The sequence below is a fragment of the Miniopterus schreibersii genome (genome assembly GCF_964146895.1).
Source record: "Miniopterus schreibersii genome assembly, chromosome: 4".
In the NCBI taxonomy this organism is placed as follows: domain Eukaryota; kingdom Metazoa; phylum Chordata; class Mammalia; order Chiroptera; family Miniopteridae; genus Miniopterus; species Miniopterus schreibersii.
Window position 1 is genome coordinate 3,040,111 of NC_138105.1, and position 72,089 is coordinate 3,112,199.

The window sequence follows — 72,089 nt, forward strand, 5'->3', positions numbered from 1 at the left end:
CCTCAACATAACCGTAATCCTAGGTCCAATGCTAACGCTAACTGTCTCTCTAACCCTAGCCCTCAACATAACCCTAACCCTAGGTCCAATCCTAACCCTATCTGTCTCTCCAAACCTAGCCCTCAACATAACCCTAACCCTAGGTCCAATCCTAACCCTAACCGTCTCTCTAAACCTAGCCCTCAACATAACCCTAACCCTAGGTCCAATCCTAACCCTAACCGTCTCTCTAACTGTAGCCCTCAACCTAACCCTAACCCTAGGTCCAAACCTAACCCTAACTGTCTCTCTAACCCTAGCCCTCAAATAACCAGAACCCTAGGTCCAATCCTAACCCTAACCGTCTCTCTAACCCTAGCCCTCAACATAACCCTAAGCCTAAGTACAATCCTAACCCTAACCGCCTCTCTAACCCTAGCCCTGAACATAACCCTAACCCAAGTCCAATCCTAACCCTAACCGTGTCTCTAAACCTTGCCCTCAACATAACCCTAACCCTAGGTCCAATCCTAACCCTAACCGTCTCTCTAACCCTAGCCCTCAACATAACCCTAACCCTAGGTCAAATCCTACCCCTAACCGTCTCTCTAACCCTAGCCCTCAACATAACCCTAACCCTAGGTCCAATCCTAACCCTAACCGTCTCTCTAACCCTATCCCTCAACATAACCCGAACCCTAAGTCCAATCCTAACCCTAACCATCTCTGTAAACCTAGCCCTCAACATAACCCTAACCCTAAGTCCAATCCTACCCCTAACCGCCTCTCTAACCCTAGCCCTGAACATAACCCTAACCCTAGGTCCAATCCTAACCCTAACCGTCTCTCTAACCCTAGCCCCCAACATAACCCTAACCCTATGTCCAATCCTAACCCTAACAGTCTCTCCAAACCTAGCCCTCAACATAACCCTAACCCTAGCTCCAATCCTAACCCTAACTGTCTCTCTAACCCTAGCCCTCAATATAACCCTAACCCTAGGTCCAATCCTAACCCTAATCGTCTCTCTAACCCTAGCCCTCAACATAATCCTAACCTTAGGTCCAATCCTAACCCTAAACGTCTCTCTAACCCTATCCCTCAACATAACCGTAATCCTAGGTCCAATGCTAACCCTAACTGTCTCTCTAACCCTAGCCCTCAACATAACCCTAACCCTAGGTCCAATCCTAACCCTATCTGTATCTCCAAACCTAGCCCTCAACATAACCCTAACCCTAGGTCCAATCCTAACCCTAACCGTCTCTCTAACCCTAGCCCTCAACATAACCCTAACCCTAGGTCCAATCCTAACCCTAACCGTCTCTCTAACTGTAGCCCTCAACCTAACCCTAACCCTAGGTCCAAACCTAACCCTAACTGTCTCTCTAACCCTAGCCCTCAAATAACCAGAACCCTAGGTCCAATCCTAACCCTAACCGTCTCTCTCTCCCTAGCCCTCAACATAACCCTAACCCAAGTCCAATCCTAACCCTAACCGTGTCTCTAACCCTTGCCCTCAACATAACCCTAACCCTAGGTCCAATCCTAACCCTAACCGTCTCTCTAACCCTAGCCCTCAACATAACCCTAACCCTAGGTCAAATCCTAATCCTAACCGTCTCTCTAACCCTAGCCCTCAACATAACCCTAACCCTAGGTCCAATCCTACCCATAAACGTCTCTCTAAACCGAGCCCTCAACATAACCCTAACCCTAGGTCCAATCCTAACCCTAACCGTCTCTCTAACCCTAGCCCTCAACATAACCCGAACCCTAGGTCCAATCCTAACCCTAACCATCTCTGTAAACCTAGCCCTCAACATAACCCTAACCCTAAGTCCAATCCTACCCCTAACCGCCTCTCTAACCCAAGCCCTGAACATAACCCTAACCCTAGGTCCAATCCTAACCCTAACCGTCTCTCTAACCCTAGCCCTCAACATAACCCTAACCCTAGGTCCAATCCTAACCCTAACAGTCTCTCCAAACCTAGCCCTCAACATAACCCTAACCCTAGCTCCAATCCTAACCCTAAATGTCTCTCTAAACCTAGCCCTCAACATAACCCTAACCCTAGGTCCAATTCTAACCCTAACCGTCTCTCCAACCCTAGCCCTCAACATAACCCTAACCCTAGGTCCAATCCTAACCCTCACTGTTTCTCTAACCCTAGTCCTCAATATAACCCTAACCCTAGGTCCAATCCTAACCCTAACCGTCTCTCTAACCCTAGCCCTCAACATAACCCTAACCCTAGGTCCAATCCTAACCCTAACCGTCTCTCCAACCCTAGCCCTCAACATAACCCTAACCCTAGGTACAATCCTAAGCCTAACTGTCTCTCTAACCCTAGCCCTCAATATAACCCTAACCCTAGGTCCAATCCTAACCCTAACCGTCTCTCTAACCCTAGCCCTCAACATAACCCTAACCCTAGCTCCAATCCTAACCCTAACTGTCTCTCTAACCCTAGCCCTCAATATAACCCTAACCCTAGGTCCAATCACAACCCTAACCGTCTCTCTAACCCTAGCCCTCAACATAACCCTAACCCTAGGTCCAATCTTAACCCTAACCGTCTCTCCAACCCTAGCCCTCAACATAACCCTAACCCTAGGTCCAATCCTAACCCTAACCGTCTCTCTAACCCTAGCCCTCAATATAACCCTAACCCTACGCCCAATCCTAACCCTAACCGTCTCTCTAACCCTAGCCCTCAACATAACCCTAACCCTAGGTCCAATCCTCACCCTCACCGTCTCTCTAACCCTAGCCCTCAACATAACCCTAACCCTAGGTGCAATCCTAACCCTAACCGTCTCTCTAACCCTAGCCCTCAACATAACCCTAACCCTAGGTCCAATCCTAACCCTAACCGTCTCTCTAACCCTAGCCCTCAACATAACCCTAACCCTAGGTCCAATCCTAACCATAAACGTCTCTCTAAACCGAGCCCTCAACATAACCCTAACCCTAGGTCCAATCCTAACCCTAACCGTCTCTCTAACCCTAGCCCTCAACATAACCCGAACCCTAGGTCCAATCCTAACCCTAACCATCTCTGTAAACCTAGCCCTCAACATAACCCTAACCCTAAGTCCAATCCTACCCCTAACCTCCTCTCTAACCCTAGCCCTGAACATAACCCTAACCCTAGGTCCAATCCTAACCCTAACCGTCTCTCTAACCCTAGCCCTCAACGTAACCCTAACACTAGGTCCAATCCAAAGCCTAACCGTCTCTCCAACCCTAGCCCTCAACATAACCCTAACCCTAGGTCCAATCCTAACCCTAACTCTCTCTCTAACCCTAGCCCTCAATATAACCGTAACCCTAGGTCCAATCCTAACCCTAACCGTCTCTCTAACCGTAGCCCTCAACATAACCCTAACCCTAGGTCCAATCCTAACCCTACCCGTCTCTCCAACCCTAGCCCTCAACATAACCCTAACCCTAGGTCCAATCCTAACCCTAACCGTCTCTCTAACCCTAGCCCTCAATATAACCCTAACCCTAGGTCCAATCCTAACCATAACCGTCTCTCTAACCCTAGCACTCAACATAACCCTAACCCTAGGTCAATCCTCACCCTAACCGTCACTCTAACCCTAGCCCTCAACCTAACCCTAACCCTAGGTGCAATCCTAACCCTAACCGTCTCTCTAACCCTAGCCCTCAACATAACCCTAACCCTAGGTCCAATCCTACCCATAACGTCTCTCTAAACCGAGCCCTCAACATAACCTTAACCCTAGGTCCAATCCTAACCCTAACCGTCTCTCTAACCCTAGCCCTCAACATAACCCGAACCCTATGTCCAATCCTAACCCTAACCATCTCTGTAAACCTAGCCCTCAACATAACCCTAACCCTAAGTCCAATCCTACCCCTAACCGCCTCTCTAACCCTAGCCCTGAACATAACCCTAACCCTAGGTCCAATCCTAACCCTAACCGTCTCTCTAACCCTAGCCCTCAACATAACCCTAACCCTAGGTCCAATCCTAACCCTAACCGTCTCTCCAACCCTAGCCCTCAACATAACCCTAACCCTAGGTCCAATCCTAACCCTAACTGTCTCTCTAACCTTAGCCCTCAACATAACCCTAACCCTAGGTCCAATCCTAACCCTAACTGTCTCTCTAACCCTAGCCCTCAATATAACCCTAACCCTAGGTCCAATCCTAACCCTAACCGTCTCTCTAACCCTAGCCATCAAATAACCGGAACAATAGGTCCAATCCTAACCCTAACCGTCTCTCTAACCCTTTCCCTCAACATAACCCTAACCCTAGGTCCAATCCTAACCCTAAACGTCTCTCCAACCCTAGCCCTCAACATAACCCTCACCCTAGGTCCAATCCTAACCCTAACTGTCTCTCTAACCCTAGCCCTCAATATAACCCTAACCCTAGGTCCAATCCTAACCCTAACCGTCTCTCTAACCCTAGCCATCAAATAACCGGAACCCTAGGTCCAATCCTAACCCTAACCGTCTCTCTAACCCTTTCCCTCAACATAACCCTAACCCTAGGTCCAATCCTAACCCTAAACGTCTCTCTAACCCTAGCCCTCAACATAACCCTCACCCTAGGTGCAATCCTAACCCTAACAGTCTCTCTAACCCTAGCCCTCAACATAACCCTAACCCTAGGTCCAATCCTACCCCTAACCGCCTCTCTAACCCTAGCCCTGAACATAACCCTAACCCTAGGTCCAATCCTAACCCTAACCGTCTCTCTAACCCTAGCCCTCAACATAACCCTAACCCTAGGTCCAATCCTAACCCTAACAGTCTCTCCAAACCTAGCCCTCAACATAACCCTAACCCTAGCTCCAATCCTAACCCTAATTGTCTCTCTAACCCTAGCCCTCAATGTAACCCTAACCCTAGGTCCAATCCTAACCCTAATCGTCTCTCTAATCCTAGCCCTCAACATAACCCTAAGCCTAGGTCCAATCCTAACCCTAAACGTTCTCTAACCCTATCCCTCAACATAACCGTAATCCTAGGTCCAATGCTAACGTTAACTGTCTCTCTAACCCTAGCCCTCAACATAACCCTAACCCTAGGTCCAATCCTAACCCTATCTGTCTCTCCAAACCTAGCCCTCAACATAACCCTAACCCTAGGTCCACTCCTAACCCTAACCGTCTCTCTAACCCTAGCCCTCAACATAACCCTAACCCTAGGTCCAATCCTAACCCTAACCGTCTCTCTAACTGTAGCCCTCAACCTAACCCTAACCCTAGGTCCAAACCTAACCCTAACTGTCTCTCTAACCCTAGCCCTCAAATAACCAGAACCCTAGGTCCAATCCTAACCCTAACCGTCTCTCTAACCCTAGCCCTCAACATAACCCTAAGCCTAAGTCCAATCCTAACCCTAACCGCCTCTCTAACCCTAGCCCTGAACATAACCCTAACCCAAGTCCAATCCTAACCCTAACCGTGTCTCTAACCCTTGCCCTCAACATAACCCTAACCCTAGGTCCAATCCTAACCCTAACCGTCTCTCTAACCTTGCCCTCAACATAACCCTAACCCTAGGTCAAATCCTAATCCTAACCGTCTCTCTAACCCTAGCCCTCAACATAACCCTACCCTAGGTCCAATCCTACCCATAAACGTCTCTCTAAACCGAGCCCTCAACATAACCCTAACCCTAGGTCCAATCCTAACCCTAACCGTCTCTCTAACCCTAGCCCTCAACATAACCCGAACCCTAGGTCCAATCCTAACCCTAACCATCTCTGTAAACCTAGCCCTCAACATAACCCTAACCCTAAGTCCAATCCTACCCCTAACCGCCTCTCTAACCCTAGCCCTGAACATAACCCTAACCCTAGGTCCAATCCTAACCCTAACCATCTCTCTAACCCTAGCCCTCAACATAACCCTAACCCTAGGTCCAATCCTAACCCTAACAGTCTCTCCAAACCTAGCCCTCAACATAACCCTAACCCTAGCTCCAATCCTAACCCTAACTGTCTCTCTAACCCTAGCCCTCAATATAACCCTAACCCTAGGTCCAATCCTAACCCTAATCGTCTCTCTAACCCTAGCCCTCAACATAACCCTAACCCTAGGTCCAATCCTAACCCTAACCGTCTCTCCAACCCTAGCCCTCAACATAACCGTAACCCTAGGTCCAATCCTAACCCTAACTGTCTCTCTAACCCTAGCCCTCAATATAACCCTAACCCTAGGTCCAATCCTAAACCTAACCGTCTCTCTAACCCTAGCCCTCAACATAACCCTAACCCTAGGTCCAATTCTAACCCTAACCGTCTCTCCAACCCTAGCCCTCAACATAACCCTAACCCTAGGTCCAATCCTAACCCTCACTGTTTCTCTAACCCTAGCCCTCAATATAACCCTAACCCTAGGTCCAATCCTAACCCTAACCGTCTCTCTAACCCTAGCCCTCAACATAACCCTAACCCTAGGTCCAATCCTAACCCTAACCGTCTCTCCAACCCTAGCCCTCAACATAACCCTAACCCTAGGTCCAATCCTAACCCTAACTGTCTCTCTAACCCTAGCCCTCAATATAACCCTAACCCTAGGTCCAATCCTAACCCTAACCGTCTCTCTAACCCTAGCCCTCAACATAACCCTAACCCTAGGTCCAATCCTAACCCTAAACGTCTCTCCAACCCTAGCCCTCAACATAACCCTCACCCTAGGTCCAATCCTAACCCTAACTGTCTCTCTAACCCTAGCCCTCAATATAACCCTAACCCTAGGTCCAATCCTAACCCTAACCGTCTCTCTAACCCTAGCCATCAAATAACCGGAACCCTAGGTCCAATCCTAACCCTAACCGTCTCTCTAACCCTTTCCCTCAACATAACCCTAACCCTAGGTCCAATCCTAACCCTAAACGTCTCTCTAACCCTAGCCCTCAACATAACCCTCACCCTAGGTTCAATCCTAACCCTAACAGTCTCTCTAACCCTAGCCCTCAACATAACCCTAACCCTAGGTCCAATTCTAACCCTAACCGCCTCTCTAACCCTAGCCCTGAACATAACCCTAACCCAAGTCCAATCCTAACCCTAACCATCTCTGTAAACCTAGCCCTCAACATAACCCTAACCCTAAGTCCAATCCTACCCCTAACCGCCTCTCTAACCCTAGCCCTGAACATAACCCTAACCCTAGGTCCAATCCTAACCCTAACCGTCTCTCTAACCCTAGCCCTCAACATAACCCTAACCCTAGGTCCAATCCTAACCCTAACAGTCTCTCCAAACCTAGCCCTCAACATAACCCTAACCCTAGCTCCAATCCTAACCCTAATTGTCTCTCTAACCCTAGCCCTCAATGTAACCCTAACCCTAGGTCCAATCCTAACCCTAATCGTCTCTCTAATCCTAGCCCTCAACATAACCCTAAGCCTAGGTCCAATCCTAACCCTAAACGTTCTCTAACCCTATCCCTCAACATAACCGTAATCCTAGGTCCAATGCTAACGTTAACTGTCTCTCTAACCCTAGCCCTCAACATAACCCTAACCCTAGGTCCAATCCTAACCCTATCTGTCTCTCCAAACCTAGCCCTCAACATAACCCTAACCCTAGGTCCACTCCTAACCCTAACCGTCTCTCTAACCCTAGCCCTCAACATAACCCTAACCCTAGGTCCAATCCTAACCCTAACCGTCTCTCTAACTGTAGCCCTCAACCTAACCCTAACCCTAGGTCCAAACCTAACCCTAACTGTCTCTCTAACCCTAGCCCTCAAATAACCAGAACCCTAGGTCCAATCCTAACCCTAACCGTCTCTCTAACCCTAGCCCTCAACATAACCCTAAGCCTAAGTCCAATCCTAACCCTAACCGCCTCTCTAACCCTAGCCCTGAACATAACCCTAACCCAAGTCCAATCCTAACCCTAACAGTGTCTCTAACCCTTGCCCTCAACATAACCCTAACCCTAGGTCCAATCCTAACCCTAACCGTCTCTCTAACCTTGCCCTCAACATAACCCTAACCCTAGGTCAAATCCTAATCCTAACCGTCTCTCTAACCCTAGCCCTCAACATAACCCTACCCTAGGTCCAATCCTACCCATAAACGTCTCTCTAAACCGAGCCCTCAACATAACCCTAACCCTAGGTCCAATCCTAACCCTAACCGTCTCTCTAACCCTAGCCCTCAACATAACCCGAACCCTAGGTCCAATCCTAACCCTAACCATCTCTGTAAACCTAGCCCTCAACATAACCCTAACCCTAAGTCCAATCCTACCCCTAACCGCCTCTCTAACCCTAGCCCTGAACATAACCCTAACCCTAGGTCCAATCCTAACCCTAACCGTCTCTCTAACCCTAGCCCTCAACATAACCCTAACCCTAGGTCCAATCCTAACCCTAACAGTCTCTCCAAACCTAGCCCTCAACATAACCCTAACCATAGCTCCAATCCTAACCCTAACTGTCTCTCTAACCCTAGCCCTCAATATAACCCTAACCCTAGGTCCAATCCTAACCCTAATCGTCTCTCTAACCCTAGCCCTCAACATAACCCTAACCCTAGGTCCAATCCTAACCCTAACCGTCTCTCCAACCCTAGCCCTCAACATAACCGTAACCCTAGGTCCAATCCTAACCCTAACTGTCTCTCTAACCCTAGCCCTCAATATAACCCTAACCCTAGGTCCAATCCTAAACCTAACCGTCTCTCTAACCCTAGCCCTCAACATAACCCTAACCCTAGGTCCAATTCTAACCCTAACCGTCTCTCCAACCCTAGCCCTCAACATAACCCTAACCCTAGGTCCAATCCTAACCCTCACTGTTTCTCTAACCCTAGCCCTCAATATAACCCTAACCCTAGGTCCAATCCTAACCCTAACCGTCTCTCTAACCCTAGCCCTCAACATAACCCTAACCCTAGGTCCAATCCTAACCCTAACCGTCTCTCCAACCCTAGCCCTCAACATAACCCTAACCCTAGGTCCAATCCTAACCCTAACTGTCTCTCTAACCCTAGCCCTCAATATAACCCTAACCCTAGGTCCAATCCTAACCCTAACCGTCTCTCTAACCCTAGCCCTCAACATAACCCTAACCCTAGGTCCAATCCTAACCCTAACTGTCTCTCTAACCCTAGCCCTCAATATAACCCTAACCCTAGGTCCAATCACAACCCTAACCGTCTCTCTAACCCTAGCCCTCAACATAACCCTAACCCTAGGTCCAATCTTAACCCTAACCGTCTCTCCAAACCTAGCCCTCAACATAACCCTAACCCTAGGTCCAATCCTAACCCTAACCGTCTCTCTAACCCTAGCCCTCAATATAACCCTAACCCTAGGTCCAATCCTAACCCTAACCGTCTCTCTAACCCTAGCCCTCAACATAACCCTAACCCTAGGTCCAATCCTCACCCTAACCGTCTCGCTAACCCTAGCCCTCAACATAACCCTAACCCTAGGTGCAATCCTAACCCTAACCGTCTCTCTAACCATAGCCCTCAACATAACCCTAACCCTAGGTCCAATCCTAACCCTAACCGTCTCTCTAACCCTAGCCCTCAACATAACCCTAACCCTAGGTCCAATCCTAACCATAAACGTCTCTCTAAACCGAGCCCTCAACATAACCCTAACCCTAGGTCCAATCCTAACCCTAACCGTCTCTCTAACCCTAGCCCTGAACATAACCCGAACCCTAGGTCCAATCCTAACCCTAACCATCTCTGTAAACCTAGCCCTCAACATAACCCTAACCCTAAGTCCAATCCTACCCCTAACCTCCTCTCTAACCCTAGCCCTGAACATAACCCTAACCCTAGGTCCAATCCTAACCCTAACCGTCTCTCTAACCCTAGCCCTCAACATAACCCTAACCCTAGGTCCAATCCTAACCCTAACTGTCTCTCTAACCCTAGCCCTCAATATAACCCTAACCCTAGGTCCAATCACAACCCTAACCGTCTCTCTAACCCTAGCCCTCAACATAACCCTAACCCTAGGTCCAATCCTAACCGTAACCGTCTCTCTAACCCTAGCCCTCAACATAACCTTAACCCTAGGTCCAATCCTATCCCTAACCGTCTCTCTAACCCTAGCCCTCAACATAGCCCTATCCCTAGATCCAATCCTAACCATAAACCTCTCTCTGACGCTAGCCCTCAACATAACCCTAACCCTAGGGCCAATCCTAACCCTAACAGTCTCCTAACCCTAGCCTTCAACATAACCCTAACGCTAGGTCCAATCCTAACCCTAACCGTCTCTCTAACCCTAGCCCTCAACATAGCCCTAACCCTAGGTCCAATCCTAACCCTAACCGTCTCTCTAACCCTAGCCCTCAACATAACCCTAACCCTAGGTCCAATCCTAACCGTAACCGTCTCTCTAACCCTAGCCCTCAACATAACCCTAACCCTAGGTCCAATCCTATCCCTAACCGTCTCTCTAACCCTAGCCCTCAACATAGCCCTATCCCTAGATCCAATCCTAACCATAAACCTCTCTCTGACCCTAGCCCTCAACATAACCCTAACCCTAGGTCCAATCCTAACCCTAACCGCCTCTCTGACCCTAGCCCTGAACATAACCCTAACCCTAGGTCCAATCCTAACCCTAACCGTCTCTCTGACCCTAGCCCTCAACATAACCCTAACCCTAGGTCCAATCCTAACCCTAACCGCCTCTCTGACCCTAGCCCTGAACATAACCCTATCCCTAGATCCATTCCTAACCATAAACCTCTCTCTGACGCTAGCCCTCAACATAACCCTAACCCTAGGGCCAATCCTAACCATAAACGTCTCTCTAAACTGAGCCCTCAACATAACCCTAACCCTAGGTCCAATCCTAACCCTAACCGTCTCTCTAACCCTAGCCCTGAACATAACCCGAACCCTAGGTCCAATCCTAACCCTAACCATCTCTGTAAACCTAGCCCTCAACATAACCCTAACCCTAAGTCCAATCCTACCCCTAACCTCCTCTCTAACCCTAGCCCTGAACATAACCCTAACCCTAGGTCCAATCCTAACCCTAACCGTCTCTCTAACCCTAGCCCTCAACATAACCCTAACCCTAGGTCCAATCCTAACCCTAACTGTCTCTCTAACCCTAGCCCTCAATATAACCCTAACCCTAGGTCCAATCACAACCCTAACCGTCTCTCTAACCCTAGCCCTCAACATAACCCTAACCCTAGGTCCAATCCTAACCGTAACCGTCTCTCTAACCCTAGCCCTCAACATAACCCTAACCCTAGGTCCAATCCTATCCCTAACCGTCTCTCTAACCCTAGCCCTCAACATAGCCCTATCCCTAGATCCAATCCTAACCATAAACCTCTCTCTGACGCTAGCCCTCAACATAACCCTAACCCTAGGGCCAATCCTAACCCTAACAGTCTCCTAACCCTAGCCTTCAACATAACCCTAACGCTAGGTCCAATCCTAACCCTAACCGTCTCTCTAACCCTAGCCCTCAACATAGCCCTAACCCTAGGTCCAATCCTAACCCTAACCGTCTCTCTAACCCTAGCCCTCAACATAACCCTAACCCTAGGTCCAATCCTAACCGTAACCGTCTCTCTAACCCTAGCCCTCAACATAACCCTAACCCTAGGTCCAATCCTATCCCTAACCGTCTCTCTAACCCTAGCCCTCAACATAGCCCTATCCCTAGATCCAATCCTAACCATAAACCTCTCTCTGACCCTAGCCCTCAACATAACCCTAACCCTAGGTCCAATCCTAACCCTAACCGCCTCTCTGACCCTAGCCCTGAACATAACCCTAACCCTAGGTCCAATCCTAACCCTAACCGTCTCTCTGACCCTAGCCCTCAACATAACCCTAACCCTAGGTCCAATCCTAACCCTAACCGCCTCTCTGACCCTAGCCCTGAACATAACCCTATCCCTAGATCCAATCCTAACCATAAACCTCTCTCTGACGCTAGCCCTCAACATAACCCTAACCCTAGGGCCAATCCTAACCCTAACAGTCTCCTAACCCTAGCCTTCAACATAACCCTAACGCTAGGTCCAATCCTAACCCTAACCGTCTCTCTAACCCTAGCCCTCAACATAGCCCTAACCCTAGGTCCAATCCTAACCCTAACCGTCTCTCTAACCCTAGCCCTCAACATAACCCTAACCCTAGGTCCAATCCTAACCGTAACCGTCTCTCTAAACCTAGCCCTCAACATAACCCTAACCCTAGGTCCAATCCTATCCCTAACCGTCTCTCTAACCCTAGCCCTCAACATAGCCCTATCCCTAGATCCAATCCTAACCATAAACCTCTCTCTGACCCTAGCCCTCAACATAACCCTAACCCTAGGTCCAATCCTAACCCTAACCGCCTCTCTGACCCTAGCCCTGAACATAACCCTAACCCTAGGTCCAATCCTAACCCTAACCGTCTCTCTAACCCTAGCCCTCAACATAACCCTAACCCTAGGTCCAATCCTAACCCTAACCGTCTCTCCAACCCTAGCCCTCAACATAACCCTAACCCTAGGGCCAATCCTAACCCTAACAGTCTCTCTAACCCTAGCCCTCAACATAACCCTAACCCTAGGTCCAATCCTAACCCTAACCGTCTCTCTAACCATAGCCCTCAACATAACCCTAACCCTAGGTCCAATCCTAACCCTAACCGTCTCTCTAACACTAGCTCTCAACATAACCCTAACCCTAGGTCCAATCCTAACCCTCACAGTCTCTCTGACGCTAGCCCTCAACATAACCCTAACCCTAGGTCCAATCCTAACCCTAACCGTCTCCTAACCCTAGCCTTCAACATAACCCTAACGCTAGGTCCAATCCTAACCCTAACCGTCTCTCTAACCCTAGCCCTCAACATAGCCCTAACCCTAGGTCCAATCCTAACCCTAACCGTCTCTCTAACCCTAGCCCTCAACATAACCCGAACCCTAGGTCCAATCCTAACCCTAACCATCTCTGTAAACCTAGCCCTCAACATAATCCTAACCCTAAGTCCAATCCTACCCCTAACCGCCTCTCTAACCCTAGCCCTGAACATAACCCTAACCCTAGGTCCAATCCTAACCCTAACCGTCTCTCTAACCCTAGCCCTCAACATAACCCTAACCCTAGGTCCAATCCTAACCCTAACCGTCTCTCTAACCCTAGCCCTCAACATAACCCGAACCCTAGGTCCAATCCTAACCCTAACCATCTCTGTAAACCTAGCCCTCAACATAACCCTAACCCTAAGTCCAATCCTACCCCTAACCTCCTCTCTAACCCTAGCCCTGAACATAACCCTAACCCTAGGTCCAATCCTAACCCTAACCGTCTCTCTAACCCTAGCCCTCAACATAACCCTAACACTAGGTCCAATCCAAACCCTAACCGTCTCTCCAACCCTAGCCCTCAACATAACCCTAACCCTAGGTCCAATCCTAACCCTAACTCTCTCTCTAACCCTAGCCCTCAATATAACCGTAACCCTAGGTCCAATCCTAACCCTAACCGTCTCTCTAACCGTAGCCCTCAACATAACCCTAACCCTAGGTCCAATCCTAACCCTAACCGTCTCTCCAACCCTAGCCCTCAACATAACCCTAACCCTAGGTCCAATCCTCACCCTAACCGTCTCTCTAACCCTAGCCCTCAACATAACCCTAACCCTAGGTGCAATCCTAACCCTAACCGTCTCTCTAACCCTAGCCCTCAACATAACCCTAACCCTAGGTCCAATCCTACCCATAAACGTCTCTCTAAACCGAGCCCTCAACATAACCCTAACCCTAGGTCCAATCCTAACCCTAACCGTCTCTCTAACCCTAGCCCTCAACATAACCCGAACCCTAGGTCCAATCCTAACCCTAACCATCTCTGTGAACCTAGCCCTGAACATAACCCTAACCCTAGGTCCAATCCTAACCCTAACCGTCTCTCTAACCCTAGCCCTCAACATAACCCTAACCCTAGGTCCAATCCTAACCCTAATCGTCTCTCTAACCCTAGCCCTCATCATAACCCTAACCCTAGGTCCAATCCAAACCCTAACCGTCTCTCCAACCCTAGCCCTCAACATAACCCTAACCCTAGGTCCAATCCTAACCCTAACTCTCTCTCTAACCCTAGCCCTCAATATAACCGTAACCCTAGGTCCAATCCTAACCCTAACCGTCTCTCTAACCGTAGCCCTAAACATAACCCTAACCCTAGGTCCAATCCTAACCCTAACCGTCTCTCCAACCCTAGCCCTCAACATAACCCTAACCCTAGGTCCAATCCTAACCCTAACCGTCTCTCTAACCCTAGCCCTCAATATAACCCTAACCCTAGGTCCAATCCTAACCATAACCGTCTCTCTAACCCTAGCCCTCAACATAACCCTAACCCTAGGTCCAATCCTCACCCTAACCGTCTCTCTAACCCTAGCCCTCAACATAACCCTAACCCTAGGTGCAATCCTAACCCTAACCGTCTCTCTAACCCTAGCCCTCAACATAACCCTAACCCTAGGTCCAATCCTACCCATAAACGTCTCTCTAAACCGAGCCCTCAACATAACCCTAACCCTAGGTCCAATCCTAACCCTAACCGTCTCTCTAACCCTAGCCCTCAACATAACCCGAACCCTAGGTCCAATCCTAACCCTAACCATCTCTGTAAACCTAGCCCTCAACATAACCCTAACCCTAAGTCCAATCCTACCCCTAACCGCCTCTCTAACCCTAGCCCTGAACATAACCCTAACCCTAGGTCCAATCCTAACCCTAACCGTCTCTCTAACCCTAGCCCTCAACATAACCCTAACCCTAGGTCCAATCCTAACCCTAACCGTCTCTCCAACCCTAGCCCTCAACATAACCCTAACCCTAGGTCCAATCCTAACCCTAATCGTCTCTCTAACCCTAGCCCTCATCATAACCCTAACCCTAGGTCCAATCCAAACCCTAACCGTCTCTCCAACCCTAGCCCTCAACATAACCCTAACCCTAGGTCCAATCCTAACCCTAACTCTCTCTCTAACCCTAGCCCTCAATATAACCGTAACCCTAGGTCCAATCCTAACCCTAACCGTCTCTCTAACCGTAGCCCTCAACATAACCCTAACGCTAGGTCCAATCCTAACCCTAACCGTCTCTCCAACCCTAGCCCTCAACATAACCCTAACCCTAGGTCCAATCCTAACCCTAACCGTCTCCTAACCCTAGCCTTCACATAACCCTAACGCTAGGTCCAATCCTAACCCTAACCGTCACTCTAACCCTAGCCCTCAACATAGCCCTAACCCTAGGTCCAATCCTAACCCTAACCGTCTCTCTAACCCTAGCCCTCAACATAACCCGAACCCTAGGTCCAATCCTAACCCTAACCATCTCTGTAAACCTAGCCCTCAACATAATCCTAACCCTAAGTCCAATCCTACCCCTAACCGCCTCTCTAACCCTATCCCTGAACATAACCCTAACCCTAGGACCAATCCTAACCCTAACCGTCTCTCTAACCCTAGCCCTCAACATAACCCTAACCCTAGGTCCAATCCTAACCCTAACCGTCTCTCTAACCCTAGCCCTCAACATAACCCGAACCCTAGGTCCAATCCTAACCCTAACCATCTCTGTAAACCTAGCCCTCAACATAACCCTAACCCTAAGTCCAATCCTACCCCTAACCTCCTCTCTAACCCTAGCCCTGAACATAACCCTAACCCTAGGTCCAATCCTAACCCTAACCGTCTCTCTAACCCTAGCCCTCAACATAACCCTAACACTAGGTCCAATCCAAACCCTAACCGTCTCTCCAACCCTAGCCCTCAACATAACCCTAACCCTAGGTCCAATCCTAACCCTAACTCTCTCTCTAACCCTAGCCCTCAATATAACCGTAACCCTAGGTCCAATCCTAACCCTAACCGTCTCTCTAACCGTAGCCCTCAACATAACCCTAACCCTAGGTCCAATCCTAACCCTAACCGTCTCTCCAACCCTAGCCCTCAACATAACCCTAACCCTAGGTCCAATCCTCACCCTAACCGTCTCTCTAACCCTAGCCCTCAACATAACCCTAACCCTAGGTGCAATCCTAACCCTAACCGTCTCTCTAACCCTAGCCCTCAACATAACCCTAACCCTAGGTCCAATCCTACCCATAAACGTCTCTCTAAACCGAGCCCTCAACATAACCCTAACCCTAGGTCCAATCCTAACCCTAACCGTCTCTCTAACCCTAGCCCTCAACATAACCCGAACCCTAGGTCCAATCCTAACCCTAACCATCTCTGTGAACCTAGCCCTCAACATAACCCTAACCCTAAGTCCAATCCTACCCCTAACCGCCTCTCTAACCCTAGCCCTGAACATAACCCTAACCCTAGGTCCAATCCTAACCCTAACCGTCTCTCTAACCCTAGCCCTCAACATAACCCTAACCCTAGGTCCAATCCTAACCCTAATCGTCTCTCTAACCCTAGCCCTCATCATAACCCTAACCCTAGGTCCAATCCAAACCCTAACCGTCTCTCCAACCCTAGCCCTCAACATAACCCTAACCCTAGGTCCAATCCTAACCCTAACTCTCTCTCTAACCCTAGCCCTCAATATAACCGTAACCCTAGGTCCAATCCTAACCCTAACCGTCTCTCTAACCGTAGCCCTAAACATAACCCTAACCCTAGGTCCAATCCTAACCCTAACCGTCTCTCCAACCCTAGCCCTCAACATAACCCTAACCCTAGGTCCAATCCTAACCCTAACCGTCTCTCTAACCCTAGCCCTCAATATAACCCTAACCCTAGGTCCAATCCTAACCATAACCGTCTCTCTAACCCTAGCCCTCAACATAACCCTAACCCTAGGTCCAATCCTCACCCTAACCGTCTCTCTAACCCTAGCCCTCAACATAACCCTAACCCTAGGTGCAATCCTAACCCTAACCGTCTCTCTAACCCTAGCCCTCAACATAACCCTAACCCTAGGTCCAATCCTACCCATAAACGTCTCTCTAAACCGAGCCCTCAACATAACCCTAACCCTAGGTCCAATCCTAACCCTAACCGTCTCTCTAACCCTAGCCCTCAACATAACCCGAACCCTAGGTCCAATCCTAACCCTAACCATCTCTGTAAACCTAGCCCTCAACATAACCCTAACCCTAAGTCCAATCCTACCCCTAACCGCCTCTCTAACCCTAGCCCTGAACATAACCCTAACCCTAGGTCCAATCCTAACCCTAACCGTCTCTCTAACCCTAGCCCTCAACATAACCCTAACCCTAGGTCCAATCCTAACCCTAACCGTCTCTCCAACCCTAGCCCTCAACATAACCCTAACCCTAGGTCCAATCCTAACCCTAATCGTCTCTCTAACCCTAGCCCTCATCATAACCCTAACCCTAGGTCCAATCCAAACCCTAACCGTCTCTCCAACCCTAGCCCTCAACATAACCCTAACCCTAGGTCCAATCCTAACCCTAACTCTCTCTCTAACCCTAGCCCTCAATATAACCGTAACCCTAGGTCCAATCCTAACCCTAACCGTCTCTCTAACCGTAGCCCTCAACATAACCCTAACGCTAGGTCCAATCCTAACCCTAACCGTCTCTCCAACCCTAGCCCTCAACATAACCCTAACCCTAGGTCCAATCCTAACCCTAACCGTCTCCTAACCCTAGCCTTCACATAACCCTAACGCTAGGTCCAATCCTAACCCTAACCGTCACTCTAACCCTAGCCCTCAACATAGCCCTAACCCTAGGTCCAATCCTAACCCTAACCGTCTCTCTAACCCTAGCCCTCAACATAACCCGAACCCTAGGTCCAATCCTAACCCTAACCATCTCTGTAAACCTAGCCCTCAACATAATCCTAACCCTAAGTCCAATCCTACCCCTAACCGCCTCTCTAACCCTATCCCTGAACATAACCCTAACCCTAGGACCAATCCTAACCCTAACCGTCTCTCTAACCCTAGCCCTCAACATAACCCTAACCCTAGGTCCAATCCTAACCCTAACCGTCTCTCTAACCCTAGCCCTCAACATAACCCGAACCCTAGGTCCAATCCTAACCCTAACCATCTCTGTAAACCTAGCCCTCAACATAACCCTAACCCTAAGTCCAATCCTACCCCTAACCTCCTCTCTAACCCTAGCCCTGAACATAACCCTAACCCTAGGTCCAATCCTAACCCTAACCGTCTCTCTAACCCTAGCCCTCAACATAACCCTAACACTAGGTCCAATCCAAACCCTAACCGTCTCTCCAACCCTAGCCCTCAACATAACCCTAACCCTAGGTCCAATCCTAACCCTAACTCTCTCTCTAACCCTAGCCCTCAATATAACCGTAACCCTAGGTCCAATCCTAACCCTAACCGTCTCTCTAACCGTAGCCCTCAACATAACCCTAACCCTAGGTCCAATCCTAACCCTAACCGTCTCTCCAACCCTAGCCCTCAACATAACCCTAACCCTAGGTCCAATTCTAACCCTAACCGTCTCCCTAACCCTAGCCCTCAATATAACCCTAACCCTAGGTCCAATCCTAACCATAACCGTCTCTCTAACCCTAGCCCTCAACATAACCCTAACCCTAGGTCCAATCCTCACCCTAACCGTCTCTCTAACCCTAGCCCTCAACATAACCCTAATCCTAGGTGCAATCCTAACCCTAACCGTCTCTCTAACCCTAGCCCTCAACATAACCCTAACCCTAGGTCCAATCCTACCCATAAACGTCTCTCTAAACCGAGCCCTCAACATAACCCTAACCCTAGGTCGAATCCTAACCCTAACCGTCTCTCTAACCCTAGCCCTCAACATAACCCTAACCCTAGGTCCAATCCTAACCCTAACTGTCTCTCTAACCCTATCCCTCAATATAACCCTAACCCTAGGTCCAATCCTAACCCTAACCGTCTCTCTAACCCTAGCCCTCAACATAACCCTAACCCTAGGTCCAATCCTAACCCTAACTGTCTCTCTAACCCTAGCCCTCAATATAACCCTAACCCTAGGTCCAATCCTAACCCTAACCGTCTCTCTAACCCTAGCCCTCAAATAACCGGAACCCTAGGTCCAATCCTAACCCTAACCGTCTCTCTAACCCTTTCCCTCAACATAACCCTAACCCTAGGTCCAATCCTAACCCTAGCCGTCTCTCTAACACTAGCCCTCAACATAACCCTCAACCTAGGTGCAATCCTAACCCTAACCGTCTCTCTAACCCTAGCCCTCAACATAACCCTAACCCTAGGTCCAATCCTAACCCTAACCGTCTCTCTAACCCTAGCCCTCAACATAACCCTAACCCTAGGTCCAATCCTAACCCTAACTGTCTCTCTAACCCTAGCCCTCAACATAACCCTAACCCTAGGTCCAATCACAACCCTAACCGTCTCTCTAACCCTAGCCCTCAACATAACCCTAACCCTAGGTCCAATCTTAACCCTAACCGTCTCTCCAACCCTAGCCCTCAACATAACCCTAACCCTAGGTCCAATCCTAACCCTAACCGTCTCTCTAACCCTAGCCCTCAATATAACCCTAACCCTAGGTCCAATCCTAACCCTAACCGTCTCTCTAACCCTAGCCCTCAACATAACCCTAACCCTAGGTCCAATCCTCACCCTAACCGTCTCGCTAACCCTAGCCCTCAACATAACCCTAACCCTAGGTGCAATCCTAACCCTAACCGTCTCTCTAACCATAGCCCTCAACATAACCCTAACCCTAGGTCCAATCCTAACCCTAACCGTCTCTCTAACCCTAGCCCTCAACATAACCCTAACCCTAGGTCCAATCCTAACCATAAACGTCTCTCTAAACCGAGCCCTCAACATAACCCTAACCCTAGGTCCAATCCTAACCCTAACCGTCTCTCTAACCCTAGCCCTGAACATAACCCGAACCCTAGGTCCAATCCTAACCCTAACCATCTCTGTAAACCTAGCCCTCAACATAACCCTAACCCTAAGTCCAATCCTACCCCTAACCTCCTCTCTAACCCTAGCCCTGAACATAACCCTAACCCTAGGTCCAATCCTAACCCTAACCGTCTCTCTAACCCTAGCCCTCAACATAACCCTAACCCTAGGTCCAATCCTAACCCTAACTGTCTCTCTAACCCTAGCCCTCAATATAACCCTAACCCTAGGTCCAATCACAACCCTAACCGTCTCTCTAACCCTAGCCCTCAACATAACCCTAACCCTAGGTCCAATCCTAACCGTAACCGTCTCTCTAACCCTAGCCCTCAACATAACCCTAACCCTAGGTCCAATCCTATCCCTAACCGTCTCTCTAACCCTAGCCCTCAACATAGCCCTATCCCTAGATCCAATCCTAACCATAAACCTCTCTCTGACGCTAGCCCTCAACATAACCCTAACCCTAGGGCCAATCCTAACCCTAACCGTCTCCTAACCCTAGCCTTCAACATAACCCTAACGCTAGGTCCAATCCTAACCCTAACCGTCTCTCTAACCCTAGCCCTCAACATAGCCCTAACCCTAGGTCCAATCCTAACCCTAACCGTCTCTCTAACCCTAGCCCTCAACATAACCCTAACCCTAGGTCCAATCCTAACCATAACCGTCTCTCTAACCCTAGCCCTCAACATAACCCTAACCCTAGGTCCAATCCTATCCCTAACCGTCTCTCTAACCCTAGCCCTCAACATAGCCCTATCCCTAGATCCAATCCTAACCATAAACCTCTCTCTGACCCTAGCCCTCAACATAACCCAAACCCTAGGTCCAATCCTAACCCTAACCGCCTCTCTGACCCTAGCCCTGAACATAACCCTAACCCTAGGTCCAATCCTAACCCTAACCGTCTCTCTAACCCTAGCCCTCAACATAACCCTAACCCTAGGTCTAATCCTAACCCTAACCGTCTCTCTGACCCTAGCCCTCAACATAACCCTAACCCTAGGTCCAATCCTAACCCTAACCGTCTCTCCAACCCTAGCCCTCAACATAACCCTAACCCTAGGTCCAATCCTAACCCTAACAGTCTCTCTAACCCTAGCCCTCAACATAACCCTAACCCTAGGTCCAATCCTAACCCTAACCGTCTCTCTAACCATAGCCCTCAACATAACCCTAACCCTAGGTCCAATCCTAACCCTAACCGTCTCTCTAACACTAGCTCTCAACATAACGCTAACCCTAGGTCCAATCCTAACCCTCACAGTCTCTCTGACGCTAGCCCTCAACATAACCCTAACCCTAGGTCCAATCCTAACCCTAACCGTCTCCTAACCCTAGCCTTCAACATAACCCTAACGCTAGGTCCAATCCTAACCCTAACCGTCTCTCTAACCCTAGCCCTCAACATAGCCCTAACCCTAGGTCCAATCCTAACCCTAACCGTCTCTCTAACCCTAGCCCTCAACATAACCCGAACCCTAGGTCCAATCCTAACCCTAACCATCTCTGTAAACCTAGCCCTCAACATAATCCTAACCCTAAGTCCAATCCTACCCCTAACCGCCTCTCTAACCCTAGCCCTGAACATAACCCTAACCCTAGGTCCAATCCTAACCCTAACCGTCTCTCTAACCCTAGCCCTCAACATAACCCTAACCCTAGGTCCAATCCTAACCCTAACCGTCTCTCTAACCCTAGCCCTCAACATAACCCGAACCCTAGGTCCAATCCTAACCCTAACCATCTCTGTAAACCTAGCCCTCAACATAACCCTAACCCTAAGTCCAATCCTACCCCTAACCTCCTCTCTAACCCTAGCCCTGAACATAACCCTAACCCTAGGTCCAATCCTAACCCTAACCGTCTCTCTAACCCTAGCCCTCAACATAACCCTAACACTACGTCCAATCCAAACCCCAACCGTCTCTCCAACCCTAGCCCTCAACATAACCCTAACCCTAGGTCCAATCCTAACCCTAACTCTCTCTCTAACCCTAGCCCTCAATATAACCGTAACCCTAGGTCCAATCCTAACCCTAACCGTCTCTCTAACCGTAGCCCTCAACATAACCCTAACCCTAGGTCCAATCCTAACCCTAACCGTCTCTCCAACCCTAGCCCTCAACATAACCCTAACCCTAGGTCCAATCCTAACCCTAACCGTCTCTCTAACCCTAGCCCTCAATATAACCCTAACCCTAGGTCCAATCCTAACCATAACCGTCTCTCTAACCCTAGCCCTCAACATAACCCTAACCCTAGGTCCAATCCTCACCCTAACCGTCTCTCTAACCCTAGCCCTCAACATAACCCTAACACTAGGTGCAATCCTAACCCTAACCGTCTCTCTAACCCTAGCCCTCAACATAACCCTAACCCTAGGTCCAATCCTACCCATAAACGTCTCTCTAAACCGAGCCCTCAACATAACCCTAAACCTAGGTCCAATCCTAACCCTAACCGTCTCTCTAACCCTAGCCCTCAACATAACCCGAACCCTAGGTCCAATCCTAACCCTAACCATCTCTGTAAACCTAGCCCTCAACATAACCCTAACCCTAAGTCCAATCCTACCCCTAACCGCCTCTCTAACCCTAGCCCTGAACATAACCCTAACCCTAGGTCCAATCCTAACCCTAACCGTCTCTCTAACCCTAGCCCTCAACATAACCCTAACCCTAGGTCCAATCCTAACCCTAATCGTCTCTCTAACCCTAGCCCTCATCATAACCCTAACCCTAGGTCCAATCCAAACCCTAACCGTCTCTCCAACCCTAGCCCTCAACATAACCCTAACCCTAGGTCCAATCCTAACCCTAACTCTCTCTCTAACCCGAGCCCTCAATATAACCGTAACCCTAGGTCCAATCCTAACCCTAACCGTCTCTCTAACCGTAGCCCTCAACATAACCCTAACCCTACGTCCAATCCTAACCCTAACCGTCTCTCCAAACCTAGCCCTCAACATAACCCTAACCCTAGGTCCAATCCTAACCCTAACCGTCTCTCTAACCCTAGCCCTCAATATAACCCTAACCCTAGGTCCAATCCTAACCATAACCGTCTCTCTAACCCTAGCCCTCAACATAACCCTAACCCTAGGTCCAATCCTCACCCTAACCGTCTCTCTAACCCTAGCCCTCAACATAACCCTAACCCTAGGTGCAATCCTAACCCTAACCGTCTCTCTAACCCTAGCCCTCAACATAACCCTAACCCTAGGTCCAATCCTACCCATAAACGTCTCTCTAAACCGAGCCCTCAACATAACCCTAACCCTAGGTCCAATCCTAACCCTAACCGTCTCTCTAACCCTAGCCCTCAACATAACCCGAACCCTAGGTCCAATCCTAACCCTAACCATCTCTGTAAACCTAGCCCTCAACATAACCCTAACCCTAAGTCCAATCCTACCCCTAACCGCCTCTCTAACCCTAGCCCTGAACATAACCCTAACCCTAGGTCCAATCCTAACCCTAACCGTCTCTCTAACCCTAGCCCTCAACATAACCCTAACCCTAGGTCCAATCCTAACCCTAACCGTCTCTCCAACCCTAGCCCTCAACATAACCCTAACCCTAGGTCCAATCCTAACCCTAATCGTCTCTCTAACCCTAGCCCTCATCATAACCCTAACCCTAGGTCCAATCCAAACCCTAACCGTCTCTCCAACCGTAGCCCTCAACATAACCCTAACCCTAGGTCCAATCCTAACCCTAACTCTCTCTCTAACCCTAGCCCTCAATATAACCGTAACCCTAGGTCCAATCCTAACCCTAACCGTCTCTCTAACCGTAGCCCTCAACATAACCCTAACGCTAGGTCCAATCCTAACCCTAACCGTCTCTCCAACCCTAGCCCTCAACATAACCCTAACCCTAGGTCCAATCCTAACCCTAACCGTCTCCTAACCCTAGCCTTCACATAACCCTAACGCTAGGTCCAATCCTAACCCTAACCGTCTCTCTAACCCTAGCCCTCAACATAGCCCTAACCCTAGGTCCAATCCTAACCCTAACCATCTCTGTAAACCTAGCCCTCAACATAATCCTAACCCTAAGTCCAATCCTACCCCTAACCGCCTCTCTAACCCTAGCCCTGAACATAACCCTAACCCTAGGACCAATCCTAACCCTAACCGTCTCTCTAACCCTAGCCCTCAACATAACCCTAACCCTAGGTCCAATCCTAACCCTAACCGTCTCTCTAACCCTAGCCCTCAACATAACCCGAACCCTAGGTCCAACCCTAACCCTAACCATCTCTGTAAACCTAGCCCTCAACATAACCCTAACCCTAAGTCCAATCCTACCCCTAACCTCCTCTCTAACCCTAGCCCTGAACATAACCCTAACCCTAGGTCCAATCCTAACCCTAACCGTCTCTCTAACCCTAGCCCTCAACATAACCCTAACACTAGGTCCAATCCAAACCCTAACCGTCTCTCCAACCCTAGCCCTCAACATAACCCTAACCCTAGGTCCATTCCTAACCCTAACTCTCTCTCTAACCCTAGCCCTCAATATAACCGTAACCCTAGGTCCAATCCTAACCCTAACCGTCTCTCTAACCGTAGCCCTCAACATAACCCTAACCCTAGGTCCAATCCTAACCCTAACCGTCTCTCCAACCCTAGCCCTCAACATAACCCTAACCCTAGGTCCAATCCTAACCCTAACCGTCTCCCTAACCCTAGCCCTCAATATAACCCTAAACCTAGGTCCAATCCTAACCATAACCGTCTCTCTAACCCTAGCCCTCAACATAACCCTAACCCTAGGTCCAATCCTCACCCTAACCGTCTCTCTAACCCTAGCCCTCAACATAACCCTAATCCTAGGTGCAATCCTAACCCTAACCGTCTCTCTAACCCTAGCCCTCAACATAACCCTAACCCTAGGTCCAATCCTACCCATAAACGTCTCTCTAAACCGAGCCCTCAACATAACCCTAACCCTAGGTCCAATCCTAACCCTAACCGTCTCTCTAACCCTAGCCCTCAACATAACCCGAACCCTAGGTCCAATCCTAACCCTAACCATCTCTGTAAAGCTAGCCCTCAACATAACCCTAACCCTAAGTCCAATCCTACCCCTAACCGCCTCTCTAACCCTAGCCCTGAACATAACCCTAACCCTAGGTCGAATCCTAACCCTAACCGTCTCTCTAACCCTAGCCCTCAACATAACCCTAACCCTAGGTCCAATCCTAACCCTAACCGTCTCTCCAACCCTAGCCCTCAACATAACCCTAACCCTAGGTCCAATCCTAACCCTAAATGTCTCTCTAACCCTAGCCCTCAATATAACCCTAACCCTAGGTCCAATCCTAACCCTAACCGTCTCTCTAACCCTAGCCCTCAACATAACCCTAACCCTAGGTCCAATCCTAACCCTGACTGTCTCTCTAACCCTAGCCCTCAATATAACCCTAACCCTAGGTCCAATCCTAACCCTAACCGTCTCTCTAACCCTAGCCCTCAAATAACCGGAACCCTAGGTCCAATCCTAACCCTAACCGTCTCTCTAACCCTTTCCCTCAACATAACCCTAACCCTAGGTCCAATCCTAACCCTAGCCGTCTCTCTAACACTAGCCCTCAACATAACCCTCACCCTAGGTGCAATCCTAACCCCAACCGTCTCTCTAACCCTAGCCCTCAACATAACCCTAACCCTAGGTCCAATCCTAACCCTAACCGTCTCTGTAAACCTAGCCCTCAACATAACCCTAACCCTAGGTCCAATCCTAACCCTAACCGTCTCTGTAAACCTAGCCCTCAACATAACCCTAACCCTAGGTCCAATCTTAACCCTAACCGTCTCTCTAACCCTAGCCCTCAACATGACCCTAACCCTAGGTGCAATCCTAACCCTAACCGTCTCTCTAACCCTAGCCCTCAACATAACCCTAACCCTAGGTCCAATCCTAACCGTAACCCTCTCTCTAACCCTAGCCCTCAACATAACCCTAACCCTAGGTCCAATCCTAACCCTAACCGTCTCTCTAACCCTAGCCCTCAACATAACCCTAACCCTAGGTCCAATCCTAACCCTAACCGTCTCTCTAACCCTAGCCCTCAACATAACCCTAACCCTAGGTCCAATCCTAACCCTAACCGTCTCTCTAACCCTAGCCCTCAACATAACCCTAACCCTAGGTCCAATCCTAACCCTGACCGTCTCTCTAACCATAGCCCTCAACATAACCCTAACCCTAGGTCCAATCCTACCCCTAACCGCCTCTCTAACCCTAGCCCTGAACATAACCCTAACCCTAGGTCCAATCCTAACCCTAACCGTCTCTCTAACCCTAGCCCTCAACATAACCCTAACCCTAGGTCCAATCCTAACCCTAACCGTCTCTCCAACCCTAGCCCTCAACATAACCCTAACCCTAGGTCCAATCCTAACCCTAATCGTCTCTCTAACCCTAGCCCTCATCATAACCCTAACCCTAGGTCCAATCCAAACCCTAACCGTCTCTCCAACCGTAGCCCTCAACATAACCCTAACCCTAGGTCCAATCCTAACCCTAACTCTCTCTCTAACCCTAGCCCTCAATATAACCGTAACCCTAGGTCCAATCCTAACCCTAACCGTCTCTCTAACCGTAGCCCTCAACATAACCCTAACGCTAGGTCCAATCCTAACCCTAACCGTCTCTCCAACCCTAGCCCTCAACATAACCCTAACCCTAGGTCCAATCCTAACCCTAACCGTCTCCTAACCCTAGCCTTCACATAACCCTAACGCTAGGTCCAATCCTAACCCTAACCGTCTCTCTAACCCTAGCCCTCAACATAGCACTAACCCTAGGTCCAATCCTAACCCTAACCATCTCTGTAAACCTAGCCCTCAACATAATCCTAACCCTAAGTCCAATCCTACCCCTAACCGCCTCTCTAACCCTAGCCCTGAACATAACCCTAACCCTACGACCAATCCTAACCCTAACCGTCTCTCTAACCCTAGCCCTCAACATAACCCTAACCCTAGGTCCAATCCTAACCCTAACCGTCTCTCTAACCCTAGCCCTCAACATAACCCGAACCCTAGGTCCAACCCTAACCCTAACCATCTCTGTAAACCTAGCCCTCAACATAACCCTAACCCTAAGTCCAATCCTACCCCTAACCTCCTCTCTAACCCTAGCCCTGAACATAACCCTAACCCTAGGTCCAATCCTAACCCTAACCGTCTCTCTAACCCTAGCCCTCAACATAACCCTAACACTAGGTCCAATCCAAACCCTAACCGTCTCTCCAACCCTAGCCCTCAACATAACCCTAACCCTAGGTCCATTCCTAACCCTAACTCTCTCTCTAACCCTAGCCCTCAATATAACCGTAACCCTAGGTCCAATCCTAACCCTAACCGTCTCTCTAACCGTAGCCCTCAACATAACCCTAACCCTAGGTCCAATCCTAACCCTAACCGTCTCTCCAACCCTAGCCCTCAACATAACCCTAACCCTAGGTCCAATCCTAACCCTAACCGTCTCCCTAACCCTAGCCCTCAATATAACCCTAAACCTAGGTCCAATCCTAACCATAACCGTCTCTCTAACCCTAGCCCTCAACATAACCCTAACCCTAGGTCCAATCCTCACCCTAACCGTCTCTCTAACCCTAGCCCTCAACATAACCCTAATCCTAGGTGCAATCCTAACCCTAACCGTCTCTCTAACCCTAGCCCTCAACATAACCCTAACCCTAGGTCCAATCCTACCCATAAACGTCTCTCTAAACCGAGCCCTCAACATAACCCTAACCCTAGGTCCAATCCTAACCCTAACCGTCTCTCTAACCCTAGCCCTCAACATAACCCGAACCCTAGGTCCAATCCTAACCCTAACCATCTCTGTAAAGCTAGCCCTCAACATAACCCTAACCCTAAGTCCAATCCTACCCCTAACCGCCTCTCTAACCCTAGCCCTGAACATAACCCTAACCCTAGGTCGAATCCTAACCCTAACCGTCTCTCTAACCCTAGCCCTCAACATAACCCTAACCCTAGGTCCAATCCTAACCCTAACCGTCTCTCCAACCCTAGCCCTCAACATAACCCTAACCCTAGGTCCAATCCTAACCCTAAATGTCTCTCTAACCCTAGCCCTCAATATAACCCTAACCCTAGGTCCAATCCTAACCCTAACCGTCTCTCTAACCCTAGCCCTCAACATAACCCTAACCCTAGGTCCAATCCTAACCCTGACTGTCTCTCTAACCCTAGCCCTCAATATAACCCTAACCCTAGGTCCAATCCTAACCCTAACCGTCTCTCTAACCCTAGCCCTCAAATAACCGGAACCCTAGGTCCAATCCTAACCCTAACCGTCTCTCTAACCCTTTCCCTCAACATAACCCTAACCCTAGGTCCAATCCTAACCCTAGCCGTCTCTCTAACACTAGCCCTCAACATAACCCTCACCCTAGGTGCAATCCTAACCCCAACCGTCTCTCTAACCCTAGCCCTCAACATAACCCTAACCCTAGGTCCAATCCTAACCCTAACCGTCTCTGTAAACCTAGCCCTCAACATAACCCTAACCCTAGGTCCAATCCTAACCCTAACCGTCTCTGTAAACCTAGCCCTCAACATAACCCTAACCCTAGGTCCAATCTTAACCCTAACCGTCTCTCTAACCCTAGCCCTCAACATGACCCTAACCCTAGGTGCAATCCTAACCCTAACCGTCTCTCTAACCCTAGCCCTCAACATAACCCTAACCCTAGGTCCAATCCTAACCGTAACCCTCTCTCTAACCCTAGCCCTCAACATAACCCTAACCCTAGGTCCAATCCTAACCCTAACCGTCTCTCTAACCCTAGCCCTCAACATAACCCTAACCCTAGGTCCAATCCTAACCCTAACCGTCTCTCTAACCCTAGCCCTCAACATAACCCTAACCCTAGGTCCAATCCTAACCCTAACCGTCTCTCTAACCCTAGCCCTCAACATAACCCTAACCCTAGGTCCAATCCTAACCCTGACCGTCTCTCTAACCATAGCCCTCAACATAACCCTAACCCTAGGTCCAATCCTACCCCTAACCGCCTCTCTAACCCTAGCCCTGAACATAACCCTAACCCTAGGTCCAATCCTAACCCTAACCGTCTCTCTAACCCTAGCCCTCAACATAACCCTAACCCTAGGTCCAATCCTAACCCTAACCGTCTCTCCAACCCTAGCCCTCAACATAACCCTAACCCTAGGTCCAATCCTAACCCTAATCGTCTCTCTAACCCTAGCCCTCATCATAACCCTAACCCTAGGTCCAATCCAAACCCTAACCGTCTCTCCAACCGTAGCCCTCAACATAACCCTAACCCTAGGTCCAATCCTAACCCTAACTCTCTCTCTAACCCTAGCCCTCAATATAACCGTAACCCTAGGTCCAATCCTAACCCTAACCGTCTCTCTAACCGTAGCCCTCAACATAACCCTAACGCTAGGTCCAATCCTAACCCTAACCGTCTCTCCAACCCTAGCCCTCAACATAACCCTAACCCTAGGTCCAATCCTAACCCTAACCGTCTCCTAACCCTAGCCTTCACATAACCCTAACGCTAGGTCCAATCCTAACCCTAACCGTCTCTCTAACCCTAGCCCTCAACATAGCACTAACCCTAGGTCCAATCCTAACCCTAACCATCTCTGTAAACCTAGCCCTCAACATAATCCTAACCCTAAGTCCAATCCTACCCCTAACCGCCTCTCTAACCCTAGCCCTGAACATAACCCTAACCCTAGGACCAATCCTAACCCTAACCGTCTCTCTAACCCTAGCCCTCAACATAACCCTAACCCTAGGTCCAATCCTAACCCTAACCGTCTCTCTAACCCTAGCCCTCAACATAACCCGAACCCTAGGTCCAACCCTAACCCTAACCATCTCTGTAAACCTAGCCCTCAACATAACCCTAACCCTAAGTCCAATCCTACCCCTAACCTCCTCTCTAACCCTAGCCCTGAACATAACCCTAACCCTAGGTCCAATCCTAACCCTAACCGTCTCTCTAACCCTAGCCCTCAACATAACCCTAACACTAGGTCCAATCCAAACCCTAACCGTCTCTCCAACCCTAGCCCTCAACATAACCCTAACCCTAGGTCCATTCCTAACCCTAACTCTCTCTCTAACCCTAGCCCTCAATATAACCGTAACCCTAGGTCCAATCCTAACCCTAACCGTCTCTCTAACCGTAGCCCTCAACATAACCCTAACCCTAGGTCCAATCCTAACCCTAACCGTCTCTCCAACCCTAGCCCTCAACATAACCCTAACCCTAGGTCCAATCCTAACCCTAACCGTCTCCCTAACCCTAGCCCTCAATATAACCCTAAACCTAGGTCCAATCCTAACCATAACCGTCTCTCTAACCCTAGCCCTCAACATAACCCTAACCCTAGGTCCAATCCTCACCCTAACCGTCTCTCTAACCCTAGCCCTCAACATAACCCTAATCCTAGGTGCAATCCTAACCCTAACCGTCTCTCTAACCCTAGCCCTCAACATAACCCTAACCCTAGGTCCAATCCTACCCATAAACGTCTCTCTAAACCGAGCCCTCAACATAACCCTAACCCTAGGTCCAATCCTAACCCTAACCGTCTCTCTAACCCTAGCCCTCAACATAACCCGAACCCTAGGTCCAATCCTAACCCTAACCATCTCTGTAAAGCTAGCCCTCAACATAACCCTAACCCTAAGTCCAATCCTACCCCTAACCGCCTCTCTAACCCTAGCCCTGAACATAACCCTAACCCTAGGTCGAATCCTAACCCTAACCGTCTCTCTAACCCTAGCCCTCAACATAACCCTAACCCTAGGTCCAATCCTAACCCTAACCGTCTCTCCAACCCTAGCCCTCAACATAACCCTAACCCTAGGTCCAATCCTAACCCTAAATGTCTCTCTAACCCTAGCCCTCAATATAACCCTAACCCTAGGTCCAATCCTAACCCTAACCGTCTATCTAACCCTAGCCCTCAACATAACCCTAACCCTAGGTCCAATCCTAACCCTGACTGTCTCTCTAACCCTAGCCCTCAATATAACCCTAACCCTAGGTCCAATCCTAACCCTAACCGTCTCTCTAACCCTAGCCCTCAAATAACCGGAACCCTAGGTCCAATCCTAACCCTAACCGTCTCTCTAACCCTTTCCCTCAACATAACCCTAACCCTAGGTCCAATCCTAACCCTAGCCGTCTCTCTAACACTAGCCCTCAACATAACCCTCACCCTAGGTGCAATCCTAACCCCAACCGTCTCTCTAACCCTAGCCCTCAACATAACCCTAACCCTAGGTCCAATCCTAACCCTAACCGTCTCTGTAAACCTAGCCCTCAACATAACCCTAACCCTAGGTCCAATCCTAACCCTAACCGTCTCTGTAAACCTAGCCCTCAACATAACCCTAACCCTAGGTCCAATCTTAACCCTAACCGTCTCTCTAACCCTAGCCCTCAACATGACCCTAACCCTAGGTGCAATCCTAACCCTAACCGTCTCTCTAACCCTAGCCCTCAACATAACCCTAACCCTAGGTCCAATCCTAACCGTAACCCTCTCTCTAACCCTAGCCCTCAACATAACCCTAACCCTAGGTCCAATCCTAACCCTAACCGTCTCTCTAACCCTAGCCCTCAACATAACCCTAACCCTAGGTCCAATCCTAACCCTAACCGTCTCTCTAACCCTAGCCCTCAACATAACCCTAACCCTAGGTCCAATCCTAACCCTAACCGTCTCTCTAACCCTAGCCCTCAACATAACCCTAACCCTAGGTCCAATCCTAACCCTGACCGTCTCTCTAACCATAGCCCTCAACATAACCCTAACCCTAGGTCCAATCCTAACCCTAACCGTCTCTCTAACACTAGCTCTCAACATAACCCTAACCCTAGGTCCAATCCTAACCCTCACAGTCTCTCTGACGCTAGCCCTCAACATAACCCTAACCCTAGGTCCAATCCTAACCCTAACCGTCTCCTAACCCTAGCCTTCAACATAACCCTAACGCTAGGTCCAATCCTAACCCTAACCGTCTCTCTAACCCTAGCCCTCAACATAGCCCTAACCCTAGGTCCAATCCTAACCCTAACCGTCTCTCTAACCCTAGCCCTCAATATAACCCTAACCCTAGGTCCAATCCTAACCCTAACCGTCTCTCTAACCCTAGCTTTCAACATAACCCTAACCCTAGGTCCAATCCTCACCCTAACCGTCTCTCTAACCCTAGCCCTCAACATAACCCTAACCCTAGGTGCAATCCTAACCCTAACCGTCTCTCTAACCCTAGCCCTCAACATAACCCAAACCCTAGGTCCAATCCTAACCCTAACCGTCTCTCTAACCCTAGCCCTCAACATAACCCTAACCCTAGGTCCAATCCTTACCATAAACGTCTCTCTAAAACGAGCCCTCAACATAACCCTAACCCTAGGTCCAATCCTAACCCTAACCGTCTCTCTAACCCTAGCCCTGAACATAACCCGAACCCTAGGTCCAATCCTAACCCTAACCGTTTCTCTAACCCTAGCCCTCAACATAACCCTAACCCTAGGTCCAATCCTTACCATAAACGTCTCTCTAAAACGAGCCTTCAACATAACCCTAACCCTAGGTCCAATCCTAACCCTAACCGTCTCTCTAACCCTAGCCCTCAACATAACCCTAACACTAGGTCCAATCCAAACCCTAACCGTCTCTCCATCCCTAGCCCTCAACATAACCCTAACCCTAGGTCCAATCCTAACCCTAACTCTCTCTCTAACCCTAGCCCTCAATATAACCGTAACCCTAGGTCCAATCCTAACCCTAACCGTCTCTCTAACCGTAGCCCTCAACATAACCCTAACCCTAGGTCCAATCCTAACCCTAACCGTCTCTCCAACCCTAGCCCTCAACATAACCCTAACCCTAGGTCCAATCCTAACCCTAACCGTCTCTCTAACCCTAGCCCTCAATATAACCCTAACAATAGGTCCAATCCTAACCATAACCGTCTCTCTAACCCTAGCCCTCAACATAACCCTAACCCTAGGTCCAATCCTCACCCTAACCGTCTCTCTAACCCTAGCCCTCAACATAACCGTAACCCTAGGTGCAATCCTAACCCTAACCGTCTCTCTAACCCTAGCCCTCAACATAACCCTAACCCTAGGTCCAATCCTACCCATAAACATCTCTCTAAACCGAGCCCTCAACATAACCCTAACCCTAGGTCCAATCCTAACCCTAACCGTCTCTCTAACCCTAGCCCTCAACATAACCCGAACCCTAGGTCCAATCCTAACCCTAACCATCTCTGTAAACCTAGCCCTCAACATAACCCTAACCCTAAGTCCAATCCTACCCCTAACCGCCTCTCTAACCCTAGCCCTGAACATAACCCCAACCCTAGGTCTAATCCTAACCCTAACCGTCTCTCTAACCCTAGCCCTCAACATAACCCTAACCCTAGGTCCAATCCTAACCCTAACCGTCTCTCCAACCCTAGCCCTCAACATAACCCTAACCCTAGGTCCAATCCTAACCCTAACTGTCTCTCTAACCCTAGCCCTCAATATAACCCTAACCCTAGGTCCAATCCTAACCCTAACCGTCTCTCTAACCCTAGTGCTCAACATAACCCTAACCCTAGGTCCAATCTTAACCCTAACTGTCTCTCTAACCCTAGCCCTCAATATAACCCTAACCCTAGGTCCAATCCTAACCCTAACAGTCTCTCTAACCCTAGCCCTCAAATAACGGGAACCCTAGGTCCAATCCTAACCCTAACCGTCTCTCTAACCCTTTCCCTCAACATAACCCTAACCCTAGGTCCAATCCTAACCCTAACCGTCTCTCTAACCCTAGCCCTCAACATAACCCTCACCCTAGGTGCAATCCTAACCCTAACCGTCTCTCTAACCCTAGCCCTCAACATAACCCTAACCCTAGGTCCAATCCTACCCCTAACCGTCTCTGTAAACCTAGCCCTCAATATAACCCTAACCCTAGGTCCAATCCTAACCCTAACCGTCTCTGTAAACCTAGCCCTCAACATAACCCTAACCCTAGGTCCAATCTTAACCCTAACCGTCTCTCTAACCCTAGCCCTCAACATAACCAGAACCCTAGGTCCAATCCTAACCCTAACCGTCTCTGTAAACCTAGCCCTCAACATAACCCTAACCCTAGGTCCAATCCTAACCCTAACCGTCTCTCTAACCCTAGCCCTCAACATAACCCGAACCCTAGGTCCAATCCTAACCCTAACCATCTCTGTAAACCTAGCCCTCAACATAACCCTAACCCTAAGTCCAATCCTACCCCTAACCGCCTCTCTAACCCTAGCCCTGAACATAACCCCAACCCTAGGTCGAATCCTAACCCTAACCGTCTCTCTAACCCTAGCCCTCAACATAACCCTAACCCTAGGTCCAATCCTAACCCTAACCGTCTCTCCAACCCTAGCCCTCAACATAACCCTAACCCTAGGTCCAATCCTAACCCTAACTGTCTCTCTAACCCTAGCCCTCAATATAACCCTAACCCTAGGTCCAATCCTAACCCTAACCGTCTCTCTAACCCTAGCCCTCAACATAACCCTAACCCTAGGTCCAATCCTAACCCTAACTGTCTCTCTAACCCTAGCCCTCAATATAACCCTAACCCTAGGTCCAATTCTAACCCTAACAGTCTCTCTAACATTACCCTCAAATAACGGGAACCCTAGGTCCAATCCTAACCCTAACCGTCTCTCTAACCCTTTCCCTCAACATAACCCTAACCCTAGGTCCAATCCTAACCCTAACCGTCTGTCTAACCCTAGCCCTCAACATAACCCTCACCCTAGGTGCAATACTAACCCTAACCGTCTCTCTAACCCTAGCCCTCAACATAACCCTAACCCTAGGTCCAATCCTAACCCTAACCGTCTCTGTAAACCTAGCCCTCAACATAACCCTAACCCTAGGTCCAATCCTAACCCTAACCGTCTCTGTAAACCTAGCCCTCAACATAACCCTAACCCTAGGTCCAATCTTAACCCTAACCGTCTCTCTAACCCTAGCCCTCAACATGACCCTAACCCTAGGTGCAATCCTAACCCTAACCGTCTCTCTACCCCTAGCCCTCAACATAACCCTAACCCTAGGTCCAATCCTAACCGTAACCCTCTCTCTAACCCTAGCCCTCAACATAACCCTAACCCTAGCTCCAATCCTAACCCTAACCGTCTCTCTAACCCTAGCCCTCAACATAACCCTAACCCTAGGTCCAATCCTAACCCTAACTGTCTCTCTAACCCTAGCCCTCAACATAACCCTAACCCTAGGTCCAATCCTAACCCTAACCGTCTCTCTAACTCTAGCCCTCAACATAACCCTAACCCTAGGTCCAATCCTAACCCTAACCGTCTCTCTAACCATAGCCCTCAACATAACCCTAACCCTAGGTCCAATCCTAACCCTAACCGTCTCTCTAACCCTAGCTCTCAACATAACCCTAACCCTAGGTCCAATCCTAACCCTCACAGTCTCTCTGACGCTAGCCCACAACATAACCCTAACCCTAGGTCCAATCCTAACCCTAACCGTCTCCTAACCCTAGCCTTCAACATAACCCTAACGCTAGGTCCAATCCTAAACCTAACCGTCTCTCTAACCCTAGCCCTCAACATAGCCCTAACCCTAGGTCCAATCCTAACCCAAACCGTCTCTCTAACGCTAGCCCTCAACATAACCCTAACCCTAGTTCCAATCGTAACCGTAACCATCTCTCTAACCCTAGCCCTCAACATAACCCTAGCCCTAGGTCCAATCCTATCCCTAACCGTCTCTCTAACCCTAGCCCTCAACATAGCCCTATCCCTAGATCCAATCCTAACCATAAACGTCTCTCTAACCCTAGCCCTCAACATAACCCTAACCCTAGGTCCAATCCTAACCCTAACCGCCTCTCTGACCCTAGCCCTGAACATAACCCTAACCCTAGGTCCAATCCTAACCCTAACCGTCTCTCTAACCCTAGCCCTCAACATAACCCTAACCCTAGGTCTAATCCTAACCCTAACCGTCTCTCTGACCCTAGCCCTCAACATAACCCTAAACCTAGGTCCAATCCTAACCCTAACTGTCTCTCTGACCCTAGCCCTCTACATAACCCTAAAAATAGCTCCAATCCTAACCGTAACCGTCTCTCTCACCCTAGACCTCAACATAACCCTAAACCTAGGTCCAATCCTCACCCTAACGGTCTCTCTAACGCTAGCCCTCAACATAACCTTAACCCTAGGTCCAATCCTAACCCTAAACGTCTCTCTAACCCTAGCCCTCAACATAACAATAACCCTAGGTCCAATCCTCACCCTAACCGTCTCTCTAACCCTAGCCCTCAACATAACCCTAACCCTAGGTGCAATCCTAACCCTAACCGTCTCTCTAACCTTAGCCCTCAACATAACCCTAACCCTAGGTCCAATCCTAACCCTAAACGTCTCTCTAACCCTATCCCTCAACATAACCGTAATCCTAGGTCCAATGCTAACGCTAACTGTCTCTCTAACCCTAGCCCTCAACATAACCCTAACCCTAGGTCCAATCCTAACCCTATCTGTCTCTCCAAACCTAGCCCTCAACATAACCCTAACCCTAGGTCCAATCCTAACCCTAACCGTCTCTCTAACCCTAGCCCTCAACATAACCCTAACCCTAGGTCCAATCCTAACCCTAACCGTCTCTCTAACTGTAGCCCTCAACCTAACCCTAACCCTAGGTCCAAACCTAACCCTAACTGTCTCTCTAACCCTAGCCCTCAAATAACCAGAACCCTAGGTCCAATCCTAACCCTAACCGTCTCTCTAACCCTAGCCCTCAACATAACCCTAAGCCTAAGTCCAATCCTAACCCTAACCGCCTCTCTAACCCTAGCCTTGAACATAACCCTAACCCTAGGTCCAATCCTAACCCTAACCGTCTCTCTAACCCTAGCCCTCAACATAACCCTAACCCTAGGTCAAATCCTAACCCTAACCGTCTCTCTAACCCTAGCCCTCAACATAACCCTAACCCTAGGTCCAATCCTAACCCTAACCGTCTCTCTAACCCTAGCCCTCAACATAACCCTAACACTAGGTCCAATCCAAACCCTAACCGTCTCTCCAACCCTAGCCCTCAACATAACCCTAACCCTAGGTCCAATCCTAATCTAACTCTCTCTCTAACCCTAGCCCTCAATATAACCGTAACCCTAGGTCCAATCCTAACCCTAACCGTCTCTCTAACCGTAGCCCTCAACATAACCCTAACCCTAGGTCCAATCCTAACCCTAACCGTCTCTCCAACCCTAGCCATCAACATAACCCTAACCCTAGGTCCAATCCTAACCCTAACCGTCTCTCTAACCCTAGCCCTCAATATAACCCTAACCCTAGGTCCAATCCTAACCATAACCGTCTCTCTAACCCTAGCCCTCAACATAACCCTAACCCTAGGTCCAATCCTCACCCTAACCGTCTCTCTAACCCTAGCCCTCAACATAACCGTAACCCTAGGTGCAATCCTAACTCTAACCGTCTCTCTAACCCTAGCCCTCAACATAACCCTAACCCTAGGTCCAATCCTACCCATAAACGTCTCTCTAAACCGAGCCCTCAACATAACCCTAACCTTAGGTCCAATCCTAACGCTAACCGTCTCTCTAACCCTAGCCCTCAACATAACCCGAACCCATGTCCAATCCTAACCCTAACCATCTCTGTAAACCTAGCCCTCAACATAACCCTAACCCTAAGTCCAATCCTACCCCTAACCGCCTCTCTAACCCTAGCCCTGAACATAACCCTAACCCTAGGTCCAATCCTAACCCTAACCGTCTCTCTAACCCTAGCCCTCAACATAACCCTAACCCTAGGTCCAATCCTAACCCTAACCGTCTCTCCAACCCTAGCCCTCAACATAACCCTAACCCTAGGTCCAATCCTAACCCTAACTGTCTCTCTAACCCTAGCCCTCAATATAACCCTAACCCTAGGTCCAATCCTAACCCTAACCGTCTCTCTAACCCTAGCCCTCAACATAACCCTAACCCTAGGTCCAATCCTAACCCTAACTGTCTCTCTAACCCTAGCCCTCAATATAACCCTAACCCTAGGCCAATCCTACCCCTAACCGTCTCTCTAACCCTTTCCCTCAACATAACCCTAACCCTAGGTCCAATCCTAACCCTAACCGTCTCTCTAACCCTAGCCCTCAACATAACCCTCACCCTAGGTGCAATCCTAACCCTAACCGTCTCTCTAACCCTAGCCCTCAACATAACCCTAACCCTAGGTCCAATCCTAACCCTAACCGTCTCTGTAAACCTAGCCCTCAACATAACCCTAACCCTAGGTCCAATCCTAACCCTAACCGTCTCCTAACCCTAGCCTTCAACATAACCCTAACGCTAGTTCCAATCCTAACCCTAACCGTCTCTCTAACCCTAGCCCTCAACATAGCCCTAACCCTAAGTCCAATCCTACCCCTAACCGCCTCTCTAACCCTAGCCCTGAACATAACCCTAACCCTAGGTCCAATCCTAACCCCAACTCTCTCTCTAACCCTAGCCCTCAATATAACCGTAACCCTAGGTCCAAACCTAACCCTAACCGTCTCTCTAACCGTAGCCCTCAACATAACCCTAACCCTAGGTCCAATCCTAACCCTAACCGTCTCTCCAACCCTAGCCCTCAACATAACCCTAACCCTAGGTACAATCCTAACCCTAACCGTCTCTCTAACCCTAGCCCTCAATATAACCCTAACCCTAGGTCCAATCCTAACCATAACCGTCTCTCTAACCCTAGCCCTCAACATAACCCTAACCCTAGGTCCAATCCTCACCCTAACCGTCTCTCTAACCCTAGCCCTCAACATAACCCTAACCCTAGGTGCAATCCTAACCCTAACCGTCTCTCTAACCCTAGCCCTCAACATAACCCTAACCCTAGGTCCAATCCTACCCATAAACGTCTCTCTAAACCGAGCGCTCAACATAACCCTAACCCTAGGTCCAATCCTAACCCTAACCGTCTCTCTAAACCTAGCCCTCAACATAACCCGAACCCTAGGTCCAATCCTAACCCTAATCATCTCTTTAAACCTAGCCCTCAACATAACCCTAACCCTAAGTCCAATCCTACCCCTAACCGCCTCTCTAACCCTAGCCCTGAACATAACCCTAACCCTAGGTCCAATCCTAACCCTAACCGTCTCTCTAACCCTAGCCCTCAACATAACCCTAACCCTAGGTCCAATCCTAACCCTAACCGTCTCTCCAACCCTAGCCCTCAACATAACCCTAACCCTAGGTCCAATCCTAACCCTAACTGTCTCTCTAACCCTAGCCCTCAATATAACCCTAACCCTAGGTCCAATCCTAACCCTAACCGTCTCTCTAACCCTAGCCCTCAACATAACCCTAACCCTAGGTCCAATCCTAACCCTAACTGTCTCTCTAACCCTAGCCCTCAATATAACCCTAACCCTAGGTCCAATCCTAACCCTAACCGTCTCTCTAACCCTAGCCCTCAAATAACCGGAACCCTAGGTCCAATCCTAACCCTAACCGTCTCTCTAACCCTTTCCCTCAACATAACCCTAACCCTAGGTCCAATCCTAACCCTAACCGTCTCTCTAACCCTAGCCCTCAACATAACCCTCACCCTAGGTGCAATCCTAACCCTAACCGTCTCTCTAACCCTAGCCCTCAACATAACCCTAACCCTAGGTCCAATCCTAACCCTAACCGTCTCTGTAAACCTAGCCCTCAACATAACCCTAACCCTAGGTCCAATCCTAACCCTAACCGTCTCTCTAACCCTAGCCCTCAACATAACCCTAACCCTAGGTCCCATCCTAACCCTAACCGTCTCTCTAACCATAGCCCTCAACATAACCCTAACCCTAGGTCCAATCCTAACCCTCACAGTCTCTCTGACGCTAGCCCTCAACATAACCCTAACCCTAGGTCCAATCCTAACCCTAACCGTCTCCTAACCCTAGCCTTCAACATAACCCTAACGCTAGGTCCAATGCTAACCCTAACCGTCTCTCTAACCCTAGCCCTCAACATAGCCCTAACCCTAGGTCCAATCCTAACCCTAACCGTCTCTCTAACCCTAGCCCTCAACATAACCCGAACCCTAGGTCCAATCCTAACCCTAACCATCTCTGTAAACCTAGCCCTCAACATAACCCTAACCCTAAGTCCAGTCCTACCCCTAACCGCCTCTCTAACCCTAGCCCTGAACATAACCCTAACCCTAGGTCCAATCCTAACCCTAACCGTCTCTCTAACCCTAGCCCTCAACATAACCCTAACCCTAGGTCCAATCCTAACCCTAACAGTCTCTCCAACCCTAGCCCTCAACATAACCCTAACCCTAGCTCCAATCCTAACCCTAACTGTCTCTCTAACCCTAGCCCTCAATATAACCCTAACCCTAGGTCCAATCCTAACCCTAATCGTCTCTCTAACCCTAGCCCTCAACCTAACCCTAACCCTAGGTCCAATCCTAACCCTAACCGTCTCTCCAACCCTAGCCCTCAACATAACCCTAACCCTAGGTCCAATCATAACCCTAACTGTCTCTCTAACCCTAGCCCTCAATATAACCCTAACCCTAGGTCCAATCATAACCCTAACCGTCTCTCTAACCCTAGCCCTCAACATAACCCTAACCCTAGGTCCAATCCTAACCCTAACCGTCTCTCCAACCCTAGCCCTCAACATAACCCTAACCCTAGGTCCAATCCTAACCCTAACCGTCTCTCCAACCCTAGCCCTCAATATAACCCTAACCCTAGGTCCAATCCTAACCCTAACCGTCTCTCTAACCCTAGCCCTCAACATAACCCTAACCCTAGGTCCAATCCTCACCCTAACCGTCTCTCTAACCCTAGCCCTCAACATAACCCTAACCCTAGGTGCAATCCTAACCCTAACCGTCTCTCTAACCCTAGCCCTCAACATAACCCTAACCCTAGGTCCAATCCTAACCCTAACCGTCTCTCTAACCCTAGCCCTCAACATAACCCTAACCCTAGGACCAATCCTAACCCTAACCGTCTCTCTAACTCTAGCCCTCAACATAACCCTAACCCTAGGTCCAATCCTAACCCTAACCGTCTCTCTAACCCTAGCCGTCAACATAACCCTAACCCTAGGTCCAATCCTACCCATAAACGTCTCTCTAAACCGAGCCCTCAACATAACCCTAACCCTAGGTCCAATCCTAACCCTAACCGTCTCTCTAACCCTAGCCCTCAACATAACCCGAACCCTAGGTCCAATCCTAACCCTAACCATCTCTGTAAACCTAGCCCTCAACATAACCCTAACCCTAAGTCCAATACTACCCCTAACCGCCTCTCTAACCCTAGCCCTGAACATAACCCTAACCCTAGGTCCAATCCTAACCCTAACCGTCTCTCTAACCCTAGCCCTCAACATAACCCTAACCCTAGGTCCAATCCTAACCCTAACAGTCTCTCCAAACCGAGCCCCCAACATAACCCTAACCCTAGCTCCAATCCTAACCCTAATTGTCTCTCTAACCCTAGCCCTCAATATAACCCTAATCCTAGGTCCAATCCTAACCCTAATCGTCTCTCTATCCCTAGCCCTCAACATAACCCTAACCCTAGGTCCAATCCTAACCCTAACCGTCTCTCCAACCCTAGCCCTCAACATAACCCTAACCCTAGGTCCAATCCTAACCCTAACTGTCCCTCTAACCCTAGCCCTCAATATAACCCTAACCCTAGGTCCAATCCTAACCCTAACCGTCTCTCTAACCCTAGCCCTCAACATAACCCTAACCCTAGGTCCAATTCTAACCCTAACCGTCTCTCCAACCCTAGCCCTCAACATAACCCTAACCCTAGGTCCAATCCTAACCCTCACTGTCTCTCTAACCCTAGCCCTCAATATAACCCTAACCCTAGGTCCAATCCTAACCCTAACCGTCTCTCTAACCCTAGCCCTCAACATAACCCTAACCCTAGGTCCAATCCTAACCCTAACCGTCTCTCCAACCCTAGCCCTCAACATAACCCTAACCCTAGGTCCAATCCTAACCCTAACTGTCTCTCTAACCCTAGCCCTCAATATAACCCTAACCCTAGGTCCAATCCTAACCCTAACCGTCTCTCTAACCCTAGCCCTCAACATAACCCTAACCCTAGGTCCAATCCTAACCCTAACTGTCTCTCTAACCCTAGCCCTCAATATAACCCTAACCCTAGGTCCAATCACAACCCTAACCGTCTCTCTAACCCTAGCCCTCAACATAACCCTAACCCTAGGTCCAATCCTAACCCTAACCGTCTCTCCAACCCTAGCCCTCAACATAACCCTAACCCTAGGTCCAATCCTAACCCTAACCGTCTCTCTAACCCTAGCCCTCAATATAACCCTAACCCTAGGTCCAATCCTAACCCTAACCGTCTCTCTAACCCTAGCCCTCAACATAACCCTAACCCTAGGTCCAATCCTAACCATAAACGTCTCTCTAAACCGAGCCCTCAACATAACCCTAACCCTAGGTCCAATCCTAACCCTAACCGTCTGTCTAACCCTAGCCCTCAACATAACCCGAACCCTAGGTCCAATCCTAACCCTAACCATCTCTGTAAACCTAGCCCTCAACATAACCCTAACCCTAAGTCGAATCCTACCCCTAACCTCCTCTCTAACCCTAGCCCTGAACATAACCCTAACCCTAGGTCCAATCCTAACCCTAACCGTCTCTCTAACCCTAGCCCTCAACATAACCCTAACCCTAGGTCTAATCGTAACCCTAACCGTCTCTCTGACCCTAGCCCTCAACATAACCCTAAACCTAGGTCCAATCCTAACCCTAACTGTCTCTCTGACCCTAGCCCTCAACATAACCCTAAAAATAGCTCCAATCCTAACCGTAACCGTCTCTCTCACCCTAGCCCTCAACATAACCCTAAACCTAGGTCCAATCGTCACCCTAACGGTCTCTCTAACGCTAGCCCTCAACATAACTTTAACCCTAGGTCCAATCCTAGCCCTAAACGTCTCTCTAACCCTAGCCCTCAACATAACAATAACCCTAGGTCCAATCCTCACCCTAACCGTCTCTCTAACCCTAGCCCTCAACATAACCCTAACCCTAGGTCCAATCCTAACCCTAACCGTCTCTCTAACCTTAGCCCTCAACATAACCCTAACGCTAGGTCCAATCCTAACCCTAAACATCTCTCTAACCCTATCCCTCAACATAACCGTAATCCTAGGTCCAATGCTAACGCTAACTGTCTCTCTAACCCTAGCCCTCAACATAACCCTAACCCTAGGTCCAATCCTAACCCTATCTGTCTCTCCAAACCTAGCCCTCAACATAACCCTAACCCTAGGTCCAATCCTAACCCTAACCATCTCTCTAACCCTAGCCCTCAACATAACCGTAACCCTAGGTCCAATCCTAACCCTAACCGTCTCTCTAACTGTAGCCCTCAACCTAACCCTAACCCTAGGTCCAAACGTAACCCTAACTGTCTTTCTAACCCTAGCCCTCAAATAACCAGAACCCTAGGTCCAATCCTAACCCTAACCGTCTCTCTAACCCTAGCCCTCAACATAACCCGAACCCTAGGTCCAATCCTAACCCTAACCATCTCTGTAAACCTAGCCCTCAACATAACCCTAACCCTAGGTCCAATCCTAACCCTAACTGTCTCTCTAACCCTAGCCCTCAATATAACCCTAACCCTAGGTCCAATCCTAACCCTAACCGTCTCTCTAACCCTAGCCCTCAAATAACCGGAACCCTAGGTCCAATCCTAACCCTAACCGTCTCTCTAACCCTTTCCCTCAACATAACCCTAACCCTAGGTCCAATCCTAACCCTAACCGTCTCTCTAACTGTAGCCCTCAACCTAACCCTAACCCTAGGTCCAATCCTACGCATAAACGTCTCTCTAAACCGAGCCCTCAACTTAACCCTAACCCTAGGTCCAATCCTAACCCTAACCGTCTCTCTAACCCTAGCCCTCAACATAACCCGAACCCTAGGTCCAATCCTAACCCTAACGATCTCTGTAAACCTAGCCCTGAACATAACCCTAACCCTAAGTCCAATCCTACCCCTAACCGCCTCTCTAACCCTAGCCCTGAATATAACCCTAACCCTAGGTCCAATCCTAACCCTAACCGTCTCTCTAACCCTAGCCCTCAACATAACCCTAACCCTAGGTCCAATCCTAACCCTAACAGTCTCTCCAAACCTAGCCCTCAACATAACCCTAACCCTAGCTCCAATCCTAACCCTAACTGTCTCTCTAACCCTAGCCCTCAATATAACCCTAACCCTAGGTCCAATCCTAACCCTAATCGTCTCTCTAACCCAGGCCCTCAACATAACCCTAACCCTAGGTCCAATCCTAACCCTAAACGTCTCTCTAACCCTATCCCTCAACATAACCGTAATCCTAGGTCCAATGCTAACCCTAACTGTCTCTCTAACCCTAGCCCTCAACATAACCCTAACCCTTGGTCCAATCCTAACCCTATCTGTCTCTCCAAACCTAGCCCTCAACATAACCCTAACCCTAGGTCCAATCCTAACCCTAACCGTCTCTCTAACCCTAGCCCTCAACATAACCCTAACCCTAGGTCCAATCCTAACCGTAACCGTCTCTCTAACTGTAGCCCTCAACCTAACCCTAACCCTAGGTCCAAACCTAACCCTAACTGTCTCTCTAACCCTAGCCCTCAAATAACCAGAACCCTAGGTCCAATCCTAACCCTAACCGTCTCTCTAACCCTAGCCCTCAACATAACCCTAAGCCTAAGTCCAATCCTAACCCTAACCGCCTCTCTAACCCTAGCCCTGAACATAACCCTAACCCAAGTCCAATCCTAACCCTAACCGTGTCTCTAACCCTTGCCCTCAACATAACCCTAACCCTAGGTCCAATCCTAACCCTAACCGTCTCTCTAACCCTAGCCCTCATCATAACCCTAACCCTAGGTCAAATCCTAACCCTAACCGTCTCTCTAACCCTAGCCCTCAACATAACTCTAACCCTAGGTCCAATCCTACCCATAAACGTCTCTCTAAACCGAGCCCTCAACATAACCCTAACCCTAGGTCCAATCCTAACCCTAACCGTCTCTCTAACCCTAGCCCTCAACATAACCCGAACCCTAGGTCCAATCCTAACCCTAACCATCTCTGTAAACCTAGCCCTCAACATAACCCTAACCCTAAGTCCAATCCTACCCCTAACCGCCTCTCTAACCCTAGCCCTGAACATAACCCTAACCCTAGGTCCAATCCTAACCCTAACCGTCTCTCTAACCCTAGCCCTCAACATAACCCTAACCCTAGGTCCAATCCTAACCCTAACAGTCTCTCCAAACCTAGCCCCCAACATAACCCTAACCCTAGCTCCAATCCTAACCCTAACTGTCTCTCTAACCCTAGCCCTCAATATAATCCTAACCCTAGGTCCAATCCTAACCCTAATCGTCTCTCTAACCCTAGCCCTCAACATAACCCTAACCCTAGGTCCAATCCTAACCCTAACCGTCTCTCCAACCCTAGCCCTCAACATAACCCTAACCCTAGGTCCAATCCTAACCCTAACAGTCTCTCTAACCCTAGCCCTCAATATAACCCTAACCCTAGGTCCAATCCTAACCCTAACCGTCTCTCTAACCCTAGCCCTCAACATAACCCTAACCCTAGGTCCAATTCTAACCCTAACCGTCTCTCCAACCCTAGCCCTCAACATAACCCTAACCCTAGGTCCAATCCTAACCCTCACTGTCTCTCTAACCCTAGCCCTCAATATAACCCTAACCCTAGGTCCAATCCTAACCCTAACCGTCTCTCTAACCCTAGCCCTCAACATAACCCTAACCCTAGGTCCAATCCTAACCCTAACCGTCTCTCCAACCGTAGCCCTCAACATAACCCTAACCCTAGGTCCAATCCTAACCCTAACTGTCTCTCTAACCCTAGCCCTCAATATAACCCTAACCCTAGGTCCAATCCTAACCCTAACCGTCTCTCTAACCCTAGCCCTCAACATAACCCTAACCCTAGGTCCAATCCTAACCCTAACTGTCTCTCTCACCCTAGCCCTCAATATAACCCTAACCCTAGGTCCAATCACAACCCTAACCGTCTCTCTAACCCTAGCCCTCAACATAACCCTAACCCTAGGTCCAATCCTAACCCTAACCGTCTCTCCAACCCTAGCCCTCAACATAACCCTAACCCTAGGTCCAATCCTAACCCTAACCGTCTCTCTAACCCTAGCCCTCAATATAACCATAACCCTAGGTCCAATCCTAACCCTAACCGTCTCTCTAACCCTAGCCCTCAACATAACCCTAACCCTAGGTCCAATCCTCACCCTAACCGTCTCTCTAACCCTAGCCCTCAACATAACCCTAACCCTAGTTGCAATCCTAACCCTAACCGTCTCTCTAACCCTAGCCCTCAACATAACCCTAATCCTAGGTCCAATCCTAACCATAACCGTCTCTCTAACCCTAGGTCCAATCCTAACCATAAACGTCTCTCTAAACCGAGCCCTCAACATAAGCCTAACCCTAGGTCCAATCCTAACCCTAACCGTGTCTCTAACCCTAGCCCTCAACATAACCCGAACCCTAGGTCCAATCCTAACCCTAACCATCTCTGTAAACCTAGCCCTCAACATAACCCTAACCCTAAGTCCAATCCTACCCCTAACCTCCTCTCTAACCCTAGCCCTGAACATAACCCTAACCCTAGGTCCAATCCTAACCCTAACCGTCTCTCTAATCCTAGCCCTCAACATAACCCTAACACTAGGTCCAATCCAAACCCTAACCGTCTCTCCAACCCTAGCCCTCAACATAACCCTAACCCTAGGTCCAATCCTAACCCTAACTCTCTCTCTAACCCTAGCCCTCAATATAACCGTAACCCTAGGTCCAATCCTAACCCTAACCGTCTCTCTAACCGTTGCCCTCAACATAACCCTAACCCTAGGTCCAATCCTAACCCTAACCGTCTCTCCAACCCTAGCCCTCAACATAAACCTAACCCTAGGTCCAATCCTAACCGTAACCATCTCTCTAACCCTAGCCCTCAATATAACCCTAACCCTAGGTTCAATCCTAACCATAACCGTCTCTCTAACAATAGCCCTCAACATAACCCTAACCCTAGGTCCAATCCTCACCCTAACCGTCTCTCTAACCCTAGCCCTCAACATAACCCTAACCCTAGGTGCAATCGTAACCCTAACCGTCTCTCTAACCCTAGCCCTCAACATAACCCTAACCCTAGGTCCAATCCTACCCATAAACGTCTCTCTAAACCGAGTCCTCAACATAACCCTAACCCTAGGTCCAATCCTAACCCTAACCGTCTCTCTAACCCTAGCCCTCTACATAACCCGAACCCTAGGTCCAATCCTAACCCTAACCATCTCTGTAAACCTAGCCCTCAACATAACCCTAACCCTAAGTCCAATCCTACCCCTAACCGCCTCTCTAACCCTAGCCCTGAACATAACCCTAACCCTAGGTCCAATCCTAACCCTAACCGTCTCTCTAACCCTAGCCCTCAACATAACCCTAACCCTAGGTCCAATCCTAACCCTAACCGTCTCTCCAACCCTAGCCCTCAACATAACCCTAACCCTAGGTCCAATCCTAACCCTAACTGTCTCTCTAACCCTAGCCCTCAATATAACCCTAACCCTAGGTCCAATCCTAACCCTAACCGTCTCTCTAACCCTTGCCCTCAACATAACCCTAACCCTAGGTCCAATCCTAACCCTAACTGTCTCTCTAACCCTAGCCCTCAATATAACCCTAACCCTAGGTCCAATCCTAACCCTAACCGTCTCTCTAACACTAGCTCTCAAATAACCAGAACCCTAGGTCCAATCCTAACCCTAACCGTCTCTCTAACCCTTTCCCTCAACATAACCCTAACCCTAGGTCCAATCCTAACCCTAAACGTCTCTCTAACCCTAGCCCTCAACATAACCCTCACCCTAGGTGCAATCCTAATCCTAACCGTCTCTCTAACCCTAGCCCTCAACATAACCCTAACCCTAGGTCCAATTCTAACCCTAACCGTCTCTGTAAACCTAGCCCTCAACATAACCCTAACCCTAGGTCCAATCCTAACCCTAACCGTCTCTGTAAACCTAGCCCTCAACATAACCCTAACCCTAGCTCCAATCTTAACCCTAACCGTCTCTCTAACCCTAGCCCTCAACATGACCCTAACCCTAGGTGCAATCCTAACCCTAACCGTCTCTCTAACCCTAGCCCTCAACATAACCCTAACCCTAGGTCCAATCCTAACCGTAACCCTCTCTCTAACGCTAGCCCTCAACATAACCCTAACCCTAGGTCCAATCCTAACCCTAACCGTCTCTCTAACCCTAGCCCTCAACATAACCCTAACCCTAGGTCCAATCCTAACCCTAACTGTCTCTCTAACCCTAGCCCTCAACATAACCCTAACCCTAGGTCCAATCCTAACCCTAACCGTCTCTCTCACCCTAGCCCTCAACATAACCCTAAACCTAGGTCCAATCCTCACCCTAACGGTCTCTCTAACGCTAGCCCTCAACATAACCTTAACCCTAGGTCCAATCCTAACCCTAAACGTCTCTCTAACCCTTGCCCTCAACATAACAATAACCCTAGGTCCAATCCTCACCCTAACCGTCTCTCTAACCCTAGCCCTCAACATAACCCTAACCCTAGGTCCAAACCTAACCCTAACCGTCTCTCTAACCTTAGCCCTCAACATAACCCTAATCCTAGGTCCAATCCTAACCCTAAACGTCTCTCTAACCCTATCCCTCAACATAACCGTAATCCTAGGTCCAATGCTAACGCTAACTGTCTCTCTAACCCTAGCCCTCAACATAACCCTAACCCTAGGTCCAATCCTAACCCTATCTGTCTCTCCAAACCTAGCCCTCAACATAACCCTAACCCTAGGTCCAATCCTAACCCTAACCGTCTCTCTAACCGTAGCCCTCAACATAACCCTAACCCTAGGTCCAATCCTAACCCTAACCGTCTCTCTTACTGTAGCCCTCAACCTAACCCTAACCCTAGGTCCAAACCTAACCCTAACTGTCTCTCTAACCCTAGCCCTCAAATAACCAGAACCCTAGGTCCAATCCTAACCCTAACCGTCTCTCTAACCCTAGCCCTCAACATAACCCTAAGCCTAAGTCCAATCCTAACCCTAACCGCCTCTCTAACCCTAGCCCTGAACATAACCCCAACCCAAGTCCAATCCTAACCCTAACCGTGTCTCTAACCCTTGCCCTCAACATAACCCTAACCCTAGGTCCAATCCTAACCCTAACCGTCTCTCTAACCCTAGCCCTCAACATAACCCTAACCCTAGGTCAAATCCTAACCCTAACCGTCTCTCTAACCCTAGCCCTCAACATAACCCTAACCCTAGGTCCAATCCTAACCCTAACGGTCTCTCTAACCCTAGCCCTCAACATAACCCTAACACTAGGTCCAATCCAAACCCTAACCGTCTCTCCAACCCTAGCCCTCAACATAACCCTAACCCTAGGTCCAATCCTAACCCTAACTCTCTCTCTAACCCTAGCCCTCAATATAACCGTAACCCTAGGTCCAATCCTAACCCTAACCGTCTCTCTAACCGTAGCCCTCAACATAACCCTAACCCTAGGTCCAATCCTAACCCTAACCGTCTCTCCAACCCTAGCCCTCAACATAACCCTAACCCTAGGTCCAATCCTAACCCTAACCGTCTCTCTAACCCTAGCCCTCAACATAACCCGAACCCTAGGTCCAATCCTAACCCTAACCATCTCTGTGAACCTAGCCCTCAACATAACCCTAGCCCTAAGTCCAATCCTACCCCTAACCGCCTCTCTAACCCTAGCCCTGAACATAACCCTAACCCTAGGTCCAATCCTAACCCTAACCGTCTCTCTAACCCTAGCCCTCAACATAACCCTAACCCTAGGTCTAATCCAAACCCTAACCGTCTCTCTGACCCTAGCCCTCAACATAACCCTAAACCTAGGTCCAATCCTAACCCTAACTGTCTCTCTGACCCTAGCCCTCAACATAACCCTAAAAATAGCTCCAATCCTAACCGTAACCGTCTCTCTCACCCTAGCCCTCAACATAACCCTAAACCTAGGTCCAATCCTCACCCTAACGGTCTCTCTAACGCTAGCCCTCAACATAACCTTAACCCTAGGTCCAATCCTAACCCTAAACGTCTCTCTAACCCTAGCCCTCAACATAACAATAACCCTAGGTCCAATCCTCACCCTAACCGTCTCTCTAACCCTAGCCCTCAACATAACCCTAACCCTAGGTCCAATCCTAACCCTAACCGTCTCTCTAACCTTAGCCCTCAACATAACCCTAACCCTGGGTCCAATCCTAACCCTAAACGTCTCTCTAACCCTATCCCTCAACATAACCGTAATCCTAGGTCCAATGCTAACGCTAACTGTCTCTCTAACCCTAGCCCTCAACATAACCCTAACCCTAGGTCCAATCCTAACCCTATCTGTCTCTCCAAACCTAGCCCTCAACATAACCCTAACCCTAGGTCCAATCATAACCCTAACCGTCTCTCTAACCCTAGCCCTCAACATAACCCTAACCCTAGGTCCAATCCTAACCCTAACCGTCTCTCTAACTGTAGCCCTCAACCTAACCCTAACCCTAGGTCCAAACCTAACCCTAACTGTCTCTCTAACCCTAGCCCTCAAATAACCAGAACCCTAGTTCCAATCCTAACCATAACCGTCTCTCTAACCCTAGCCCTCAACATAACCCTAAGCCTAAGTCCAATCCTAACCCTAACCGCCTCTCTAACCCTAGCCCTGAACATAACCCGAACCCAAGTCCAATCATAACCCTAACCGTGTCTCTAACCCTTGCCCTCAACATAACCCTAACCCTAGGTCCAATCCTAACCCTAACCGTCTCTCTAACCCTAGCCCTCAACATAACCATAACCCTAGGTCCAATCCTAACCCTAACCGTCTCTCTAACCCTAGCCCTCAACATAACCCTAACCCTAGGTCCAATCCTAACCCTAACCGTCTCTCTAACCCTAGCCCTCAACATAACCCTAACACTAGGTCCAATCCAAACCCTAACCGTCTCTCCAACCCTAGCCCTCAACATAACCCTAACCCTAGGTCCAATCCTAACCCTAACTCTCTCTCTAACCCTAGCCCTCAATATAACCGTAACCCTAGGTCCAATCCTAACCCTAACCGTCTCTCTAACCGTAGCCCTCAACATAACCCTAACCCTAGGTCCAATCCTAACCCTAACCGTCTCTCCAACCCTAGCCCTCAACATAACCCTAACCCTAGGTCCAATCCTCACCCTAACCGTCTCTCTAACCCTAGCCCTCAACATAACCGTAACCCTAGGTGCAATCCTAACCCTAACCGTCCCTCTAACCCTAGCCCTCAACATAACCCTAACCCTAGGTCCAATCCTACCCATAAACGTCTCTCTAAACCGAGCCCTCAACATAACCCTAACCCTAGGTCCAATCCTAACCCTAACCGTCTCTCTAACCCTAGCCCTCAACATAACCCTAACCCTAGGTCAAATCCTAACCCTAACCGTCTCTCTAACCCTAGCCCTCAACATAACCCTAACCCTAGGTCCAATCCTAACCCTAACCGTCTATCTAACCCTAGCCCTCAACATAACCCTAACACTAGGTCCAATCCAAACCCTAACCGTCTCTCCAACCCTAGCCCTCAACATAACCCTAACCCTAGGTCCAATCCTAACCCTAACTCTCTCTCTAACCCTAGCCCTCAATATAACCGTAACCCTAGGTCCAATCCTAACCCTAACCGTCTCTCTAACCGTAGCCCTCAACATAACCCTAACCCTAGGTCCAATCCTAACCCTAACCGTCTCTCCAACCCTAGCCCTCAACATAACCCTAACCCTAGGTCCAATCCTCACCCTAACCGTCTCTCTAACCCTAGCCCTCAACATAACCGTAACCCTAGGTGCAATCCTAACCCTAACCGTCTCTCTAACCCTAGCCCTCAACATAACCCTAACCCTAGGTCCAATCCTACCCATAAACGTCTCTCTAAACCGAGCCCTCAACATAACCCTAACCCTAGGTCCAATCCTAACCCTAACCGTCTCTCTAACCCTAGCCCTCAACATAACCCTAACCCTAGGTCTAATCCAAACCCTAACCGTCTCTCTGACCCTAGCCCTCAACATAACCCTAAACCTAGGTCCAATCCTAACCCTAACTGTCTCTCTGACCCTAGCCCTCAACATAACCCTAAAAATAGCTCCAATCCTAACCGTAACCGTCTCTCTCACCCTAGCCCTCAACATAACCCTAAACCTAGGTCCAATCCTAACCCTAAACGTCTCTCTAACCCTAGCCCTCAACATAACCCTAACCCTAGGTCCAATCCTAACCCTAACAGTCTCTCTAACCCTAGCCCTCAATATAACCCTAACCCTAGGTCCAATCCTAACCCTAACCGTCTCTCTAACCCTAGCCCTCAACATAACCCTAACCCTAGGTCCAATTCTAACCCTAACCGTCTCTCCAACCCTAGCCCTCAACATAACCCTAACCCTAGGTCCAATCCTAACCCTCACTGTCTCTCTAACCCTAGCCCTCAATATAACCCTAACCCTAGGTCCAATCCTAACCCTAACCGTCTCTCTAACCCTAGCCCTCAACATAACCCTAACCCTAGGTCCAATCCTAACCCTAACCGTCTCTCCAACCGTAGCCCTCAACATAACCCTAACCCTAGGTCCAATCCTAACCCTAACTGTCTCTCTAACCCTAGCCCTCAATATAACCCTAACCCTAGGTCCAATCCTAACCCTAACCGTCTCTCTAACCCTAGCCCTCAACATAACCCTAACCCTAGGTCCAATCCTAACCCTAACTGTCTCTCTAACCCTAGCCCTCAATATAACCCTAACCCTAGGTCCAATCACAACCCTAACCGTCTCTCTAACCCTAGCCCTCAACATAACCCTAACCCTAGGTCCAATCCTAACCCTAACCGTCTCTCCAACCCTAGCCCTCAACATAACCCTAACCCTAGGTCCAATCCTAACCCTAACCGTCTCTCTAACCCTAGCCCTCAATATAACCCTAACCCTAGGTCCAATCCTAACCCTAACCGTCTCTCTAACCCTAGCCCTCAACATAACCCTAACCCTAGGTCCAATCCTCACCCTAACCGTCTCTCTAACCCTAGCCCTCAACATAACCCTAACACTAGTTGCAATCCTAACCCTAACCGTCTCTCTAACCCTAGCCCTCAACATAACCCTAATCCTAGGTCCAATCCTAACCATAACCGTCTCTCTAACCCTAGGTCCAATCCTAACCATAAACGTCTCTCTAAACCGAGCCCTCAACATAACCCTAACCCTAGGTCCAATCCTAACCCTAACCGTGTCTCTAACCCTAGCCCTCAACATAACCGGAACCCTAGGTCCAATCCTAACCCTAACCATCTCTGTAAACCTAGCCCTCAACATAACCCTAACCCTAAGTCCAATCCTACCCCTAACCTCCTCTCTAACCCTAGCCCTGAACATAACCCTAACCCTAGGTCCAATCCTAACCCTAACCGTCTCTCTAATCCTAGCCCTCAACATAACCCTAACACTAGATCCAATCCAAACCCTAACCGTCTCTCCAACCCTAGCCCTCAACATAACCCTAACCCTAGGTCCAATCCTAACCCTAACTCTCTCTCTAACCCTAGCCCTCAATATAACCGTAACCCTAGGTCCAATCCTAACCCTAACCGTCTCTCTAACCGTTGCCCTCAACATAACCCTAACCCTAGGTCCAATCCTAACCCTAACCGTCTCTCCAACCCTAGCCCTCAACATAAACCTAACCCTAGGTCCAATCCTAACCCTAACCACCTCTCTAACCCTAGCCCTCAATATAACCCTAACCCTAGGTTCAATCCTAACCATAACCGTCTCTCTAACAATAGCCCTCAACATAACCCTAACCCTAGGTCCAATCCTCACCCTAACCGTCTCTCTAACCCTAGCCCTCAACATAACCCTAACCCTAGGTGCAATCGTAACCCTAACCGTCTCTCTAACCCTAGCCCTCAACATAACCCTAACCCTAGGTCCAATCCTACCCATAAACGTCTCTCTAAACCGAGTCCTCAACATAACCCTAACCCTAGGTCCAATCCTAACCCTAACCGTCTCTCTAACCCTAGCCCTCTACATAACCCGAACCCTAGGTCCAATCCTAACCCTAACCATCTCTGTAAACCTAGCCCTCAACATAACCCTAACCCTAAGTCCAATCCTACCCCTAACCGCCTCTCTAACCCTAGCCCTGAACATAACCCTAACCCTAGGTCCAATCCTAACCCTAACCGTCTCTCTAACCCTAGCCCTCAACATAACCCTAACCCTAGGTCCAATCCTAACCCTAACCGTCTCTCCAACCCTAGCCCTCAACATAACCCTAACCCTAGGTCCAATCCTAACCCTAACTGTCTCTCTAACCCTAGCCCTCAATATAACCCTAACCCTATGTCCAATCCTAACCCTAACCGTCTCTCTAACCCTTGCCCTCAACATAACCCTAACCCTAGGTCCAATCCTAACCCTAACTGTCTCTCTAACCCTAGCCCTCAATATAACCCTAACCCTAGGTCCAATCCTAACCCTAACCGTCTCACTAACACTAGCTCTCAAATAACCAGAACCCTAGGTCCAATCCTAACCCTAACCGTCTCTCTAACCCTTTCCCTCAACATAACCCTAACCCTAGGTCCAATCCTAACCCTAAACGTCTCTCTAACCCTAGCCCTCAACATAACCCTCACCCTAGGTGCAATCCTAATCCTAACCGTCTCTCTAACCCTAGCCCTCAACATAACCCTAACCCTAGGTCCAATTCTAACCCTAACCGTCTCTGTAAACCTAGCCCTCAACATAACCCTAACCCTAGGTCCAATCCTAACCCTAACCGTCTCTGTAAACCTAGCCCTCAACATAACCCTAACCCTAGCTCCAATCTTAACCCTAACCGTCTCTCTAACCCTAGCCCTCAACATGACCCTAACCCTAGGTGCAATCCTAACCCTAACCGTCTCTCTAACCCTAGCCCTCAACATAACCCTAACCCTAGGTCCAATCCTAACCGTAACCCTCTCTCTAACGCTAGCCCTCAACATAACCCTAACCCTAGGTCCAATCCTAACCCTAACCGTCTCTCTAACCCTAGCCCTCAACATAACCCTAACCCTAGGTCCAATCCTAACCCTAACTGTCTCTCTAACCCTAGCCCTCAACATAACCCTAACCCTAGGTCCAATCCTAACCCTAACCGTCTCTCTCACCCTAGCCCTCAACATAACCCTAAACCTAGGTCCAATCCTCACCCTAACGGTCTCTCTAACGCTAGCCCTCAACATAACCTTAACCCTAGGTCCAATCCTAACCCTAAACGTCTCTCTAACCCTTGCCCTCAACATAACAATAACCCTAGGTCCAATCCTCACCCTAACCGTCTCTCTAACCCTAGCCCTCAACATAACCCTAACCCTAGGTCCAATCCTAACCCTAACCGTCTCTCTAACCTTAGCCCTCAACATAACCCTAATCCTAGGTCCAATCCTAACCCTAAACGTCTCTCTAACCCTATCCCTCAACATAACCGTAATCCTAGGTCCAATGCTAACGCTAACTGTCTCTCTAACCCTAGCCCTCAACATAACCCTAACCCTAGGTCCAATCCTAACCCTATCTGTCTCTCCAAACCTAGCCCTCAACATAACCCTAACCCTAGGTCCAATCCTAACCCTAACCGTCTCTCTAACCGTAGCCCTCAACATAACCCTAACCCTAGGTCCAATCCTAACCCTAACCGTCTCTCTAACTGTAGCCCTCAACCTAACCCTAACCCTAGGTCCAAACCTAACCCTAACTGTCTCTCTAACCCTAGCCCTCAAATAACCAGAACCCTAGGTCCAATCCTAACCCTAACCGTCTCTCTAACCCTAGCCCTCAACATAACCCTAAGCCTAAGTCCAATCCTAACCCTAACCGCCTCTCTAACCCTAGCCCTGAACATAACCCCAACCCAAGTCCAATCCTAACCCTAACCGTGTCTCTAACCCTTGCCCTCAACATAACCCTAACCCTAGGTCCAATCCTAACCCTAACCGTCTCTCTAACCCTAGCCCTCAACATAACCCTAACACTAGGTCCAATCCAAACCCTAACCGTCTCTCCAACCCTAGCCCTCAACATAACCCTAACCCTAGGTCCAATCCTAACCCTAACTCTCTCTCTAACCCTAGCCCTCAATATAACCGTAACCCTAGGTCCAATCCTAACCCTAACCGTCTCTCTAACCGTAGCCCTCAACATAACCCTAACCCTAGGTCCAATCCTAACCCTAACCGTCTCTCCAACCCTAGCCCTCAACATAACCCTAACCCTAGGTCCAATCCTAACCCTAACCGTCTCTCTAACCCTAGCCCTCAACATAACCCGAACCCTAGGTCCAATCCTAACCCTAACCATCTCTGTGAACCTAGCCCTCAACATAACCCTAGCCCTAAGTCCAATCCTACCCCTAACCGCCTCTCTAACCCTAGCCCTGAACATAACCCTAACCCTAGGTCCAATCCTAACCCTAACCGTCTCTCTAACCCTAGCCCTCAACATAACCCTAACCCTAGGTCTAATCCAAACCCTAACCGTCTCTCTGACCCTAGCCCTCAACATAACCCTAAACCTAGGTCCAATCCTAACCCTAACTGTCTCTCTGACCCTAGCCCTCAACATAACCCTAAAAATAGCTCCAATCCTAACCGTAACCGTCTCTCTCACCCTAGCCCTCAACATAACCCTAAACCTAGGTCCAATCCTCACCCTAACGGTCTCTCTAACGCTAGCCCTCAACATAACCTTAACCCTAGGTCCAATCCTAACCCTAAACGTCTCTCTAACCCTAGCCCTCAACATAACAATAACCCTAGGTCCAATCCTCACCCTAACCGTCTCTCTAACCCTAGCCCTCAACATAACCCTAACCCTAGGTCCAATCCTAACCCTAACCGTCTCTCTAACCTTAGCCCTCAACATAACCCTAACCCTGGGTCCAATCCTAACCCTAAACGTCTCTCTAACCCTATCCCTCAACATAACCGTAATCCTAGGTCCAATGCTAACGCTAACTGTCTCTCTAACCCTAGCCCTCAACATAACCCTAACCCTAGGTCCATTCCTAACCCTATCTGTCTCTCCAAACCTAGCCCTCAACATAACCCTAACCATAGGTCCAATCCTAACCCTAACCGTCTCTCTAACCCTAGCCCTCAACATAACCCTAACCCTAGGTCCAATCCTAACCCTAACCGTCTCTCTAACTGTAGCCCTCAACCTAACCCTAACCCTAGGTCCAAACCTAACCCTAACTGTCTCTCTAACCCTAGCCCTCAAATAACCAGAACCCTAGTTCCAATCCTAACCCTAACCGTCTCTCTAACCCTAGCCCTCAACATAACCCTAAGCCTAAGTCCAATCCTAACCCTAACCGCCTCTCTAACCCTAGCCCTGAACATAACCCGAACCCAAGTCCAATCATAACCCTAACCGTGTCTCTAACCCTTGCCCTCAACATAACCCTAACCCTAGGTCCAATCCTAACCCTAACCGTCTCTCTAACCCTAGCCCTCAACATAACCATAACCCTAGGTCCAATCCTAACCCTAACCGTCTCTCTAACCCTAGCCCTCAACATAACCCTAACCCTAGGTCCAATCCTAACCCTAACCGTCTCTCTAACCCTAGCCCTCAACATAACCCTAACACTAGGTCCAATCCAAACCCTAACCGTCTCTCCAACCCTAGCCCTCAACATAACCCTAACCCTAGGTCCAATCCTAACCCTAACTCTCTCTCTAACCCTAGCCCTCAATATAACCGTAACCCTAGGTCCAATCCTAACCCTAACCGTCTCTCTAACCGTAGCCCTCAACATAACCCTAACCCTAGGTCCAATCCTAACCCTAACCGTCTCTCTAACCGTAGCCCTCAACATAACCCTAACCCTAGGTCCAATCCTAACCCTAACCGTCTCTCCAACCCTAGCCCTCAACATAACCGTAACCCTAGGTGCAATCCTAACCCTAACCGTCTCTCTAACCCTAGCCCTCAACATAACCCTAACCCTAGGTCCAATCCTACCAATAAACGTCTCTCTAAACCGAGCCCTCAACATAACCCTAACCCTAGGTCCAATCCTAACCCTAACCGTCTCTCTAACCCTAGCCCTCAACATAACCCGAACCCTAGGTCCAATCCTAACCCTAACCATCTCTGTGAACCTAGCCCTCAACATAACCCTAACCCTAAGTCGAATCCTACCCCTAACCGCCTCTCTAACCCTAGCCCTGAACATAACCCTAACCCTAGGTCCAATCCTAACCCTAACCGTCTCTCTAACCCTAGCCCTCAACATAACCCTAACCTTAGGTCTAATGCAAACCCTAACCGTCTCTCTGACCCTAGCCCTCAACATAACCCTAAACCTAGGTCCAATCCTAACCGTAACCGTCTCTCTCACCCTAGCCCTCAACATAACCCTAAACCTAGGTCCAATCCTCACCCTAACGGTCTCTCTAACGCTAGCCCTCAACATAACCTTAACCCTAGGTCCAATCCTAACCCTAAACGTCTCTCTAACCCTAGCCCTCAACATAACAATAACCCTAGGTCCAATCCTCACCCTAACCGTCTCTCTAACCCTAGCCCTCAACATAACCCTAACCCTAGGTCCAATCCTAACCCTAACCGTCTCTCTAACCTTAGCCCTCAACATAACCCTAACCCTAGGTCCAATCCTAACCCTAAACATCTCTCTAACCCTATCCCTCAACATAACCGTAATCCTAGGTCCAATGCTAACGCTAACTGTCTCTCTAACCCTAGCCCTCAACATAACCCTAACCCTAGGTCCAATCCTAACCCTATCTGTCTCTCCAAACCTAGCCCTCAACATAACCCTAACCCTAGGTCCAATCCTAACCCTAACCGTCTCTCTAACCCTAGCCCTCAACATAACCCTAACCCTAGGTCCAATCCTAACCCTAACCGTCTCTCTAACTGTAGCCCTCAACCTAACCCTAACCCTAGGTCCAAACCCAACCCTAACTGTCTCTCTAACCCTAGCCCTCAAATAACCAGAACCCTAGGTCCAATCCTAACCCTAACCGTCTCTCTAACCCTAGCCCTCAACATAACCCTAAGCCTAAGTCCAATCCTAACCCTAACCGCCTCTCTAACCCTAGCCCTGAACATAACCCTAACCCAAGTCCAATCATAACCCTAACCGTGTCTCTAACCCTTGCCCTCAACATAACCCTAACCCTAGGTCCAATCCTAACCCTAACCGTCTACCTAACCCTAGCCCTCAACATAACCCTAACCCTAGGTCAAATCCTAACCCTAACCGTCTCTCTAACCCTAGCCCTCAACATAACCCTAACCCTAGGTCCAATCCTAACCCTAACCGTCTCTCTAACCCTAGCCCTCAACATAACCCTAACACTAGGTCCAATCCAAACCCTAACCGTCTCTCCAACCCTAGCCCTCAACATAACCCTAACCCTAGGTCCAATCCTAACCCTAACTCTCTCTCTAACCCTAGCCCTCAATATAACCGTAACCCTAGGTCCAATCCTAACCCTAACCGTCTCTCCAACCCTAGCCCTCAACATAACCCTAACCCTAGGTCCAATCCTACCCATAAACGTCTCTCTAAACCGAGCCCTCAACATAACCCTAACCCTAGGTCCAATCCTAACCCTAACCGTCTCTCTAACCCTAGCCCTCAACATAACCCTAACCCTAGGTCAAATCCTAACCCTAACCGTCTCTCTAACCCTAGCCCTCAACATAACCCTAACCCTAGGTCCAATCCTAACCCTAACCGTCTCTCTAACCCTAGCCCTCAACATAACCCTAACACTAGGTCCAATCCAAACCCTAACCGTCTCTCCAACCCTAGCCCTCAACATAACCCTAACCCTAGGTCCAATCCTAACCCTAACTCTCTCTCTAACCCTAGCCCTCAATATAACCGTAACCCTAGGTCCAATCCTAACCCTAACCGTCTCTCTAACCGTAGCCCTCAACATAACCCTAACCCTAGGTCCAATCCTAACCCTAACCGTCTCTCCAACCCTAGCCCTCAACATAACCCTAACCCTAGGTCCAATCCTCACCCTAACCGTCTCTCTAACCTTAGCCCTGAACATAACCGTAACCCTAGGTGCAATCCTAACCCTAACCGTCTCTCTAACCCTAGCCCTCAACATAACCCTAACCCTAGGTCCAATCCTAACCCTAACCGTCTCTCTAACCCTAGCCCTCAACATAACCCTAACACTAGGTCCAATCCAAACCCTAACCATCTCTCCAACCCTAGCCCTCAACATAACCCTAACCCTAGGTCCAATCCTAACCCTAACTCTCTCTCTAACCCTAGCCCTCAATATAACCGTAACCCTAGGTCCAATCCTAACCCTAACCGTCTCTCTAACCGTAGCCCTCAACATAACCCTAACCCTAGGTCCAATCCTAACCCTAACCGTCTCTCCAACCCTAGCCCTCAACATAACCCTAACCCTAGGTCCAATCCTCACCCTAACCGTCTCTCTAACCCTAGCCCTCAACATAACCGTAACCCTAGGTGCAATCCTAACCCTAACCGTCTCTCTAACCCTAGCCCTCAACATAACCCTAACCCTAGGTCCAATCCTACCCATAAACGTCTCTCTAAACCGAGCCCTCAACATAACCCTAACCCTAGGTCCAATCCTAACCCTAACCGTCTCTCTAACCCTAGCCCTCAACATAACCCGAACCCTAGGTCCAATCCTAACCCTAACCATCTCTGTGAACCTAGCCCTCAACATAACCCTAACCCTAAGTCCAATCCTACCCCTAACCGCCTCTCTAACCCTAGCCCTGAACATAACCCTAACCCTAGGTCCAATCCTAACCCTAACCGTCTCTCTAACCCTAGCCCTCAACATAACCCTAACCCTAGGTCTAATCCAAACCCTAACCGTCTCTCTGACCCTAGCCCTCAACATAACCCTAAACCTAGGTCCAATCCTAACCCTAACTGTCTCTCTGACCCTAGCCCTCAACATAACCCTAAAAATAGCTCCAATCCTAACCGTAACCGTCTCTCTCACCCTAGCCCTCAACATAACCCTAAACCTAGGTCCAATCCTCACCCTAACGGTCTCTCTAACGCTAGCCCTCAACATAACCTTAACCCTAGGTCCAATCCTAACCCTAAACGTCTCTCTAACCCTAGCCCTCAACATAACAATAACCCTAGGTCCAATCCTCACCCTAACCGTCTCTCTAACCCTAGCCCTCAACATAACCCTAACCCTAGGTCCAATCCTAACCCTAACCGTCTCTCTAACCTTAGCCCTCAACATAACCCTAACCCTAAGTCCAATCCTACCCCTAACCTCCTCTCTAACCCTAGCCCTGAACATAACGCTAACCCTAGGTCCAATCCTAACCCTAACCTTCTCTCTAATCCTAGCCCTCAACATAATCCTAACACTAGGTCCAATCCAAACCCTAACCGTCTCTCCAACCCTAGCCCTCAACATAACCCTAACCCTAGGTCCAATCCTAACCCTAACTCTCTCTCTAACCCTAGCCCTCAATATAACCGTAACCCTAGGTCCAATCCTAACCCTAACCGTCTCTCTAACCGTAGCCCTCAACATAACCCTAACCCTAGGTCCAATCCTAACCCTAACCGTCTCTCCAACCCTAGCCCTCAACATAACCCTAACCCTAGGCCCAATCCTAACCCTAACCGTCACTCTAACCCTAGCCCTCAATATAACCCTAACCCTAGGTTCAATCCTAACCATAACCGTCTCTCTAACAATAGCCCTCAACATAACCCTAACCCTAGGTCCAATCCTCACCCTAACCGTCTCTCTAACCCTAGCCCTCAACATAACCCTAACCCTAGGTGCAATCGTAACCCTAACCGTCTCTCTAACCCTAGCCCTCAACATAACCCTAACCCTAGGTCCAATCCTACCCATAAACGTCTCTCTAAACCGAGTCCTCAATATAACCCTAACCCTAGGTCCAATCCTAACCCTAACCGTCTCTCTAACCCTAGCCCTCAACATAACCCTAACCCTAGGTCCAATCCTAACCCTGACTGTCTCTCTAACCCTAGCCCTCAATATAACCCTAACCCTAGGTCCAATCCTAACCCTAACCGTCTCTCTAACCCTAGCCCTCAAATAACCGGAACCCTAGGTCCAATCCTAACCCTAACCGTCTCTCTAACCCTTTCCCTCAACATAACCCTAACCCTAGGTCCAATCCTAACCCTAGCCGTCTCTCTAACACTAGCCCTCAACATAACCCTCACCCTAGGTGCAATCCTAACCCCAACCGTCTCTCTAACCCTAGCCCTCAACATAACCCTAACCCTAGGTCCAATCCTAACCCTAACCGTCTCTGTAAACCTAGCCCTCAACATAACCCTAACCCTAGGTCCAATCCTAACCCTAACCGTCTCTGTAAACCTAGCCCTCAACATAACCCTAACCCTAGGTCCAATCTTAACCCTAACCGTCTCTCTAACCCTAGCCCTCAACATGACCCTAACCCTAGGTGCAATCCTAACCCTAACCGTCTCTCTAACCCTAGCCCTCAACATAACCCTAACCCTAGGTCCAATCCTAACCGTAACCCTCTCTCTAACCCTAGCCCTCAACATAACCCTAACCCTAGGTCCAATCCTAACCCTAACCGTCTCTCTAACCCTAGCCCTCAACATAACCCTAACCCTAGGTCCAATCCTAACCCTAACCGTCTCTCTAACCCTAGCCCTCAACATAACCCTAACCCTAGGTCCAATCCTAACCCTAACCGTCTCTCTAACCCTAGCCCTCAACATAACCCTAACCCTAGGTCCAATCCTAACCCTGACCGTCTCTCTAACCATAGCCCTCAACATAACCCTAACCCTAGGTCCAATCCTACCCCTAACCGCCTCTCTAACCCTAGCCCTGAACATAACCCTAACCCTAGGTCCAATCCTAACCCTAACCGTCTCTCTAACCCTAGCCCTCAACATAACCCTAACCCTAGGTCCAATCCTAACCCTAACCGTCTCTCCAACCCTAGCCCTCAACATAACCCTAACCCTAGGTCCAATCCTAACCCTAATCGTCTCTCTAACCCTAGCCCTCATCATAACCCTAACCCTAGGTCCAATCCAAACCCTAACCGTCTCTCCAACCGTAGCCCTCAACATAACCCTAACCCTAGGTCCAATCCTAACCCTAACTCTCTCTCTAACCCTAGCCCTCAATATAACCGTAACCCTAGGTCCAATCCTAACCCTAACCGTCTCTCTAACCGTAGCCCTCAACATAACCCTAACGCTAGGTCCAATCCTAACCCTAACCGTCTCTCCAACCCTAGCCCTCAACATAACCCTAACCCTAGGTCCAATCCTAACCCTAACCGTCTCCTAACCCTAGCCTTCACATAACCCTAACGCTAGGTCCAATCCTAACCCTAACCGTCTCTCTAACCCTAGCCCTCAACATAGCACTAACCCTAGGTCCAATCCTAACCCTAACCATCTCTGTAAACCTAGCCCTCAACATAATCCTAACCCTAAGTCCAATCCTACCCCTAACCGCCTCTCTAACCCTAGCCCTGAACATAACCCTAACCCTACGACCAATCCTAACCCTAACCGTCTCTCTAACCCTAGCCCTCAACATAACCCTAACCCTAGGTCCAATCCTAACCCTAACCGTCTCTCTAACCCTAGCCCTCAACATAACCCGAACCCTAGGTCCAACCCTAACCCTAACCATCTCTGTAAACCTAGCCCTCAACATAACCCTAACCCTAAGTCCAATCCTACCCCTAACCTCCTCTCTAACCCTAGCCCTGAACATAACCCTAACCCTAGGTCCAATCCTAACCCTAACCGTCTCTCTAACCCTAGCCCTCAACATAACCCTAACACTAGGTCCAATCCAAACCCTAACCGTCTCTCCAACCCTAGCCCTCAACATAACCCTAACCCTAGGTCCATTCCTAACCCTAACTCTCTCTCTAACCCTAGCCCTCAATATAACCGTAACCCTAGGTCCAATCCTAACCCTAACCGTCTCTCTAACCGTAGCCCTCAACATAACCCTAACCCTAGGTCCAATCCTAACCCTAACCGTCTCTCCAACCCTAGCCCTCAACATAACCCTAACCCTAGGTCCAATCCTAACCCTAACCGTCTCCCTAACCCTAGCCCTCAATATAACCCTAAACCTAGGTCCAATCCTAACCATAACCGTCTCTCTAACCCTAGCCCTCAACATAACCCTAACCCTAGGTCCAATCCTCACCCTAACCGTCTCTCTAACCCTAGCCCTCAACATAACCCTAATCCTAGGTGCAATCCTAACCCTAACCGTCTCTCTAACCCTAGCCCTCAACATAACCCTAACCCTAGGTCCAATCCTACCCATAAACGTCTCTCTAAACCGAGCCCTCAACATAACCCTAACCCTAGGTCCAATCCTAACCCTAACCGTCTCTCTAACCCTAGCCCTCAACATAACCCGAACCCTAGGTCCAATCCTAACCCTAACCATCTCTGTAAAGCTAGCCCTCAACATAACCCTAACCCTAAGTCCAATCCTACCCCTAACCGCCTCTCTAACCCTAGCCCTGAACATAACCCTAACCCTAGGTCGAATCCTAACCCTAACCGTCTCTCTAACCCTAGCCCTCAACATAACCCTAACCCTAGGTCCAATCCTAACCCTAACCGTCTCTCCAACCCTAGCCCTCAACATAACCCTAACCCTAGGTCCAATCCTAACCCTAAATGTCTCTCTAACCCTAGCCCTCAATATAACCCTAACCCTAGGTCCAATCCTAACCCTAACCGTCTCTCTAACCCTAGCCCTCAACATAACCCTAACCCTAGGTCCAATCCTAACCCTGACTGTCTCTCTAACCCTAGCCCTCAATATAACCCTAACCCTAGGTCCAATCCTAACCCTAACCGTCTCTCTAACCCTAGCCCTCAAATAACCGGAACCCTAGGTCCAATCCTAACCCTAACCGTCTCTCTAACCCTTTCCCTCAACATAACCCTAACCCTAGGTCCAATCCTAACCCTAGCCGTCTCTCTAACACTAGCCCTCAACATAACCCTCACCCTAGGTGCAATCCTAACCCCAACCGTCTCTCTAACCCTAGCCCTCAACATAACCCTAACCCTAGGTCCAATCCTAACCCTAACCGTCTCTGTAAACCTAGCCCTCAACATAACCCTAACCCTAGGTCCAATCCTAACCCTAACCGTCTCTGTAAACCTAGCCCTCAACATAACCCTAACCCTAGGTCCAATCTTAACCCTAACCGTCTCTCTAACCCTAGCCCTCAACATGACCCTAACCCTAGGTGCAATCCTAACCCTAACCGTCTCTCTAACCCTAGCCCTCAACATAACCCTAACCCTAGGTCCAATCCTAACCGTAACCCTCTCTCTAACCCTAGCCCTCAACATAACCCTAACCCTAGGTCCAATCCTAACCCTAACCGTCTCTCTAACCCTAGCCCTCAACATAACCCTAACCCTAGGTCCAATCCTAACCCTAACCGTCTCTCTAACCCTAGCCCTCAACATAACCCTAACCCTAGGTCCAATCCTAACCCTAACCGTCTCTCTAACCCTAGCCCTCAACATAACCCTAACCCTAGGTCCAATCCTAACCCTGACCGTCTCTCTAACCATAGCCCTCAACATAACCCTAACCCTAGGTCCAATCCTACCCCTAACCGCCTCTCTAACCCTAGCCCTGAACATAACCCTAACCCTAGGTCCAATCCTAACCCTAACCGTCTCTCTAACCCTAGCCCTCAACATAACCCTAACCCTAGGTCCAATCCTAACCCTAACCGTCTCTCCAACCCTAGCCCTCAACATAACCCTAACCCTAGGTCCAATCCTAACCCTAATCGTCTCTCTAACCCTAGCCCTCATCATAACCCTAACCCTAGGTCCAATCCAAACCCTAACCGTCTCTCCAACCGTAGCCCTCAACATAACCCTAACCCTAGGTCCAATCCTAACCCTAACTCTCTCTCTAACCCTAGCCCTCAATATAACCGTAACCCTAGGTCCAATCCTAACCCTAACCGTCTCTCTAACCGTAGCCCTCAACATAACCCTAACGCTAGGTCCAATCCTAACCCTAACCGTCTCTCCAACCCTAGCCCTCAACATAACCCTAACCCTAGGTCCAATCCTAACCCTAACCGTCTCCTAACCCTAGCCTTCACATAACCCTAACGCTAGGTCCAATCCTAACCCTAACCGTCTCTCTAACCCTAGCCCTCAACATAGCACTAACCCTAGGTCCAATCCTAACCCTAACCATCTCTGTAAACCTAGCCCTCAACATAATCCTAACCCTAAGTCCAATCCTACCCCTAACCGCCTCTCTAACCCTAGCCCTGAACATAACCCTAACCCTAGGACCAATCCTAACCCTAACCGTCTCTCTAACCCTAGCCCTCAACATAACCCTAACCCTAGGTCCAATCCTAACCCTAACCGTCTCTCTAACCCTAGCCCTCAACATAACCCGAACCCTAGGTCCAACCCTAACCCTAACCATCTCTGTAAACCTAGCCCTCAACATAACCCTAACCCTAAGTCCAATCCTACCCCTAACCTCCTCTCTAACCCTAGCCCTGAACATAACCCTAACCCTAGGTCCAATCCTAACCCTAACCGTCTCTCTAACCCTAGCCCTCAACATAACCCTAACACTAGGTCCAATCCAAACCCTAACCGTCTCTCCAACCCTAGCCCTCAACATAACCCTAACCCTAGGTCCATTCCTAACCCTAACTCTCTCTCTAACCCTAGCCCTCAATATAACCGTAACCCTAGGTCCAATCCTAACCCTAACCGTCTCTCTAACCGTAGCCCTCAACATAACCCTAACCCTAGGTCCAATCCTAACCCTAACCGTCTCTCCAACCCTAGCCCTCAACATAACCCTAACCCTAGGTCCAATCCTAACCCTAACCGTCTCCCTAACCCTAGCCCTCAATATAACCCTAAACCTAGGTCCAATCCTAACCATAACCGTCTCTCTAACCCTAGCCCTCAACATAACCCTAACCCTAGGTCCAATCCTCACCCTAACCGTCTCTCTAACCCTAGCCCTCAACATAACCCTAATCCTAGGTGCAATCCTAACCCTAACCGTCTCTCTAACCCTAGCCCTCAACATAACCCTAACCCTAGGTCCAATCCTACCCATAAACGTCTCTCTAAACCGAGCCCTCAACATAACCCTAACCCTAGGTCCAATCCTAACCCTAACCGTCTCTCTAACCCTAGCCCTCAACATAACCCGAACCCTAGGTCCAATCCTAACCCTAACCATCTCTGTAAAGCTAGCCCTCAACATAACCCTAACCCTAAGTCCAATCCTACCCCTAACCGCCTCTCTAACCCTAGCCCTGAACATAACCCTAACCCTAGGTCGAATCCTAACCCTAACCGTCTCTCTAACCCTAGCCCTCAACATAACCCTAACCCTAGGTCCAATCCTAACCCTAACCGTCTCTCCAACCCTAGCCCTCAACATAACCCTAACCCTAGGTCCAATCCTAACCCTAAATGTCTCTCTAACCCTAGCCCTCAATATAACCCTAACCCTAGGTCCAATCCTAACCCTAACCGTCTATCTAACCCTAGCCCTCAACATAACCCTAACCCTAGGTCCAATCCTAACCCTGACTGTCTCTCTAACCCTAGCCCTCAATATAACCCTAACCCTAGGTCCAATCCTAACCCTAACCGTCTCTCTAACCCTAGCCCTCAAATAACCGGAACCCTAGGTCCAATCCTAACCCTAACCGTCTCTCTAACCCTTTCCCTCAACATAACCCTAACCCTAGGTCCAATCCTAACCCTAGCCGTCTCTCTAACACTAGCCCTCAACATAACCCTCACCCTAGGTGCAATCCTAACCCCAACCGTCTCTCTAACCCTAGCCCTCAACATAACCCTAACCCTAGGTCCAATCCTAACCCTAACCGTCTCTGTAAACCTAGCCCTCAACATAACCCTAACCCTAGGTCCAATCCTAACCCTAACCGTCTCTGTAAACCTAGCCCTCAACATAACCCTAACCCTAGGTCCAATCTTAACCCTAACCGTCTCTCTAACCCTAGCCCTCAACATGACCCTAACCCTAGGTGCAATCCTAACCCTAACCGTCTCTCTAACCCTAGCCCTCAACATAACCCTAACCCTAGGTCCAATCCTAACCGTAACCCTCTCTCTAACCCTAGCCCTCAACATAACCCTAACCCTAGGTCCAATCCTAACCCTAACCGTCTCTCTAACCCTAGCCCTCAACATAACCCTAACCCTAGGTCCAATCCTAACCCTAACCGTCTCTCTAACCCTAGCCCTCAACATAACCCTAACCCTAGGTCCAATCCTAACCCTAACCGTCTCTCTAACCCTAGCCCTCAACATAACCCTAACCCTAGGTCCAATCCTAACCCTGACCGTCTCTCTAACCATAGCCCTCAACATAACCCTAACCCTAGGTCCAATCCTAACCCTAACCGTCTCTCTAACACTAGCTCTCAACATAACCCTAACCCTAGGTCCAATCCTAACCCTCACAGTCTCTCTGACGCTAGCCCTCAACATAACCCTAACCCTAGGTCCAATCCTAACCCTAACCGTCTCCTAACCCTAGCCTTCAACATAACCCTAACGCTAGGTCCAATCCTAACCCTAACCGTCTCTCTAACCCTAGCCCTCAACATAGCCCTAACCCTAGGTCCAATCCTAACCCTAACCGTCTCTCTAACCCTAGCCCTCAATATAACCCTAACCCTAGGTCCAATCCTAACCCTAACCGTCTCTCTAACCCTAGCTTTCAACATAACCCTAACCCTAGGTCCAATCCTCACCCTAACCGTCTCTCTAACCCTAGCCCTCAACATAACCCTAACCCTAGGTGCAATCCTAACCCTAACCGTCTCTCTAACCCTAGCCCTCAACATAACCCAAACCCTAGGTCCAATCCTAACCCTAACCGTCTCTCTAACCCTAGCCCTCAACATAACCCTAACCCTAGGTCCAATCCTTACCATAAACGTCTCTCTAAAACGAGCCCTCAACATAACCCTAACCCTAGGTCCAATCCTAACCCTAACCGTCTCTCTAACCCTAGCCCTGAACATAACCCGAACCCTAGGTCCAATCCTAACCCTAACCGTTTCTCTAACCCTAGCCCTCAACATAACCCTAACCCTAGGTCCAATCCTTACCATAAACGTCTCTCTAAAACGAGCCTTCAACATAACCCTAACCCTAGGTCCAATCCTAACCCTAACCGTCTCTCTAACCCTAGCCCTCAACATAACCCTAACACTAGGTCCAATCCAAACCCTAACCGTCTCTCCATCCCTAGCCCTCAACATAACCCTAACCCTAGGTCCAATCCTAACCCTAACTCTCTCTCTAACCCTAGCCCTCAATATAACCGTAACCCTAGGTCCAATCCTAACCCTAACCGTCTCTCTAACCGTAGCCCTCAACATAACCCTAACCCTAGGTCCAATCCTAACCCTAACCGTCTCTCCAACCCTAGCCCTCAACATAACCCTAACCCTAGGTCCAATCCTAACCCTAACCGTCTCTCTAACCCTAGCCCTCAATATAACCCTAACAATAGGTCCAATCCTAACCATAACCGTCTCTCTAACCCTAGCCCTCAACATAACCCTAACCCTAGGTCCAATCCTCACCCTAACCGTCTCTCTAACCCTAGCCCTCAACATAACCGTAACCCTAGGTGCAATCCTAACCCTAACCGTCTCTCTAACCCTAGCCCTCAACATAACCCTAACCCTAGGTCCAATCCTACCCATAAACATCTCTCTAAACCGAGCCCTCAACATAACCCTAACCCTAGGTCCAATCCTAACCCTAACCGTCTCTCTAACCCTAGCCCTCAACATAACCCGAACCCTAGGTCCAATCCTAACCCTAACCATCTCTGTAAACCTAGCCCTCAACATAACCCTAACCCTAAGTCCAATCCTACCCCTAACCGCCTCTCTAACCCTAGCCCTGAACATAACCCCAACCCTAGGTCTAATCCTAACCCTAACCGTCTCTCTAACCCTAGCCCTCAACATAACCCTAACCCTAGGTCCAATCCTAACCCTAACCGTCTCTCCAACCCTAGCCCTCAACATAACCCTAACCCTAGGTCCAATCCTAACCCTAACTGTCTCTCTAACCCTAGCCCTCAATATAACCCTAACCCTAGGTCCAATCCTAACCCTAACCGTCTCTCTAACCCTAGTGCTCAACATAACCCTAACCCTAGGTCCAATCTTAACCCTAACTGTCTCTCTAACCCTAGCCCTCAATATAACCCTAACCCTAGGTCCAATCCTAACCCTAACAGTCTCTCTAACCCTAGCCCTCAAATAACGGGAACCCTAGGTCCAATCCTAACCCTAACCGTCTCTCTAACCCTTTCCCTCAACATAACCCTAACCCTAGGTCCAATCCTAACCCTAACCGTCTCTCTAACCCTAGCCCTCAACATAACCCTCACCCTAGGTGCAATCCTAACCCTAACCGTCTCTCTAACCCTAGCCCTCAACATAACCCTAACCCTAGGTCCAATCCTACCCCTAACCGTCTCTGTAAACCTAGCCCTCAACATAACCCTAACCCTAGGTCCAATCCTAACCCTAACCGTCTCTGTAAACCTAGCCCTCAACATAACCCTAACCCTAGGTCCAATCTTAACCCTAACCGTCTCTCTAACCCTAGCCCTCAACATAACCAGAACCCTAGGTCCAATCCTAACCCTAACCGTCTCTGTAAACCTAGCCCTCAACATAACCCTAACCCTAGGTCCAATCCTAACCCTAACCGTCTCTCTAACCCTAGCCCTCAACATAACCCGAACCCTAGGTCCAATCCTAACCCTAACCATCTCTGTAAACCTAGCCCTCAACATAACCCTAACCCTAAGTCCAATCCTACCCCTAACCGCCTCTCTAACCCTAGCCCTGAACATAACCCCAACCCTAGGTCGAATCCTAACCCTAACCGTCTCTCTAACCCTAGCCCTCAACATAACCCTAACCCTAGGTCCAATCCTAACCCTAACCGTCTCTCCAACCCTAGCCCTCAACATAACCCTAACCCTAGGTCCAATCCTAACCCTAACTGTCTCTCTAACCCTAGCCCTCAATATAACCCTAACCCTAGGTCCAATCCTAACCCTAACCGTCTCTCTAACCCTAGCCCTCAACATAACCCTAACCCTAGGTCCAATCCTAACCCTAACTGTCTCTCTAACCCTAGCCCTCAATATAACCCTAACCCTAGGTCCAATTCTAACCCTAACAGTCTCTCTAACATTACCCTCAAATAACGGGAACCCTAGGTCCAATCCTAACCCTAACCGTCTCTCTAACCCTTTCCCTCAACATAACCCTAACCCTAGGTCCAATCCTAACCCTAACCGTCTGTCTAACCCTAGCCCTCAACATAACCCTCACCCTAGGTGCAATACTAACCCTAACCGTCTCTCTAACCCTAGCCCTCAACATAACCCTAACCCTAGGTCCAATCCTAACCCTAACCGTCTCTGTAAACCTAGCCCTCAACATAACCCTAACCCTAGGTCCAATCCTAACCCTAACCGTCTCTGTAAACCTAGCCCTCAACATAACCCTAACCCTAGGTCCAATCTTAACCCTAACCGTCTCTCTAACCCTAGCCCTCAACATGACCCTAACCCTAGGTGCAATCCTAACCCTAACCGTCTCTCTACCCCTAGCCCTCAACATAACCCTAACCCTAGGTCCAATCCTAACCGTAACCCTCTCTCTAACCCTAGCCCTCAACATAACCCTAACCCTAGCTCCAATCCTAACCCTAACCGTCTCTCTAACCCTAGCCCTCAACATAACCCTAACCCTAGGTCCAATCCTAAC